The sequence below is a fragment of the Equus caballus genome, chromosome 3, assembly GCF_041296265.1.
Source record: "Equus caballus isolate H_3958 breed thoroughbred chromosome 3, TB-T2T, whole genome shotgun sequence".
NCBI lineage: Eukaryota > Metazoa > Chordata > Mammalia > Perissodactyla > Equidae > Equus > Equus caballus.
This window is the reverse complement of record NC_091686.1, coordinates 73,884,800-73,956,888: the sequence shown is the minus strand read 5'-3', so window position 1 is coordinate 73,956,888 and position 72,089 is coordinate 73,884,800. Positions and strand designations below refer to the sequence as shown.

General features: G+C 36.2%; 1 long non-coding RNA gene across 1 annotated transcript; it reads right to left on the bottom strand.

Moving 5' to 3' along the window:
* Positions 1–30,591: 30,591 nt before the first annotated feature.
* Positions 30,592–62,173, bottom strand: LOC138923333 (uncharacterized). Its single transcript, XR_011436813.1, has 4 exons — positions 62,046–62,173; positions 39,558–39,593; positions 38,495–38,625; positions 30,592–32,323 (listed from the first exon to the last, which is right to left on the bottom strand). It is a non-coding gene; the product is annotated as an uncharacterized lncRNA (long non-coding RNA).
* Positions 62,174–72,089: the final 9,916 nt, after the last annotated feature.

Here is a 72,089-nt window from a genome sequence, read left to right as displayed (position 1 = left end):
TGTATGGAAGATCAAAAGACTAGGAATAGACAAATCACTAATGAAGACTAAAAATGACAAAGTGACTTGACAAAATGTCTGGACTTGTTATGAAGCTATTTTAGTTAGGACAGTGTGGTATTTTCAGGGAAATAATTAATAATGAAAATAATATAATCACACATATGGTTCTTAGTTTATACAAAACATATAATAACCTTATAACAAACATACTATTATAGTTACTTTATAAATGAGGAGTTTGAGACACAAAGAAGTTAAGCCACTTGCCCAAGATTGTAAGTAGCGGGTTCAGCTTTCTAGTCCATCTTCCATATACCGGATTAAAAACTGCCATACTTTTAACAAAAAATAAATGGAATAAAGAAAGGAAGCAGACCTATGCATATGTGGAAATCATGTATGATAGAGATGGCATGGCAGAAACTGGGGAAAGGATGACTTTAGTAAATAAGGCTAGCATACTCAAATATCTCTATAGTAAATAAAAGAAATGGGATCCATACCTCAAACTATATATAAAAACAAATTCCAGATGAAATATAAACATAAATTTAGAAGGCTTATATTGTGTAAGAAAATATAGAGAATATCATATAACCTTGAGAAGGGGAATGTTTCCTTCTACAAGATACAGGAAAAGCACAAACCGTAATAAAAGATTAGATAAATTCACTTAAATTAAAAATAATTTGTTCATCAAAAGACACCATAAAAAATTACAAGTCACATGCTGAAGTCATTTAAACACATATAACCAGAAAAAGAACTCCTACAAATCAATACAGAAAAAGAACAAAATTATAGAAAATCCAGGGGGTGGGGGCATGAAGAGAAACATCACAAAAAAGGAAACCAAAGTGGCCGATAAATGTATGAAAAATTGCTCAAAACCTTTAGAGGTCAAACAAAACAAATGCCCACTAAGTGAGAAACTACACCATTAGCACCAAACCAGCACATTTTAGATGTCTGACAATATCGAGCATTGGTGAACACGTGAAGCAATAATTCTCTGGTAGGAGCCTCAATTATCATAAACACTTGTGGAAATATTATGCCATCGTGTGGTCCAGCAGAAAATGCTCAGACCGGAACCTTGTAGCTTCACTTTAGACATACCGATTACTTGAGAATGTTCATACCAGTGTTCTCACACACTCTGGCAAATAAGTTTCTGGTAAGTCCCTCCCACAAGTTTACAACATTTGTCTTGAACCTCAGAGATGAACATGGTTTATGTTGATCCTGGAATCCCTACTGCACTATAACAGCCCCCACTTGTTTTTGTAGCACACGAACATTTCTCAACACATGATAGTTTTCCCCTCGCTAAAGCCAACTTTGTTTAACTCTCAACTTCAGTCAAATAAACCTGTCTCCATTTATATTCCTCTTAAATGTTGTGGAACACCAGAGTACTTCTCTGGTCCCACAGCTTTCCATTTGGTTGGTTGACCTCAAGGTTCAGAATCAAAGTTATAGAATAAGGTTGGCCTCCAGTAGGAGGAATGTATGGTGGCCATTCAGGTGATTCAATTTGAGATCAGTCTGTCTGGCTTCAATTTATAATTCATTCAAAATTGTTTTCTGAGTGGCTGTTGCATGCAACGTATCATGTAAAGTGCTAACAACACAGCAAGTTATCAAGGCAGATACATCTTGGCCCTCACAGAGGTCAGAGCATAGGAAAGCAAACTTTGAAAAAGGAAACAAAAGTTTGATGAAGGATATAAATGGGGAAACACTGGCTTCTATGATAGTTTATACAGGCTGGGAGTTTAGGGAAGTACTCCATAAGGACATAACATTTATTGAAGATGTGACAAACGAGTTAGGCAGAAAGATAGATATAGAAGACAACCCAGAGGAGAGGGGAAAAAAGCATCAGCAGACCTAGATAACAAAGATCATAACACATTAGGTGAAAAAAATGAGAAAAGGTGAGTGAGGTGAGAGCGTAAAGAAACGAGAGAGGTTAGAGGCATGTGGCTAGAGAGGTAAACATAAATCAGGTAAGGTTCGTATGCCACAGAAAGGGTATGGAAGTGTATTTCAAAGGCAGAGTGAGGATTTTTAATCATATTTGTATTTTTAACACACATGTTTAACATATCATCATAGCTGCTGATTGATATTGACCAAAGGAAGAAGGAAGAGGTAGGAGGCTAATCCTGCGAGGAAACTGGCAATGTAAATGAAGAGACTGTGATGGGTTCAAGAGATATTTAGGAGACGGAATTAGTAGGACTTGTTGCTAATTGGATGTAGTGAGTGAAGAGAAAGAAGAAGTCCAGAATGTCTCTCAGATTTCTGGTTGAGTAACTAAAAGGAGAGTGGTATTATAAACATGAAATGAAGAAATTGTTTGGACATATTCAGTTGAGTTGCCTGGAGTAGATCTAGTGTGTGGGTCTGGTTACAACTCATAACTCCTCTCACTCTGTTCCATCAGAATAACAATTACAGCAGCTAATATCTAGTCAGCACTTCTATGTGCCACTCAAGGTGCTCCGTCTGTATTAATTTAGTTATTTCTATGAGATATAAACCACTATTGTCCTCATTTTGTAGATGTTAAACTGAGGCACTGGGAGCCTTAGTAATTCAGCCATAGTCTCACACCCAGAAATTGGAACCCAGGCAGCGGAATTCCAGAACCAGGGCTTTTGATGACTCCTATTCTACTGCAACTTGCTAACGAGACAAACCTTCATTCACAGCAGAGTCATAGCAAATAAATCCTAAATACAGTAGAAGTGCTTTTCTTTTGGATTCTCACATCTTCCTCATGGAATAATCAAAGAAATGTGAAGTGGTGAGAATATAAATGAGCTTACATAAAGAAGGGAATCTAAAGAGACTACATGGATTGAAAACAATGAGGACTAAGTAAATGCCCAGGCAGGAAAGCAGGAGCACAGTGGACAGTACGATGTGCCCCTTATTAAAGATTTCTCAGAAAGCTAAATTAAAAAAGTGAAATGAGCAAGATGTAGATTAGATTACAAAGTAAACAAAAACAAATGGTGCATTTCCAGGAAATCTCATCTCTGAATAAAAGTGGTGATTCTCCTATCTCAGTTGCAGGCTGGGATGCCCAAAAATGTTCTTTTCTTTATTCTGAGGGGTATGTAGCATGGTTCCTTAGGATTCCCAAGAGTGATGAAGAGATTGTAATGCTGAGTCATTCAGTGATGGGAGAGGTGGGAACAAAAGATAGCCAAGTGTCTTATCTTACACATCTATGAGAATGTATTGTTACAATGCCCACCCAATGGGCCTGCCAGAGTGCCTGGCATCACACACGTAAACAATAAATGTTATCTTTCAACTATACTGACAGAGTGCAGCTAATTTTGCTAGCATACATAATATATGTATCCATAAGTACATATGAACCTCTGCATGTCCATACATGTATTTGGTAACACAGAAAATATTGGTTAGTGGCCATGATTGCAAACAAAAGAATCACTCTGGTTAATTTAAGCAGAAAAAGATTAAATGATTTAGCTGACTCACAGATTCACTGTAGCTTGAAGAAGTATCTTGACACAAGCCTTCCAGAGACATAACCACATCCCAGGATCTGTGTAGTAAAGAAACTGTCACCACTGCAGCTGCAATCACCTAGCATTAAATGCCAGAAATTCAACTTTTCTGCCACAGCTACTACTGCCAGCAAAGGGGCCACATCTGCAAAAAGAAATTAGTCCCATGTACTTGCTGCCAGACCAAAGAAGGCAGCCTAATCTGAGACTCACACGGTTACGCTTCAATGAAAACCATGCTGTGTATGAGTTTTAAATTCTATAGCGGAGAGGTTAATTTTATAATGTGAGGAATTCTCCAATTATAGAAAGGCAACGTTAAAAAAAAAAAAAAAAACAAGACTAGCCAGTTTGATGAATGCCCACCTATGTGTACATACACATACAGAGTTGTGAGGATTACAGGATTTCTTATGTTTAAAGTGGTAAGTGTTCCTGGCACGTTGTAAGTACAGTGTAAATATTTGCTGTTCTTTTCTTCCTCTCTTTTCTTCTTTCCTTCTCTCCTTTTCTTTTTGTTTGTACCAATAATGTAAATGGATAAATATTAATGTGGTTATTAAGAAAAGTACTGTTGGAGAGGATGTGGAGAAAAGGGGAACCCTGTACACTGCTGTTGGGGAGGTGAACTTGTACAGCCATATGAAGATTCCTCGAAAAATTAAGAATAGAACTACCATATGATCCAGCTATTCCACTTCTATATATTTATCCAAAGAACATGAAAACAATAAGTCAAAAAGATATTTGCACCCCTATGTCTGTTGCAGCATTATTCACAATAGCCAAGACTGGGTAATAAACTAAGTGCCCATCCCTAAATGAATGGATAAATAAGATACAGAATATACACACAATGGAATATTACTCAGTCATAAAAAAGATGAAATCTTGCCATTTCTGTCCAACATGGACGGACCTTGAGGCTATTATGCTAAGCAAAATAAGTCAGACAGAGAAAGCCAAATACTGTATGATTTCATTCACAAGTGGAAGATAAAAACAATATCACAAACACGCGCATATACATAGAGATTAGATTGATGGTTACCAGAGGGGAAGTGGGGAGGGAGGAATATGAAAGGGCTAAAAGGGCACATGTGTACGGTGATGGATGATAATTAGTGTTTGGGTGGTGAACATGATGTAGTCTACACAGAAATAGAAAAACAGTGTATACTAAAGTTTATATAATGTTATAAACCAATGTTGCCTTAAAAAAAGGATGTATTAAATATGGATTATAATTGAGATATTCTAACCTGTAATATCTTATATTTCTTTAGTCTTCTGTTCATTTTGATATTGAAATTTCTTTAAAAATCGTTGACATTAAAATCCAACAGTGAACCAACCTCTGTTTCAGAAGAAGGTAAATTCAACTTTTTTCTTGCCAGATGCTCAGAGAAACTGTAGACAAATGCTTTATCATAATTTGTCAGAAAATAAAACTTTATTCTCAGAGTATAAAAGTTCTCTCACTCCTAAATAAATAAAACAACAAAGCCACACACACACACACACACACACAAACCCAATCCAATCACGGTCCTCACTAAGCTTTACTATGGGCATAATGTAAGAAGCATGTGCTTTGGAGCTGGAGAGACCCAAAAGTGTTGTCCTGCTGTCGTAATTACTTGCTGTGGTACTCTGAACAATGATATAACTCTCTTAATCTCAGTTTCTTTGAAAGTAAAATGAGAATCATAAAATCTTGCAAATAAAAGAATTAGACAATGTATATGTGCAGAGTGGCCGGCTTTATAATCTCACATGTCAGGTGCATAAAATGACATTGGTTTCACATCCTATGATTATTATGACTGCTGTCTTACACTACCCACAATTTGCTTCATGGCGTTTGTTAGGATTATCTCAGATGTTACTGCAGAAAAATAGCATACCATAGAAAAGTCAGAGCTAGTTAGAGAAATCTGCACCTAAGTGCCCAAAGATAAGGATTCAGCAGCATACTGCCTTGCTAGGTGACAATGGCAAATTGAAAATTCATAGAACTGGCAAGGATCTTCAAATATTATCTAACAAATTCTTCACTTTCCACAAATGAGGACACAGAACACGTGAAGTTTATGCAAATACAGAACTTGGACCAAATCCCAGACCCCTAGTTTTCACATTTTCATTCTTACACTTTAGATTTTCATTATAAAATGGGGGAGAATCTCACATCCAAATTGGTTTTTCCCTTAATTTATATATTCGTTGCCTATGCATATATTTTCCAAAGCTTTATTGAAATCCTGCTACATGCCTACAGACTGAAGGAAACAAAGTTGTGTTATTCTCAAACTCACCATCCAGTATTTAATAAAACACAGCTGAAAAAAAACTGCAAACCAAATGTGGTAAACATTGCAATATTAAGAGAGAAATGTAGTATAACCTGTTATAAATTTTCCTTTAAAAATGCCACTAACTTTAATTTTTTGCGCAGAACGATGGCATATAAAATACAGGTTACTAGTCAATATAAATATCGTAAATGTATTTTCAAAAACATTTTGTATTTCTGTGACACATAGAAGTACAATACATTGTAACTCAAGACATTTTAATCTTGCTCCCACATTTTCCTGTTATGAAGTTTCATAATATTCATATTAATTATGCTACTTCTGTCCCTATTTAGCTAATGTGTGTGGTAAAGGAGCACATGCTTTAGAGGTTTACTTCATAACAGCTTTATTTTGAATGATTAGTTCCAATTAAAAAATACCCAGGCGGAAAGGAAAAGTTGCAAATGTATATATAAAAATTAGATCACTTCCCTTTCCTTTAAAGCACAAATCTACCTGGGGACGTTTATTCTTGAACTTTTATTTTAAACTGATTTAAAAAAATAAAAAATGAGCTAAATGTTTTATGTAACCAAAAATAAAATTCAATAAAATAAAAAGACATGGCTCAGAAGACTACAATAGACATATTACTAAAGATTATTGATGGTAAGGCTCTTTTACCCTTCAAAACTGGATATCCTAAATGAAATTTTAAGAAAATTCCTTCTACATAAGTAAAGTAAGCGTGGCCTAGAAGAATATTTGTTTGGTTATGTATGTACTGATCATATCAGTATAAAAAGGAAAAAATAAAGTCAGTTCAAACATCTTTATTTACCGCATGTTAGGGCCAGTAGAAATCTCTTTGCATTTTTGGGAGAAATTTATTGCTTATATGCCCAAACATGCATACATTTTGGTATAATATTGACATTGTATTTATATCTACCTAATGCATAAACAATCTTTTGATGTCTGATATGTTATATGTAACAATTAGGCAATTTTAGTACATATTAAAAATTTAGAATACTAAGAGCTAGCACTGACTAAATTATTTATGGGTACCCATTTCTCCTTTGTGTTGGGGGAAAACATCTTGTGTGTGTTTTAATGAGAAGATATTATTTTCATTTATTCCGAAGAATCATTATATTCTGCTGCTGAAATCAAGGGCACATGCACCAGTATAGGTTCCAAAGTTAACTTTCACATTGCGAAATCCACTAGCTAGTTTGTTGCTTCTTAATTTGACATCTACAATGTTTAACCTGTTAACTGCTTCCTCCTTGGGAAACTCTTTCCTATTTTTTGAATCCTATGAAGTTCCTCTCTGGTTTAACTTCTCTGGCATTTCCTTCCTGGACCCATTTTAAGATCTTCTCTCTGCATCTTAAAATTTGTTTTTTCCAAGCTTTCCTTCCCTATTCCTTTTCCTTCTTACTCATTCGTTTTTTATTCAAAAAATCTCATACTTGTCTGTACACCAGCACCAAAAATGTGCCGGATTCTCAGAAGGAGATGGTTAATAAGAGAAATAAGAATTCAGCAGACTTATAGCTTAGAATCTTTTGGGAACACAGACAAGTAAACACGCATCATTAAACTGCTCTATGGTTAGGAAAGTATTGTGTGCTGTGGGAGCACATAGGAGGCTTCCTTAACTCAAAGGCATGTGGGTGTGTGTGGGGGGTGCTGATTGTCAAGCAATGTATGCCAAGTGAAATAACATCTTGATGGAGCCCTGAAGGATGAGTGGGTGTTAGTCTGTTAAAGAAGAGAAAAGACAATGTTTAGAAGAGATAAAAGACTGTGTGAATATTCAAAGTTGGGAGAGAACATAGCAGGGTGGAGTAACAAACAAATAGTCAAAGAAAAATATTTCAGAAAGGCTAAAGAGCCTCATACCGATTATAGATCAAGAGTGGGGCTGGTGTTGGAGTTGCTGTTTGGAGTTGATATTGCTGACATTTGAAAAAAGAAACATAAGCAGGGTCAGATCAATGCAGCGGCCTGTAAGACATTTTAAGGGACATGGGTTTTATCCAAAGAACAATCAGCATCCATTTTGCTCTTTTAAATTCAGGAGCCACAAAATGATTTATGTGTACAACCCCTGATGATAGTTACTCCAATCTTTATCTCCTCAAAACACCGCCTTCAATTCTTGATCCGTATATCCATTGTCCTAAGAAACTCACACCGGGAAATCCGACAAGTATCTCTACATTAAAGGCCCAAATGTAACTCTGTCATCTTTCTCACATCACCACACCTTCTTTTCCTTGTTTAGTAAATTCCATGCCTTAGGAAAGACTATCATCTTAAACTCAGTAACCAAATTCAGAGAAGTGGAAGTGCTCATCAACTTTCGCCTTTCTGTAAGCCTCACCTCCAATCAGTTGTTAAGTGCTATTAAGTTTTCTTCTGCAAAGCATTTAAAACCTGCCCAATCTTTTCTATATCAACAGCAATTGCTTTTAGATAAGAACATGAATATTTTTCACTGATTATTGCAATAGCCCTAACTTGTGTCCATGTATTTTTTTTTCGCTTTCTCTGTGTTAGTGCATCATTTACATTGCTACGGAGTGACCCTTCAAAAAAGAGAAATCCAATTGTGCCACGACAGAGTCGTGTTTAAACAGGCTGTCTGTTGACTCAGATGGTCTATCTCCCAGGACAGTGTGAACTTTTTAAGAGCTTCTCTCTTTCTGTATGTGTGAAAACAATAGTACCTCCTTTATAAAAGTGATTAAATAAGGCAACATAATGTACAATTCTCATAGCACCTTGCACATAGTAAGTTGACTATTATCAATCCCTCTTAAAATATTCCAGTTGCTTTGATTCATGGGCAATCCAAATATAGCTTATAAGATACTTCAAGATTTGAAACTTGTCTCATCACACTCCATTCCCACTCTGTGCTAAAGCCGTCCAAACTGCTGACAGTTCTCGAAATGCACCAGGCTTGTTCATATCTCTGTGTTTTTACACACAGCTCTCTATGCCTGGTTTAGCACAAGCTTCCGCCATCCTCTTCCTGGCTGGCTCCTAATCATCTTTTTTGATTCAAATCAAGTGTCACCATGTGTAGGCAGGCTACCGTAAACCTCCATCACAGCCCAGGTAGCATAGGTACCTCTCCAGAGGATCCTATCACAGTACTTATCACATTGTAAGCATGTGTTATGTTTTCCATTAGGTATGCTTGATACTCAGCAGAGTTAGTGACATTTTACAAGTGCTTTATAAATTCTCATGGAAGGAGGGAGGAAGAATAGACCATAACCTTCATCATCAGTAATTCATTGTTTCACGAAGTTGTTTCTGTTAAACATCTACCAGGTCTCCCTGGCCCCAAATACTTTACCATTATAACTCAGTAATTAAAAATCCTACACAAAGTTTAGTTTAAGGAATTATATTGCATGTTCTCATCATTCTGACCTACCGTAATTCTCTGAACGAACCTTGTTCTTACTCCTAATTCTTGTGTATATACTTTCTTCTGACAAGAACACTATCACTCACCCACTACATGAGCTCGCTTGTTCGTGCTCTCTCTCTCTCTCTCTCTCACACACACACACACACACACGTACACTTGCTAACTTCCAGAGAAGTCATGCCCTAAATTTTGGTTCAGCTCTTACTATGCAAGCATCCTGTACTTCCCTTATCACCTTAGTTAGTACCTTGTCTGACTTTGTCTCAAATCCGCTGGTGAAAAGATCATATTCTTCCTCTTTCATCATCGTCTAGAAGAAATCCAGTATGTGTCTTTCTTGGTAGTGTCACAATCATAGAGATGTTAAAGAGTTCATATTACTTGTCCCAGGATAAGTTACGTCAATATTTTCAACATACATTAGTGTTTTTTTTAAAGTTCAAATTCTAATTATGATTGTCCTCTCCACATAGAGCATTTAGCACTTTCCTGTGTTGCAAGAAAGGGTACATAATTCTGTAATCCAGTAAACTAACCCAATGGTCTGTGCTTAAATGAATTCAATATCTCTAGAATGAATTTTCAAACCATCTTTTCATCTTAGCTGCTCACTAAGTAGCTAAGTTACTAACACCTCACCTCAGTGCATTCTCAATATCCCTCCCAACCCACAGAGGGAGACTGTTAAACCTAATTTTTCCAGTTGATTATGCATATTTACTTGCCTATATTCTAGATTTCAGGCTTTATGAAGATATACATTTGTTTTATTGTCGGAGAGAGTTTGTTTTATTGTCTAAGCGCTCAATACATATTGACAGTGAATGAACTATGAGCTCTTATTGAGAATCAATTATAATATTTTTGATTATTTCGTGATTGAGGTAACTCCTGGTAAGGACAAAGGATAACAAAGGAAAATTTTTCTTTAATAATTTTGCTGCAAGGTAGGCCAGACCTTAATTATTTTCCTCAGAACACCTAAATCAAGAGAAAACAAGTTTCCCTGCTGAAAATTCTGGAGTCAACTGGCTCCACAAGAGCCATTTCCCGCATAAAACAAAGAAACAAACAAACAAACAAGACCAGAAGAACAGTTTACATTACTTATAGGAAGAGGAGCAAATAATGTGTACTATCCCAAGAGTATAGCTCGGAATTAGGCTCTGTGTATTATAAGGATTAATACTCGACAGCTCACAAATTACTAACAACTTTGGTTCTAGTCACATTATTTTAAGTGTATTAGATTTTCTGTTGGTGCCATAAAAAATTCCCACAAATTTAGTAGCTAAAACAACACAAGTTTACTTTCTTAACAGTTCTGTATATCAGAAGTCTGACATGGGTCTTACTGGGCTAAAAATCACATCGTCAACAGGGTTACACTCCTTTCTGGAAGCTCTAAGGAAGAATGCATTTGCTTACTCATTCAAATTGTTGACAAAATTCAGTTCCTTGCAGTGGTAGGACTAAGGTCCCCTTACCTGACTGTCAGCTGAGAGCTGCTCCTAGATTCTAGAGGTTACTTGCTTTCCTTTGTTCATGTTGCCCCTTCCCCATCTTCAAAATCAGAGAAGACATATTAAATCTCTCATTTCTGGTTTCTTCTTCCATCCTCACAACTTTCTGAATGGCTGCCTTCCTCCTCCACTTTTAAAGGCCCATGTGATTGCTTTAGACCCACATGGATAATCTAGGATAATTTCCCTATTTAAAAGTCCTTAATCTCTTAATCTGGGCCTGGCCTGTGGTTAAATTCGTGCACTCTGCTTTGGAGGCGCAGGGTTTCACTTGTTCGGATCCTGGGCTCGGACACGGCACTGCTCTTCAGGCCATGCTGAGGTGGCATCCCACATAGCACAACCAGAGGCACTCATAACTAGAATATAAAACTATGTACTGGGGGGCTTTGGGGAGAAGAAACAAAAAAAATGATTGGCAACAGTTGTTAGCTCAGGTGCCAATCTTTAAAAAGAAAAATCCCTAATCTTAATCCCATCTGCAAAATCTCTTTTGCCATGTGAGGTAATACATTCACAGGTCCCAAAGGGTTAACTGTGGATATCTTTGGGGACATTATTCTGCCTACCACAAATTGTATACTAAAAAACCATGTTTTCCCATAGGCTGATTTTGAATATTAACCTGAGGAGTTAGTTCAATCTTAATAAAATATAAATTTTTGAATTTTTGATTTTAGTAACAATTCAAAGATTCACCTTCTAATAGTATGAGAGAGGTTCTTCTATTTTTAATTATAAATTTTGTACATTATCCAGCCAAAATATTAATATTCTACCTTACCTGATGAATTTGCATTTCATCCATTATTGAATACCAACTAAGTAAAAAATGTCAAGAGTTTTATGAAAATTATGGTTAAATAAATGCCCATTGGTTAAAAAATGCTTATAATATACTTTGAAGAAATATAAAAAAATTTTTAGTATTTGTTTTATATTTGATATGGGGATTTCTTTAGATCTAGTTTTTGGGTCTAGAATTAAGCATAAAGTAATTTTGCTTATAATCAATTTTGATAGTAATTAAGGATATTTTAAAATAAATTGTATCAGTCCCTTGGGAGAGTATTTTAGTTCAGCAAAAACTTACTCTTCTGCTGGCTGAATATTGTGCTAACGGTGATGACTTAGACTTTCAATGAAGTTGTTGAGCACAGGAATGGGAGTCACAGAAAATGATTTCTTGTCTCCCAATATTGCCACTAGCCTCTTTTTAGCTTTTAGCCGACAGCCATAAAAATAAGGGGATAACACTGCGCGAACCCTTCAGCTTCTAATTTTCTATGACTACAATTGCTTTCAAGTCAGTTCTTTAGTAAATGTTTAGGTACAGGTGAAATGAAGAGAAACCTATTAACACAAATTGTTTCCAGTACAAAGATGGGAAAAAAAATACAAAAAAATCTCATAAGTTTAGTAAGTGAGAAAAAAACCTTAATTTCATGTTAATATATTGTTTATAGTAGAGTTAATACCTCAAGTCAAACTCTAAATCTTACACTTTGCAGCGACTGCTCGGTTTTACAGTTTGTCTGGATTCACTTGATGCTTGCTCTTAACTTGCTTCTATTATTTTTTCTACTTGGGCTGTTTTATTGATAAATCAAAAGAAAAGATCAACAAGACAAAGCAACAAAGCAGTAAAGTGCTCAGTTCAGGGTTGTAGCCAATCTAATTAATTTTTCATTTGGTTCTCATGTATTAGAGACCAATCAATTTGGGATTATGTTTACAGAGTTCTAAAAGGAGAGGAGACCAGGCCCTCAATTTGTTGTCTCGTCTGTCCAAATTAGTCAGTTAAATGATCCCGGGAGGTACTGTAAAGTATATGAACAGGTTCTTGTAAATACCTTTTCTTTTAATTACAGATCAAGTTATCAACAATTTCTGCAGACCTTGACTTTGGTAAAAGGGCAAAATTCTGAAATCAAACAATGGGGCTTTATCTTACAGATATTTTTCTTTGCATTTGTTTCACTGAAGTACTTTAGTTAAACGTCTTTAGAGAGTCATTTTAGCATGTGGAGGTTTGGAGTGCAAGAATTGACTATCACTCAATGAGAGGAGTTTCCAGTCAAATAAAAAGTGATATTAAGATTAATGGCTTTTATCCTGTAAGAGTTTGTCACTCTTAGGGATACAGTGAATCACTCCAGAAAACAGAATTGTATGAAATAGTAGGAAGGGGCACTATATTTCATGGAAATAAAGAACCTGGAAAAATGATGTCTTCTAAAATGGAGTTCCCGGAACATTAAGGTGGAACAAAAGTAAAATTTATGTGTTGATCAAATTTTGGTGGTACACCTGCTCAAAGTCTGAGGTACGTCGATATGCTTTAAAACCAGGGTTAAAAATTACTGCTCAGGACCTGGCAGTTTAAGATAATTGACTTAAGATATCTAATAACCTTTAAAATCGCCCCTAAATTCTCTATGTATGTATATTCAATTGGTCACCAGGTCCCTAAGGTCTACCTCCCTTTGACTCTGTTCTCACTGACACCGCATTATTGCTCTTCTGGCCTGTTGCGAGACCCCCTTACCACTCCAGCTAGCTCCAGTCAGAACTAAGACAGCACCTCCTGTACTGTGTTAACACATTCTGCACACAACTGTTAAAGTTATTTGCAAAAAAGTAATAATATTCATCAATCCTGATATTTTTACAACTCAGCTACAAAAGAACACTGTCTCTGAAAGTCTGTGGAAACTTCATTTATTCCTTTGTACTCAAGGAATCAGGAAATGTTATACAAATAGTCACTTCACATCCTAGGCTGACAGCAAATATCAACACAACTCATTCTGAAATCCCAGATAAGTAGATGCTGCCTCGGAACTTCATAGATTTTAGGACAACACGTCATTGGACTACTACGTGCCAGAAAAAGTTGTTGATATAAAGTAAAAGATACTAGAGGAGAGAAGAGGTAAAGTGAGTATTTTAAGATATCAATATGTTTTGTGCACCATCTCAGGCTTTCTTAAAAACTAAAAGCCGCTAAACAGAATCCCTAGTCTTTTATATGATATAAATTTTAGTAATTTATATGATATAAGTATAAGTAATTTATATGATATAAATTTTAATCATTATAATTTTAGTAATTATTTTATTTTTTTTAAAGATTGACCCTGAGCTAACGTCTGTTGCCAATCTTTTTTTCTCTTCTTCTTCTCCACAAAGCCCCCCAGTGCATAGTTGTATATTCTAGCTGTAGGTCCTTCTCCTTCTGCTTCATGAGACACCACCTCAACATGGCTTGATGAGTGGGGCATAGGTCCGTGCCCAGGATCCGAACCCATGAACCCTGGGCTGCCAAAGTGGAGCCCAGGAAATCAACCACCAGGCCGGCCTCCTCCCTCTCTTTTTAGTTGTGAGATTTCTTGGGAAAGGAAAAACTTATACTGCAAAACCAGGTGGATTCACGGAAGAAAAAGATGAATTCTGAGGTTCTTTTACAACATTCTGGTAATTTTTTTTTCTCACTTTTGGGAAGATTCATTGGGGCAGGATAGCTTTTATCTCTATGCACACAATGATCTGAAATTCACGGCTCTCTTTGGATGTAGTTTGAAAACTGGATCAGAGTTGAATCCTTTCAGAGCCTCCTGAGAATTCCTATTATATTATTTTCATTGGGGTTTTATGGCTTAATTAGTACTTGGTTAGGAGTCAAGTGAAAGAGTTTGGTTTCTATACTTTACCCTGAAATTCATTAGCTCAATGTTTCTTAAACTGCATGAGACGGTTGTAGTTGTTTGACTAAAAATTACATTTCAGTTTTAACTAAGTTTTGTAAAAGACTGAGTACGACAGTTAAACAGACATATTTTTTTTTAAAGCCAGGTTTACTAAGGTACAATTTACATGTAGTAAAATTCACTTTCTTTTGGTGTAAATTTCAGCTAGTTTTGACAAATATATACAGTTTTATAATCACCACCACAATAAAGGTATGGAACATTTTAATCATCCTGCAAAGTTCTCTGGCCATCCGGCAATCAATTGCAGTCAGTCCCCTCCCTCAGACCCCAGCCCCTGGCAATTTTAATACAATTCTGTACTTTTTTTTTTTTTCAGTTCTTCCTTTTACAGAGTATCATGTAAGTGGAAACATACCCTGTGTTACTTTTTATGTCTAATCACTTTAACATTAATGATTTTGAAATTCACACATCACTGCATTTATCAGTAGTTTGCATTTTTTTTTTATTTCTGAGAAGTAGTCCATTGTATGGGTATATTACATCTGATTCATTTAGCAGATGATGAACATTTGGGTTTCCAAATTGTAAACCATTTCCTAAAGCGACTATTCCATTTTGTATCTCCATCAGGATCCTACTCCAGAACTTCTGAATCAGAAATTCTTGACACGCATACCATGAATCAGTATTTTAAGATAAAAACCAAGTTGATTCTTATGCACATGAAAGTATGAGGTACCAGGACTTTTATCTCCAAGTCTGATATTATTTCTCCTAACTATAGTCATAATCATTATGAAGAAATGTTTATTGAATTATTGAGTTTACCAATTACCTACTCAATCATGATAGCTGTAGGGTCAAAATTCACCATGCACTGTTTTTCTATCACTGCTGTAAAAAGTTACCAGAAACTTGATAACAACACAAAATTTTACCTCCGACATCTGTGGGCTAGAAGTCCAATAGAGGTCTTAGTGTGCTAAAATCAAGAAGTAAGCGGGATTATAGTCCTTCCTGGATGATCTAGAAGAGTTTGTTTCCTTACCTTCTCCAGCTTCTAGAGGTTGCCTACATTCCTTGGCTCATGGCCCTGTTCCCCAGTTTCAAAAACAGCAACCTTGCGTCTTTCTGACCATTATTCCATAGTCACATTTTCTTGTGACTCGGTTGGAAAAGGTTCTCCTCTTTTAAGAACTCATGTGATCTGGGGCCAGCACAGTGGCACAGTGGTTAAGTTCGCACATTCTGCTTCAGTGGCCTGGAATTCGCCAGTTCGGATCCTGGGTGCGGACCTATGTACCACTTGTCAAGCCGTGTTGTGGTAGGCATCCCTCAGGTAAAGTAGAGGGAGATGGGCATGGATGTTAGCTCAGGGCCGCTCTTCCTCGAAAAAAATAAAATAAAAAAATTTAATTTAATTTAAAAGAAAAAGAACTCGTGTGATTAGGATGGGGCCCACCTGGCTTATCCAGGATACTCTCTCCCTCTAAAGGTCCTTCAAGGATCAGGATGTGGAGATCTTTGGGGGCCATTTTTCTGCCTACTACGGACCGTAATATTCTCATGAAATTAATAGTAAACATTGACAGTTTTGCTTTCCTATTAAAAGTCTGAACTTTGTTTCCACTTAGTTAATTTAATAAAATTTGGAGTAAATTGCCTAATCCCTTGGAATTTCTATTTTTCTATCTACAATAACACGCATAAAAATGCATGTTTATAATCTCAAAAAAATTGACGTCTGTAAGTATAGAATAATCTCAGGAGCGTCGTTCATAGTATCCTGGTTTGTCAGGGGGAGTATTTGCAAACAGTAGGAATAGCAATGTTTACAGGATTATTGCTATCAGTCTTTTTTCTTGTGGACCACTGTCAGTAAGGAGAGAACACCGTCTAATATAGTCTGATAATCATCTGATCAGGCTTGGAACCATGCAGTGCAGAGATGGCACGCCTGCATCTGGTCCCATTAGTTAAATGATAATTTGCACTTACTTTAAGACAAAATGTACTCCAAGTTGAGAAATACATTATATGTGTTGCAACATTTCTCAAAGCATTTGGACTATTAATGTATGCTACCTAAACAATTTGCTGAATGTGAAAAAATATTTAAGAGGATGCTTTTGAACATAAAATATCAAAATTATTTAATTTATGTTTATATTTACATGCATAATAAAGAGAGAAAAACCTGAGGTTTGAATTCAGAAAATTCAAGTTTAATCCTGGGTCTATCATGTATTGCTGTACTGAGAGACTTGAGATAAGCTATAACCTCTCTAAACCTCAGCTTTCTCATCTGTAAAATGTAAATGAAGATGCTTCCTTCCAGGAGTGTAAAGTGTATCAAATGATAAAATAATTAAAAGCTCATTAATTGTCAAAAGTAGAATCATCATCATGATCGTTATTATTTTTATAGTGCCTACCTCAGTGTTTTTGGATCACAAAATGAGATGTTATATCTAGGCCATTCAGGACTGGAACCTGAAAATGTAAAACTGTCAATAAATATATCATCATTATCACCACCAACGTATCGAAAAGCCTAAAGTTTCTTTCCCCTTCCATCTCAAATATTGGCCAATTAATGATTAATAAACACATTATATACAACCCACAGCATAGCAATTTCACTCCTAGACATAAATCCTAGAGAAACTCAAGTATCTACATGAGGAGACATAGGAGAATGTTTATAGCAGCTTTTTTTTTTTTTAGAAAGATTACCCCTGAGCCAACATCTGCCACCAATCCTCCTCTTTTTGCTGAGGAAGACTAGCCCTGAGCTAACATCCATGCCCATCTTCCTCTATTTTATGTGGGACCCCTCCCACAGCATGGCTTGACAGGCAGTGCATAGGTCCACATCCAGGATCCAAACCAGAGAACCCTGGGCCGCCGAAGCAGAATGGGCGAACTTAACCACTGCACCACCAGGCCGGCCCCTATAGCAGCATTTTTATAATTGCAAAAATTTAGAAATAGCTTTTATGTTCACCAGAATAAGGTGTAGCTAATTTGTGGAATAGTTATTCAATGGACTACTATATGGCATTGAAAATGAGTCAACTAGAGCTGCATGAACAAAATGGATGACTCAAAACATTTTATTGAGTAAATAAAAAAGGTTTCAAAGATATACATTTAATAAGATATGTATTAAGATGTAAGATAAAATTTACAGAAACTGGGGCCGGCCCTGTGGCCGAGTAGTTGAGTTCCCACACTCCACTTCTGGGGTCCAGGTTTTTGCTGCTTCGGATCCTGGGAGCTGGGAGTGGACATGGCACCGCTCATCAGGCCATGCTGGGGCAGTGTCTCACATAGCACAACTAGAGGGACTGCTGCCGAAACCAGCTAGGCAGCCAGCTGAAGGGGCGGACAGAATCAATAGACAGAACACAGTCTATGTAATAGACACAACACACTCGATATTATTTAATGGGACAGGGGACCATCAGCCTCAAGTACTGAGATGACATCGCTCTGATCGCCATGTATTTATTTGCAGACCAAGAGGTACAAGCATAGCAGGAACTCATGCCAGCAGGAATATGCAAGTCAATGCTCAGCAGTTCTAGTCTTCCCCCTTCAATGTACCCCAGCCCTACACAAGGCCATTCTCTGAGGGGGTATCCTGGGAACAAACAATCTGGCAAGTTATGCAGACAGCACTCCGTTCCTGCAAGGGCCCAGCATTCTTAAGCCCCTTGCCTTCATGTTTGATAAGATACCACCTTCCGGCCTTTGATTCCAAAGCACAAACAATCTAGCATAGTAATTTATAAGAATCAGCAAATTGCATGTTTCTCAATCACCCATTTTGTAATTTGTTCTTGCTAAGCTTAAAGCCTTGCAATAATGTTACTATGCTCTCCTGCAACAAGGGACCCACAACTAAAATATACAACTATGTACTGAGGGGATTTGGGGAAGAAAAAGGAGGAAAAAAAAGAAGATTGGCACCAGTCGTTAGCTCAGGTGCCAATTAAAAAAAAAAAAATTTACACAAACTTTTAAATCATTATATACGTAGTGGAAGTGTAAAGAAATGCATGAAGAGTCAAGAGCAAGGTTGTCAGATAAAGTAGTGGATGCCCAGTGAAATATGAATTTCAGATAAATAACCAGTAATCTTTTAATATAAGTATGCCCCATGCAATATTTGGGAAAACTACAAAGTTTTTAGTTGTTTAGCTGAAATTCAAATTTTAATGGTGGCCCATGTCTTTATTTGTTAATCTGGCGAGCCAATGAGTGCAGAAGGGATGCACAGGGGCTTCAATTGTATCGGTGGTGTTTTAGTTCTTAAGCTGGGTGATGGGTAAATTGGCATTTGTTGCATTCTTTGTTATGCCATTTTCAAAATATTAAATATTTCATATTATGTTAAAATATTAATAGGCAAAAATGAACCATTCACCAGAAGGAAATCTCTAGTTAAAAGATAAAACTAAGAGTCAAGACCAACAAAACAAAAGAATCAGGAAGGAAGACAAAAAGTAAAGACACACCTAAAGTATAAAATAAAAAAAATTATGAAAAGTAAGGGCAACAAAGTGGTGTCATGCTCTATTTTGTGTTATTAATATCTTTTATTTGTATGACTTTTTTTCCCAAATCACTGACTTGAGATGGAATCCTTAATTAATTATAGAATTCAACCTAGAAACAAAAACTTGCATCTTAAGTGTTTTCCAAGAATCTGCAATAATTTCAGTTATATTTCAATCAATTAAAATATATTTGGCCACAGGTAAGATTCATAATTAACTGGAATGTTTAAATCTATAAAACAAGCTGCAATGAGTTGGCCATCACTTAATTATTTTAAGCCTAGAAGAGGAAAAAATGAACAGAAGAAACAGAATAATGAGATATACATTATTTACTTCTCTAGTCAAAATTAGAAAACAGTGGCTCTCAATTATGGATAGGGCTCACATTAAAACTTGGAGAGTTTTAAAAATGGAATGCCCGGGGGCTGGCCCCGTGGCCGAGTGGTTAGGTTCGTGTGCTCCTCTGCAGGCAGCCCAGTATTTCATTGGTTCGAATCCTGGGCTCGGACATGGCACTGCTCATCAAACCACGCTGAGGCAGCGTTCCACATGCCACAACTAGAAGGACCCACAACGAAGACTATACAACTATGTACCGGGGGTCTTTGGAGAGAAAAAGGAAAAAAATACAATAAAAAAAAAATGGAATTCCCGGCACTCACTGCAATTGAGTCCGATTTAATTGGTCTGCAGGAGGAACCAATCATTGGTAGTTTTTACAACTCCCCAGGTGATTCTAAAATATGGTCAGGGTTGAGACGCATTGCCCTAAAACTTGAAAAGCCCATACCCGTGTGGGAGACAGTAAAACAAAAACGCTTGCCCTATGCATGTAAGAGCCGGCTCCTAGAGAACAGATTCAAAGCTCACCTGACTCCACTGACTTTATACCAAGAGTCTAATATAAGTGCTAGGAAAACAGGTATTGTGGAAGCACAATCCCACACACATAGTACTGAATAAAGAGATCTTCAGTGAAATGTTCAAATCAAAGTGTGTGAATACCCTAAAGGATAATGAAACTTGTAGTTTACATAGTAAGCCTTGAGGACTACCAGTGAAATACTAAGAAACTGGGAAAAGGTCTGATTTCAAACTGAGGAGAATGAACTCTTAACTTATTTTTGATCTTAGAATGCAAATACTTCTATGTCTGCCAGCAATCTCCTGCCTTTACCACAATGAGATGGATTTAAGACAGTCAGTTTTTATTTCTACTTGAGTAACATGAGCTTTGGTTTATAGCCTTTTCCACTAGCCTCATAATTAAATGACTAAATCCCATCTACAGCATTACCTACAGAACATGATTGGAGAAAGATTAGCCATTAAAGAGAGAGGGGATTGCTATTATGGCTTTTGAGGCCCATAACCACCCACTCTCCTAGGAATCCTATTATGGCTAAGCATTTGTGTTATTGGTATTGCAGCTCAATTCACATATATCAAGCTGTAAACTCCATTTACAGTCAATCCATATTTCTGGGTCTCCTCTAATAACTTATTTATTTGTGTGTTTCACTTTAGAAGAAGTTATGTGCTTTGAAATATCTTCATTAGTTGCCAGTGAGCATGGAGCTTCCTTTTGTGGTACAATAAAGCATCTTATCCTTATTAACTAAAATACAAACATCCAAACATCTGCTCTTTTACGTTTGGCTTTAGTTAGAGTTTCATTAAACCTTACATGATGATTCATGTGGTTTCAGATCTATTTTCAGTTCAAAAGAGCAATAATAATAAAAGTAATTGTTTCCTCTGGTGAAGACTTCTGATCAGGATCAATTCCATAAATCAGCATAAACTGACACCAGGTACCAAAGAATTTCAAACATATTTCCTTTTGTAATTAACAACAATTGCATAAATAATATGCGTTAATGTCTTTAGATTCAACTCCTTAGAAACAAAAAGACTGGCCCAAGTTAAGCAGGTGACCACACATATCATCCAACTACTACGCTCAATTAGCCATAAAATGCATTTCTTTGACAAAAGAGCTTGAAATGTTTGGTGAGGCTTCATTTTCTTCCCCTCCATTATGTTTGCCTAAGTGAAAGATTTCTCCTTTTTCCGTGTTTAAATTCGTTTCATTGACAATAGACATTGCAAACTCCTCAATGATTTCTCTGTGCCAAATGAATTTCTGTCAAAAGGTTCAGATGAAATCTGTCTACTCTTGGTGATCAAATTGATCCAGCTGCAGCACGAGATGAAACAGATCATTCATCTAAGTTTGGCGTGCCAAAGCCTGCTCCCTCTACACGTCCACAGTTGCTGAAAAAGGGCAGATGACTTTATTTTACAACCAGAGCTTACGGTAGTTAAGTGTTTTCATTACCTGTGGACATCAATGGCTTTGGGACATAATTAATCATGCTGAAATCACTACCTTATTTTAATGAGGTTTTTCTCTTTCCTCTAACCATGATAAAAAGTACACGGAAGAGAAATTTTTCTCATTATTTCTGAAACTAAAGGAGAGTGAAGGAAGTATAATAGAAACACACAGGAAACCTGCAGATGAGAGGCAGTCGCACCCACCGGGGCTGGTCTCTCCTTCTGCCTCAACAAAGACAAAGGGAAATGTGATGAAGAGGGGGCACTGCGGACACTAAGCTCAAAGACAACGTGGCTGCTGGGGCCTCAGTATATGAAGGAAAGTGATTTCATCTCAAACTCTTCTGAAGTCTTATTTACCTCAATATTTGAGAACATATTTTTAAAAAGAGAGGAAAGAGAGAAGAATACATATATCTACACTAACAATAATTAAAAGTAAATTACCTCATTGCTCTTCAAATCAGATAACTTCACTCTTCTTCTCTTATAAAGTTATGGGATCATTGGTATGTTCAGAAAGTGGAAGAATACAGGATATTCTTTGAGTGTGTGAGCATTTATACATAACATATACTGAAATATTGAAATAGCTTCTGTTTTATGAGACAGAATGTCACTGAGATTAATTCTGAACAGCTGATAAGCCAAGGTTCAGAAGAGCAGTCAGCATTTAAGATTTTGATTTCCGTAAAGCAGTGATCCTCAAACTTGAGGGTGTATCAGAACCACCTGGATCAGGATTGCTGAACTCCTCCCACACGGCTTCTGATTCAGAAAGTCTGGGGTGGGGCCTGAGAATTTTCATTTCTAACAAGTTTCCAGTTGTTGCTCATGATGCTGGTGCAGGGACCACATTTTGAGAACCATTGTCTTAAAGCCACCTTATGGTGCCGTAACTGTGTGTTGTTTTGTAAAGAAGTTGCCAAGGCATGTTTTTGCATCCTAACCTCAGAAGGCACTCATTGTGAAGAAATTCCTGAGAGGAGGATACTGACCTTCAGTAAGCCCAAAATTTTAGACTGATATTATACCGTCTCATTTTCTTTTTTTTTATTTCTATTTTTTCGGATGTATATCATATTTCGAATTCTATATACATTACATCGTGTTCATCACCCGAACACTGATTATAGTGCATCCCCTCACATGTGAGCCTAATCACCCCTTTTGCCCTCCCCCCTCCCCCTTCCCCAATGGTAACCACCAGTCCGATCTCCAATGCTATGTGGGGTTTTTTTGTTGTTGTTGTTTTTATCTTCTACTTATGAGTGAGATCATATGGTGTTTGACTTTCTCCCTCTGACTTATTTCACTCAGCATAATACCTTCAAGGTTCATCCATGTTGTCACAAATGGCCAGATTTCGTCATTTCTTATGGCTGAGTAGTAGTCCATCGTGTATAAATACCACATCTTCTTTATCCATTCGTCCCTTGGTGGGCACCTAGGTTGCTTCCATGTCTTGGCTATCGTGTATAATGCCGCAATGAACATAGGGGTGCAAGTATCTTTATGCCTTTGTGTTTTCAAGTTCTTTGGATAAATACCCAGCAATGGAATAGCTGGATCATATAGTAGATCTATCCTTAATTTTCTGAGGATATTCCATACTGCTTTCCATAGTGGCCGCACCAGTTTGCACTGCCACCAGCAGTGAACAAGGGTTCCCTTCTCTCCACACCCTCTCCAACATTTGTTGTTTCCTGTCTTGTTAATTATAGCCATTCTGACGGGAGTGAGGTGATACCTCGTTGTTTTGATTTGCATTTCCCTGATAGCTAATGATGTTGAGCATCTTTTCATATGCCTGTTGGCCACCTGTATATCTTCTTTGGAGAAATCTCTGTTCAAGTCTTTTGCCCATTTTCTAATTGTATTGTTGGGGTTTTTTTTGTTGAGCTCTATGAGTTCTTTGTATATTTTGGATATTAACCCCTTATCTGACATATGGTTTGCAAATATCTTCTCACAATTGTTAGGTTGTCTTTTCATTTTGTTGATGGTTTCCATTATTCAAGACTAATCACTTGTCATTAACCAGGTGAATGAAGTCATTGTGGTGGGTATTTTTCAGGAACATTTTACTTTTTCACATTCACTCTCACCATACTTACAACGTTCAAGAAAAACTTCTGCATTCTATCATTTACCATGGACTTTTGTGTTGCTAAAAGGTAGGGTTTCGTATGAATCAAGAGCTTCAGATCTTGACAAAATCTCAGATTTTTCTGTCATGCAGATTAAACCCAGAAGACACGTTATTTATTATGTAGTTCATCCAACTCAATTCCTTCTTTGCAATGACAGATTGGGGATCCAGAGAGTAGAAATGCATTCCTAAGTTCAGACAGCTACATAGTTAAAGTCAAAGGCAGAATGGGAACAAAATCTCTGACGTTCTAGCCAGCGGTATTTTATTCACGCATACACTCACTTACTTATCCGTAGATTCCCTCAGTCATTAAACAATGGCATTACATATGAAATATGTGTCAGAAACTGCTAGACAGCAGCGGTGGTTAAGTGCGCACATTCCGCTTCGGCAGCCCGGGGTTCGCTTGTTCCGATCCCAGGTGCGGACATGGCACCGCTTGGCATGCCATGCTGTGCTACGCATCCCACATATAAAGTAGAGGAAGATGGGCACAGATGTGAGTTCAGGGCCAGCCTTTCTCAGCAAAATGAGGAGGATTGGCAGCAGTTAGCTCAGGGCTGATCTTCCTCAAAAAAAAAAAAAAGAAAAGAAACTGCTTGACACTGACAATGCAAATGAAGGAAAGAAAGAGTGGAACTAAAATTTACATAATGATCACTCTGTGCCAAACACTGTGCCAAGGGAGGGTACACGTTATGATTTCCCATTTAATTTTCATAGCTACTTTAAGAAGTATTACCATCCTATCTTTACCAGTGAAAAAACTTATATTGGTTGAACTCAAGTATTTTGATCCCAAATTTGGTGATCTTACTATTATAAGACATGTTCTTTGTCCAAGAGAAAATCAAAACGTAAAAAGACTTGAACACAAATAATTTCAATGAAATGTCAAAAGAACCATAATAGAGATACAAACGAAGGAGCAGTGAACACTTCTTATGAAAGAGCGTTAGCAAAGCTGACATCTGTTGGTCAGTATTATATAGTAGGAAATTAACTTATACCAATCTGATTTGATCCTTTCAACAACCTTGCACAGAAAAAACTATTATCTTCATTTTACAAATGTAAAAATAGAAAACAGAAATAGAAAGGAATGTGCCCCAAACCATAATGCAGATCTGTGTTCTAAGGTAGATGTGTCTTACGCCAAAGCCCATACCTTTCCCATGTGATCTACTTCACACAGTGTATGCGCACCAAGGGCCACCTCCCACCTTCCTATCTTGAAATGCACAAACTCCTCTGGTATGTGGATTGCTCTGCTTTTTACCTACATATTGTCAATAAACGTCCACGCTTCTCCAGGATTGAATCCTGTGCCTCCAAAAAATTGCTTCAGAGCACACTGATAGTGCAAGCTGAAGAACTGCCTACATAATAGTCCTACAGGTTTACCCTTCCTAGATGCTTCAGTCCATGATATCTCAGGATGTTTTCTTTTCTTTTGACAATTGTATCGTTATGAGCTTCACTCTTCAATGGAGCAGAATAGGCAGACAGATAGCTCTCTCCTTGGAGAACTACAAACAAAATAGCATTCCAAGAGCATTATTTTCATAAAGAAATTTATTCACTCAGAAGATGAATAGAGTTGATAAGCTTGGTGTCTCTAAAGACTTTTCCAAACTTGCACTTTCAAAGAATTAATAATACAAAGGAGAATGCTTTAGGAAACGAGTGGTACAGTAACTACATTCTGTTTTATTAGAGCAAGATAGGATTCCCTCCCAGGGTAACAAGGTTTTTCACAGCTATCAGCCCTCCAGACTGATTAGATATAGTTAAACCCATTATGGCCATACGGTGTCTGTGGATTTCTGGGCAGATCGTGGGACTCTGGAGGCAAACAGCTCTGTGCACAGGGAGAGCATCATCCTGGGCAGCTGAATGATGCCTGACTGCTGCCTGCTTCAGTGTCACTTTGCTATTCTGACAATGCCATGAGGGACTCTGAGCTTTAAGAACCTCCAGAGACTAATAATGCAAGTGCTAATCGTTAGCATCTCCCAGAATTCTTGTAGTTCTCATCTCCTCCAGATTCTCCGGCTGCTGTTTGTGTAATTGAAGAAAACGACAGAGCCAAAGGGAGGCAATTTATCTTGTGAGCCTCCCTGTAGCAGAGCAACCTAGCTGGGTTGCATAACAAAAATTAAGGCAGAGGAAATAACTGATCATCAGTGGGGGGCCTGTGTGTGAGGTCTCTCCTCTTAAAATAGATCTGAATGGAAAGATAGAAAAAAGGTAGTTTTAAACGAGATTAAAAATCTTTAGGCTTTAAAGCAATCTCAAAGAGGCATCTTCGCACTAGAAAAAGCAACCTCAGCAGAGAGACAAGCAGGAAGAGCGGCATTTATTATTCGAAGACAATAAATATTGGGGAACGACATCTTAGGCTAAACAGGTCTACCTAGTGCTCACTGGCTTTGAATCACCAAGTTGAAAGGGTGCTGAGAGATTATTAGTCTAACAGAACCAGGTAGATACGGGGTACAAAATACAATACAAGCGTCCTGACACCCTCTCAATATTGATTCTGCTATTATGTGGCCTCTCACAGTAAACTTATACTCATCATCCCACACTCCTGAGAGCAAGTCATGCAACTGCTGAGCTGAAGGACACCTACAAATTTCCAGACTGCACACTCTTTTAGAAACTCTCTAGGAGTATAGACATAAAGAGAGGTGATCCCGGAATATTTCTAGGTTTTTCAGTTTATCTGATAGCTCAGGAAGCACTGGTTAACAAATAAAAGTAGCCAGGAAAGAGTGGAACTGACATCTACTTAGCAATTAGCAGTTTCAGCCTCACCTGGAAAGTTGTTAGAAATGCTGAACCTGGGCCTATCCCCAGACCTACTGAATCCGAGTCTACCTTTGAACCTGACCATATGGATTATCTGGGGATCGTGCTAAGAATCTTCTATTGGTTAGCCTTTTGAAAGCTCCCTTTCATTTTTGGCAGCCTCACTAAAATATTTTAATACTTCAGGGAAATCCAGTCAGAGAAATAAAAGTATACAAGTGGAAATTAAGGATAACTGCGGTCTGAAATATTATTATAGGACATTAGAAAATCTTTTCTTCAGTTTAAGGGCTTATCCTCAAGTTTTGTTTCTTTTAATTTTTTTTTTTAAATCTTATCCCAAGTTTCTTTCTTATCTTTCATCTTTACCCTCTGCATCTGGACTAAGTTGTAGTACCATCATCTAGACTTCCCCCTTCTTGTATGGAGGGGACAGGACTTGGGATAGAATTGCTTCCAGTTGATAAGCTTCTACTGATGGAGTTACACTTCACTACAGACCGCATATCTAGGCCTCATTTAGCAAAATCTCCTTTTATCTGGCATTACTTCAAACCACCTTTCTGACTGGCCCAGCCTCCCCATTGTTTCAGTAGGTCAGCTGATGGAGGAAGGGGATCTCCCAGGATGAGGCTACATCAGTGTGATCAAGACAGTCATGCTGTACTGATTAAATGACTGGAGAGGAAGCTCAACAAAAGTGGGCTCTTAAGACGTATGGTTCTCTGAAAGGGAATATATTACTGAGGCCATAAAAGTGCTAAATAAATTATCTCCATCTCCAGTACACCTTGGTCAGAAAAAAAGATTAGAAACACTAGGAAATCTCAAAGGCTATTTTCAACTAGTTGGCATTAACATCCATCTGTATATACAATCTTTAAAAATATCAAATAAAAGCCCAAAGCTAAGGTACCGAAGAATTCTTATACTGCCCTTTATGGGAGTTGTTTTCTCATGAATTTCCAAAGAAAATAATAATAAAAAAATTGATAACCCATAAAAATGTAATTATATACCAAGTCCCACTAATCCATATGTCAGTGGGGCTGAGTAAAATAAAATGGTCCCAGCTCTCAATGATATAAGTGAGACAAATGAATACGGGAACAAGGTGGGAAAAGAGGCAGAGTAACAGGGATGAGATCTAAAAGATGATATCAGATGTCCTTCTTGTGGAACCAGCTTACCGGCCTCAGAAAAGAAAAAAAATTACTGGCAAAATTCACAAGAAATCAGAAATTGGTGGATTTTGGCCTGTGTTTTTATTTCTAATCTTAGTCCATAACAGTATGCATTTGTCAGTATTACTGGAACGTACCTTATTGCACAATGTTCAAATCAAGGTTATTTATTTTTTTATTGAGGTATAAGTGACAAATAACACTCTTGTTTCATTGCACACATACCAATTTGATATTTGTGTTCAAATCAAGATTTGAAGTGAGCAGATGCATACTATGTGCCATCATATTCTTCATAGGCTTTAGGAATTGCAGATGAACAGCTGCAGTTGCCAGTTAAACAATTTGATGATGAATTTTAGCTGTGAATATACTGGAATCTATATTTAGAGTTGTAAAACTTTAAGTTTTAAGTGTAAGACTACTTTAGAACACTCTCCTTTACCAGAGATTCTGAACCACAACGCAGGAACCTCTTTCTTATATCAAATTAGCTGTTTGGATTTTAGCTGATTTCAGTAATTTATTCAACTCATTGGACAAAAAGAAAAAGATCTTAGATTAAAAAAAAAAAGTTAAAATCAAGGCAGAGTTCCTGGCCTTCTCAAGTCTCACATTTCCTTCTACTTTAACTCTCCACAAGCTGGGCCACTTCCTAGGGTACTTCATGCATGAAAAAATAATCTAACCCCAAGATTTCATACTCAGAAATCTCCTTCTTTGATCAGAGCCTCCTGTTATTTCTTGATTCCTTGCTCATGTACTCCCATTTTGACCCATTCTTCTAGGTTCATCAGGACCTCTAGCTCCTTGATTTCTCTACATAGCATCCCCAAATAGAAGCTTTACTGGCTCCATGTGTAGCCTGGAGCTCCTGTTGATCATTTGTTCATCCTTGAATTCTTTCAGAGAATTGTCCTAGTGCCAAACCTCATCCATGAATAAGTCCTAGTGATGCCAGCTTAACACAAGGTTGACAAAAGGGAAGCCATATTGTAGAAAAGAAACCATATTGTAACTTTGAATGACCTCTGACTAACTAACTCAGCTGGATAGGCACCCTCCAGGAGATCTATCTGCTCTGTAGATTTTATGACCCCTGCTTGTGCATGTACCTCCCAGCTGCGATAAGACAACTTCGTTCTTTTGAGTTCCTTAAGAATGTGATGCCCCCTGAACAGAGAGTCTATACTGATAGCCATCATCAATGAAAACTCAAAGATCTAGTGTAGCGATTCCTAGGTCAACATTCCTAACTCCCTCCCCTACAACCCACCGGCTTATATAACTGCTTCAAGATTCTGTGCCCCTCCTTAAGATGGCTCTTTTGGACATTACTTGGCTACCTTTCCTCTTGCTAGCAAGCTGTAATAAAGTGCCCCTTTTCTGCTACCATCTTGCCTCTAAACTATTGGCTTTTGTCTCGTCGTGAGCAGATCGTGCCCTTTGTGCAGTAACACTAGCACCTTCCCAATTGATTGAAGCAGTAAAGTCACCCAATCAGTGCCAAGAACTTAGTGACATATCAATAATTGCTGGTCTATTTTTTCTTTACCTCCCTTATCTACTCACTTACTCCTACTCCTGACTTCCTGACTTCAAAACAAAAAAATAGCTAGGAAACTGGTCTAGATTGAATCACTGCAATTCATGTTTGTCTCCTCTCAGCCAGCTCCTCAGAATTCTTAGAAATTGCTGCATTTTTCTCACATTGACTTTTCTCATCTGTCTGACAGAAGCTATTCCTGTTTTGCCTGTCCTTTAAGCTTCTTGCCTCTTTTCCCCCTATTCTCCAGTTTACCCTCTTCCTTTCTGAGAAAATTGCATCTATTTCACATGAACTTCTCTTTGATTTTCTCTACATCTTCCTCTAAATACCCCTTTGTGTCTTGAGGAACTTTCCATTAACCTCATCGGCAAAGCTAATCGCTCTACTTGTTTCTTAACTCCCATTACCTCGTGATTCTGTGGGACCCACCTCTTCCCATTGTTCTTATTCTTTTACCTTCAGTTTTTCCTGTTCATCAGTCTTTGCTCTCTTCTGCCCTAAAAGGATTATATAGTCATTCTCCTGCCATCTCCAAACAGCACAAATTCATTTTGTATCTGTATCTCACACCTGTTTCTCTCAGAAGGCTCACACATACTTACCTTCACGTATTTGCTTTTTGTATATGTCATTGCCTCAAAGGACTTTTGGGGTTTTTTACATTTAAGCTAAACATCTGAATTCTTTGAATTTAGATTGTATTCAGCAGCAATTAAGGAAGTGATAACATCTATAATTCACCATAATTTGGACAAATTGTTGAAATAATTCAAGTTGCTAGCAAAGACTAACAACAGAGTCCAGCTACTCTGAGAAAAAAAGCAAAGCTCAAGGTCCCAGGCCAAGAACATTCACAGAAAACCAGGGACTAAGGCTCAAGATAAGCCCATAAGTGCTGGTTCCCCAATTTTTTAGTGCCTAATTTGTAAGAGGATTAATTAAGGAGACTAAAAAATATTATAAGTCTCCTTTCATGAAATTTCTTCCTTATACTTTTTGTTTTTGGTGAGGAAGATTAGCCTTGAGCTAAAATCCACCTCCAATCCTCCTCTTTTTGCTGAGGAAGATTGGCCTGAGCTAAAACCTGTGCCCATCTTCCTCCATTTTATATGTGGGACACCTGTCATAGCATGGCTTGATAAGTGGTGTGTAGGTCTGCACTTCGGATCTGAACTGGTGAACCCCATGCTGCCAAAGCAGAGCATGCGAACTCAACTGCTACGCCACCAGGCCAGCCCCAACTTCCTTATACTTTTGATCAGAGAAGTTCAAGCTAAATAGAAATTTAATGTGTAATTATATTAATACATAAAATTCTATGTGTCTTTACATTGAGTTCTGGAAATAAAAATATTTAGATAACCATCATCTCATTATCAACAGTAGTAGACGTGGAAGCAATAGGACAAAATGTTCTATTTATTTTTCTATTTATATATTTTCTCTTAACAAAGTAAATTAACTAAAATAAAATTAGGCTTTTTTATTTCAAAAATAATTTTTATAGCACATTAAGAAAATTCTTCTAGCTTATGTTCCTCGTTAAAAGAAACAACTAGGAAATAAAAAACAGAAATTGAAACATAAAATAACAAGCAATCTGTGAAAAGGGCTTTCTTTGTTTCAACTCTCTCCTTCTGACCAATGATAACGTATGTTAGGAAGCTTCCACACTGTGTGATAACAGTTTACTCTGACACCTAACTAAACAACCAAATCTCTCCAATTTGGCTTCAGCAAAATATGAATAGAGAGCATATCCATCAGCCTTCTCTTCTTGGAAGCGATATGTAGAGAACCCTCACACACAGTTTCTTCTCACATCCTCCAGCACCATCCAAATCACTGAGCCGCTTCATTTTTCACTACATGCCATAATTCTAACTTCAGGCGTGCACCTCAGATAGTTATTTGCTTTCCTGAAAGACAGAGTTGTGTGAGCATTCAGGTCTTTACTCTTCATTCCAAGGATGACCTCAGAATTAGCTCTTATGCCATCTTCAAATACGAAAATTTCATGAAAATACGGCAGGGACCCATACTTCTTGCATTACCTTTTCTTTCAGGAACTGCGAGACATAATACCTCTCCCCATTTTGCCTGTACAGACATTACTCTAAAATATTTTGAGCTCCAGGTGATATCTGAGGCAAATGTGTAAATCCTTTATCTTTAAAAATAAAAATGTTAGTTTTAAATGAGAACGGCTGTGAAGAGGGAACCCAGCAGCAATGATTTTTCGTGCCCTAGGCACTGACGCTCCCACACATAGGTGAAATAAGGTGCAGACTTTGACAATGGACAGAATGAGTGTTCTTGTTTTAAGAAAACATGGAAACACACATTTTATTGCAAATATTTCAATGTAAAAATAAAGTATTTGTCCTCATTTTAGTGGGCTTCTAAGTTGATGAGCTGCTTAAAGCAGTAATACTGGCTGCACATATGTTAAAAGAGCTGCCAGATGATGCCTGTTCCAAGGATAACACAGGACACCCTCATAGTGTAGGCGGAGGGTAGGGGAGAGAGAGGGACTGATGCAGAACTGACAGTCCTGATAGGAGCAGATGGTGGTGAATACTCACAAAGCTTTTTAATACACACCATTCCTTATTCCAAGCTATTGTATGGGGACTTTCTGTATGCCAGAGCTTTCAAAGCTAATTGCCTTTGTATCTGCTGCCATAACTGTTTGTCCAAGGGGAGAGCTGAGGGTGAGGGGACAGAAGAGAATGTAACATGGACTTCCTGGCACTCTACTACTTCCTTATTCAACTGTCTATTAATTATGTAATTTCACAGTTCACAGATTTCAGAAGGTGCAGCCAGGAATAGATCAGATGCCCTTTGGGGTTAGAGAGTAGAAAAGAGAGAAGAAATTAGGGAGGGCAAGGGTTGGAAAAGGCTATGTTTAATTTCATGAGAAAGTCATAAAATCAAGCTCAGCATTGGAAAAAAATTATCTTAAAAAAAAAGCACCAGAGTGTATCCAAAGAAAAGTTAGGAGAGATTGGGGTTTCTCCTAAACCTGGGTAAGAGTTCCTGAAGAAATGTGCTTTCTGTACATCTTCTGTAGGAGAGATTTTGTTTCCAGGTGTCATCTTTGAACCACTTGCTGTCCATCATTTTTACTTGCTGAGCACCCACTGTGTGCTTTTGAGAGCTATAAAGGATAGAAAAGAGAGTGTATTAGTCAGGGTTCTTCAGAGAAACAGAACTAATCATTTGGTAAATATATAAATGGAGAGAGATTTATTTTAAGAAATGAGAACATGAGATTTTACAAGCTGGAAGGTCCAAAATCCGTAGAGTAGGCCAACAGGCTGGAGACCCAGAGAACAGATGATGCTGCAGCTTGAGCCTGAAGACAGTCTGGAGGCAGAATCCCCTCTTCCGTGCGGGACCTCAGTCTTTTCTCTTAAGGCCGTCAACTGATTGAATGAGGCCCACTCACAATATGGAGGGTAATAGCTTTACTCAATCTATCAATTTAAATGTTAATCTTATCTAAAAAATGCCTTTACAGTAACATCCAGATTGGTGTTTAACTAAATATCTGAGTCCTGTGCCTAACAAAGTTAACACATAAAATTAATCATCACACACAAATCACCCTCTTCATTTAACCTAAAATAGAATGAACCAAATGGCCATAGAAATTTTCCTCAGAGACTCATCTCATTTCCATTTATATGAAAATGCTTGTCCTCTGTGAAGATTTGTTAAGGAAAACTAAACTTTATGAACTTTGTTTCCCAGGAATATTCTTTAAATATTGTCTTATTTTTTAAAAATAAAAATTCTGAAATATCAAAAAAGTTCACCAGTTTTTCCTCTGAATATTCAAAATTACCTTTCCCAATAAACTTCTCAGTTATAGGAATTGACTTAAATGAAAGCAAATGGTATTGTTTTCCATAAGATACTGCTTGTTCTCTGCTGCAGTGTTGCTCAACGGCAAGGAGTTCCCAACTGTGTAGAATATAATGCATTCAATGAAAAAGGTGCCCCTTGGAGTTGAGCAATGTCCCTGCTTATTGTGGCAGTACAGAAGCAGCTGCCACTTTACTATCTGTGGCCAAAATGTTAGCAAAGGTGAAAATAGGAGACCCCCACAAAAGGAACTGGGGAAGAGGTGGCCAACTGGAGCAACACCCGCCAGGGCTGAGCACTTTAGGTATCTTGTGGCTAAAAGCAAGGAGAGCTGTATGAAGCCAAACTTCATAGAACTCCCCACCCCACCACACTCTAGTGATACGATGTCTTCTGTATTCTTCATGCCCATCTCTCTTAGAATTTTAGGGATGGAAGTTTATAAGCAAAATTAAAATTTTAACTACTTAAAACTAGTGGTTGATTAACTATACAAATCATATTAGACAGTATTTTCTGATAACTCATCTCATGAATCTTTTAATCACAGATTGATATTATAAAATAGAGGGTAAATAGTATGTATCCATGTAGAATACAGAGAAACTGAGACATATAACACTTAATTAGATTGTACTTAGATTTATAAATCAGTGAAAAACCTAGATTGGAATCCAAGTGGTGTTTTTATTTATATTATTTGTCTATTCAGAGAACCAAATGGCATCACTTACATTTCAGAAAGAACAATAAATCAACCTAAATCTCCTTCACAAGCCCTAGATAGTATAAATTCAGTATTCTAAAATGAAAAAGCACCTTAGATTAAAATATCAATATAACTGTCTTCAAAGGAATCAAATAAAATATTAAATCTCAAAGAAGTTTGTTTATACTGACACGCTCAGTGAAAAATATCAAAATCAGTTTGTCTAAGCAATAAACCTATGAAAATCAAGTTGCCAAACATAAATGCTTATAGGTGACATTGTCTATTATTATGGTCCTAAACAAATACTGCTGACAACTAGATAATACATTTAAAGCATGAAATGCAATGATTCGGAATACTGATTTTTTCTACTACCTTTTTATAACATATTTCTTAATAGTGAAACATGACGAAGGCAGATTCCTGAGAAAGAGACAGTCTTGATTTAGAACTTACCTATTTCCTGACAGGCTAAAAATTCTTGCTATTCTTTCATCTTTTCCATGCAAGACTTCAAGTGTACTCAGATGTCAGAACAGTTAATGCAAAGAAAAGTTAATCTTTTCTGGTGTCTGGCTTATACTCGGTCCTCCCAGAAGCTCAACTGTGAGATTAGCATTTATGTGCAAGTAGTTTATTGGGGCGATAATCCTAAAGATTGAAGAAGAGAGGCAAGGAAGGGAAGGAAGCCAATATTCGGTGTTTCATAAGCAGATTGTGAACAACTAGCGTTCTATCTGGCTCCGTACACTTGGCAGAGGGTGAGAAATACGCCCTAGGGTTTTACAATGAGAAGAGAGAGAGAGCAGGGGTATTTATGCACCAAATTCCCATTTGTTATTTGTGGGCTACTAATGGATGGGTACTTCTGGCCTCCCCTGCCTGAGGCTGCTGCAGTCACAAAAAGCCTTTCGAGTAATACCCGAAGGTACTTGCATTAAAAAGGTAGTGAATGGCAAAGGGATACAGTTTGGAAACCCACAGCATCTGTTAACAGTTCTTAGCCCCAGATGTACACTAGATTCATAATTACAGCGTGGTCGTCAGTCTTTAACCCTTTATCTCCTAGACTCTTTGGTGCGCCATCCCTCTAATATTTTTCTAGTGGTAGCCTAAGGCAGGGATCCTCAATGACCCTGCCAGCACCATATGTCAGGGTCTACTGTGAGATGTGCAGCACTAATGTATCATTAATAAGAGTTCAGATAACAAAAATTTGAAAATAATTAAGCTTTTTAATGAATTTAAATAAACCCCAGGATATCCCTTTTAATGCATCCCTCTAACTTCCTGGAGTGATATGTTTCTTAAGTGAAAGAGTAAAGGATAGAGTGAAAATTTGTACTCTGAAACACTTATAGCTAAGAGCTTACCTCATCGACCCCACAAATTATAGGGTCTCTCTCATATGGACAAACTTGATTTTGTATTTTCTGGATTAAAAGTGTTGGGAGTCTGGTAAAGGCAGCAATCCATCTCATATATATTCCTTCTGAGTAAGGGACTTGCAAAGGACATGCCAAACACAAATCCTCAAAGAGTTTGAGGCATATTCTCTCCTTTTTTTGAGAAAAAGTTTAACTTTTATGAGAAATTTAGTTAGACGTCTGATCAAGTACTTTCCAAAGGGCATATAATTATCCAGATTGCAAACAGCATTCAAAATTGGAAAAGATTGGCATGTTATCACATACAGGTTTAAAATCGGTCATGGAGAAGTAAAGTGCATTATAATTTTAGCCACCCAGAAGAACAAAGAAGAGAGAATGTATACACATTAGAATATTTAATAAAATGTTCTCAAAGCAGAATTTGTTAAATGTCTTAGGATATCCAAGAGATGCGACAAGAGTGGCGAGTACGTATTTCAGTGCATTTTGTGAAATGGAATCAGAGTGGAATTTGTCCAAGAGACCATCATTAGAAAAGAGATTAATTATTAATTGAACCCTTTGAACATTGAGTACTATGCTAATAAAAAGAACTTGCCCTTACAGCGCTTAATTCATGCACAAAGTCAGAATATGAACATCAAAATTTAAATACTAGAAAAGTCATCAGACAACTGTATATAAATATTTTGAAATGACAGGTTGAGACAATAAGTGCCAGAAGTTCATAGAAGGGCCTCATCATTAGTGATGACTTGGTTGACAAGAAGGAGATTGAACTGGACCTGAAAGATTCGTAAAGTTTGGACAGGATCAAAGAACCATCCATCATCAGGTTAAGCACAGAAGAAAGAAACAATGAGTAGAGAGACCTTACCAAAGACTACTTAGAACAGTACCTCACATAATGATTATTGATATAGTAGCTATACGATGAATAATTCAATATTCAAAGAATATTCAGAATTCAATAACTCAATATCTCAATATTATTTTTAAGCTGGTTGTTATTAAACAACCATTAAGGGGCTGGCCCCATGCATAGTAGTTAAGTTCAGTGTGGTCTGTTTTAGTGGCCCAGGTTCGCAAGTTCAGATCCCGGGCATGGACCTATACCACTCATCTGCCAGGCTGTGGCAGTGTCTCACATATAAAGTGGAGGAAGATTGGCACAGATGTTAGTTTAGGGCTAATCTTCCTCAAGCAAAAAAAGAAGAAGGTTAGCAACAGATATTAGCTTAGGGCTAATCTTCCTCAGCAAAAAAAAAATTAAAAGAACGGAGTCATTTTTTTATGAGATCCATTTCATCTCTGCATTGTTAATATTTATATCAATTTTTCCCAAGCATCAGACAGTAGGTCACTAATTAAAGGATTTAATGCTACTAAATTTTGAAAGTTTTTTCTTAAAGACCATTAGAAGAAAAAGAAACGTCTTGTTAAAGACTACTCTGAATAATCCCTTTTTATATTAAAGCCTTAATTTTCAAGTCAATCCAGATTGGGTTCTTCTGAATCATGAAAAATGACCTAGAGAATAACAGGAATCTTGCTGCTTTTATCATCAAATTTTCCCATTAAAAAGAAGCAGTGGAGAAAAAAACGTTATGTTTAGGGGCATCATGAGACCACTCAGACAAGATAATTTGGGCAAAATTATCCCAAAAGGAATATTTCAAAAGGACATTTATCCGTATCTTTGTAGAAATGCCAGACTGAGGTCCCTGCAACCTTCCTTGATAACCTGAGTTTCTTGAGACCACAAATATACCTAAAATTTAATGGGTTTTTAAATTCTATGCAAGGCATGTTTTAACGAGCTTTATGTATATTCCCATTTATTCCTTACAATAACCCTATAAGGTAGGAAATATTATTGTCCCCGTTTTACAAATGAGGAAAACTAAACTACAAAAAGATTAAGAAATTTGCCCAAGGTTTCAAAAATAGTTAAGATTTGAACCCAAGATGTTTGAGAAACATGTTTGCACCTAATATTAATAGTTATAATAACTGTTTTAATAACTTCAGCTACTAATTATAATATCTGTGTCATTTCTGAAGCTGTTTCTTTTGACTATCTTCATTCTCATTATGGATCATATTTTTCTGCTTCTTTGCATAACTGATAACCTTTTATTGGATTCACACATTATGAATTTTGCCTTGATAGAGATTTTTGTATTCCTTTAATTCTTGAGCCTCATTCTCGGATTCAGTTACATTTCTTGGAAATAGTTTGAGCTCTTGAGGCTTACTTTTAAACTTTGTTAGACGGGACCCAAGTAGTCTTTAGTCTAGAGCTGGTTTTGCCCCACCACTGATGCAACGCCCTATGAGTACTTTGCCCCAGCCCATATACTAGGAAAATCTTTCCACTTTGGCTGGTGAGAACATGAAACAGTTGTGATCCTGTGTGAGGGCTGGCAATTATTCTGTCTGTTCCTTTCTCTGGGTGGTTCTTTCCACTCCCTCAGACAGTTCCTCACCTGCATTCACCAATCAGTACTCATCTGGAGGCTTGAAAGGAACCCTCTGCGTATCTCCAGAACTCACTCTCTGTGTAGGTCCTTCCTCCCACTATTCTGCCTTGAAAATTACAATTACTTTGGCCTTCGTGAATTCTTAGCTCTGTCTCCTCAACTCAGGAAGACCACTGGGTGCTGTTTGGGTATCACTTCCATCTGCTGCTGCCTGTAAACTCTTCAAAAATGAAAGGAGAGCAATTTTAGGGCTCACTTTGTATTCCTTTTCACAGTGATCATTGTTCTTTGTTGCTTGTTTTTCAAAGTCTGCAAACCATTTTTTCTCCTTTTTTTTTTTATTTTTCATTTTTTGAGTTGTTTAATGCAATAGGGTAAATCCAGCCCATATTATTCCATCTTAACCAGAAGTGAAAAAACTGTGCCAGAGAAATTCATTTCCAGAAATCTAACCTTAGACATTGCTCTACCAGTGCTAAGCATCTAAGTCAACTGGGAGATGAAACGTGAAAAGAAGTAAGTGGTAGGGTTCATAATTGTCGCCATTCTTCATAGAAGTCAGGTTATGACCAGGAAACAGATGGTACACTCAAACTGGATAATTTTAGGAGAAGCTAATCAGGGAAGAATTTAGCAAGGTATTAACATTGTTTAGGAAAAGCAATAAGGAATGACGCAGTATCCCAAGATTAGTAATAGGAGAGCTGTTGCCACCCTAGGCCTGAAAGTTGAGGAGTTGCTCAACTAATAGAGCACAGAGACAGAATTGTCCTTAAGAGAAGCTGTAGGCATCAGTAGAGAAACGCAGCCAACCTAAACTTATCTAGCAAAAAATAATTAGGTCAATATGAACCCTCACCTCACAATAATCCTACCTTCAAGATCTCCTGCCAAAGCCTCTTATTGATCCCAACCAGAAGCTGGAGGTCAAAGGAGTCGTTTGATCTGTTCTATGGGTCAATGTCAAGAATGATTGGTGCAGAATTGAGAAGCGTAGAGATTTCACCTGGAAAGACAAATGGAAGATTTCCAGGACGCTTCACCAAAGTAAACTGGAAAATATGACGTGTACATTATTACTAACTCAAAAAGCTGACAAAGATGAGCTGAAGGGAATAAAACAGTCATGTCATATCAAATATAACCACAGTAAAAAATGATGGCCACATTAGCACATCTATATGGATGATATCTTTACAAAGCATCCAGGGTAGTCTGATAATTATACACACAAGAAATCTGAATAAGCATCACAACCAATTTAACCATTTAAGCATTGTTTAATAGTAGTTTAGTAAGAAGTTGTTAACATATCATTCATCAGGTATCTTTAAGTTCTCAGCATTATACCAGGAAATAGGAATAATATAAAGAAGCAAATTATGTGTTCGTTGTGGTCAAGGACTTTACAATATTTAGGAAAATAAAATATGGGTGCAACTAAACAATCAATTAAATACCCACACAAACAGATACAACATGATTTGTTATCCAGATGATAAATGATATAAAAATGAAGAGTCATAGCATGAAAAGATAATATAAAGAAGCAAATTATGTGTTCGTTGTGGTCAAGGACTTTACAATATTTAGGAAAATAAAATATGGGTGCAACTAAACAATCAATTAAATACCCACACAAACAGATACAACATGATTTGTTATCCAGATGATAAATGATATAAAAATGAAGAGTCATAGCATGAAAAGATCAGCATAGAATGAAATATATGTAGGTCATTAATTTGCTTTTTAGAGTAATTTGTAGATTTATATACTGCTTTCTTACAAAATTTTGAAGATGTAGAATTTTTTACTGATTTCTCTGTTGTTGGAGCCCTGTTATTGGCCACCTTCAGTTTTCTGATATCTCTCCCACCTAATAAAAGTCCTATTACTTAGCTACTACAAAAAATGTTATTAACAATAAGTACTAACCGGTGTTGTCCAGTCAAACAGCTGCTAGAATCCAAACTATAGAACAAAGAGAAAAGTGTCATGATATGAGAGCATTTATCATACTTTGATATAAAAATTTAAAAAACTGATAACATAAATTAAGAAATTAAGACCAAAGTCTCCTTAGTTTTGGAAATGATTCAGGGGCAACGTAGCTTAATTGGATTAAAAATAACGTTTCAAACTTGCCTTTCCATTAAAGCGTCACAAAAGGCCAGGTTTATAAAACATGCAATAATTCCTCTATCCAATAGCTCTTCTGATTCGCTTGGCATAGATTAGAAAGATGATATCCACAGAGGTGTTTCAGAACCAAGCAGCCATCAAATAAATGTGATGATTTAATTTGTACAATCAGTTGAGGGTCAAACGGTTAGCTTCACCTGGTAGAACTGCCTTCTGACTTCCCTCTGCTTCTTTTGTCTTCCAGAGTTTAGTTCATATCTATCACCTCTAGCCTAGATTTTTTAATTAATAATTTAAGTGGCTCTCTAAGGCACTTCACGAGTTCCTTGACTGAATCTACCCAGAGCTATTAAATTGTCTTTCTCCTTTCTCCTTACTTACACAGAGTTGATGTGAAGCCATAGGAATTCTTTTTCAATCAATCAAGCATAGTATAAACATCAGGCACTTTCTACAAAATGAAGGACCATCTCAGAAATGCTCAGCTAGTACCAATTTAGAAATTCTGACTAATCCATTGCATTGTGAAATTTGGATGAAGAGATACTATCACTGAAATCCCAAATTTTCTGGGTGCTTCCAAGACACGAAAAATGAAGAATTCAGCTTTAAATAGCTTACAGCTTGACCTTCACAGATGTTGACTTAAGAAAGGGTTCAGCAATTTGTGAAATCTGCATTTCTATTTTGTAGAATTATAAAAACCATGAAATCCGACCTTGAATCAAATAATCTTGCTTTTCAAGCACACAGAATATAAGCAGCCTGCTCACAGACAAAAAGAACGCCATTAAAGAATCAGGAAAAATATCCTGTTCCTTGGGCTAAATTTATTTCTGTTGTTTTCCATTGTCTCCCTCCTGTAACTGAAGAATGAATAGAACCTCTGCTTATACATTCCATCACACGGAAATCGTAATAACAACATAAACTGAGTAACGAAGGAGGAAAACAGAAAATATGCTACCATAATTCTTTAAAATTTTACCTATTTTCTATAACCTGAAATAACTGATTTCTTAACTAAGAAATTGTTAAAAATGATATTAGTGAATCTGAACAATTTTGATGGGATTAGATGTAAACACTTTCTAGAAGTTCTTTCCTTACAAGATACCAATAGTTCATAGGATCTGACTCAAATGGATCAAAGTTTTTCTCTAAATATTTAAATTTTCCTGTTTATTCTTTAAAATTAGTTAAAGAGGACTTCCGTGATGGCAATCCAAATTTTCTCTTCTGCTCATACTTTGTCCATATAAAAAATGTATTAGAAAGTGGTAGAAAGATTTAAGATTAGAGAGTAATAAACGTACTTAATCTGTTTTCAATTATGGCAACCCTCTTAAAAGGGTAATTATTGAGAGTGAGACCACACGAATTTTTTAAAAAGAATTCACTTCTATTCATCTTATATAAAGCTTTAAGTTTCACCAGAAACCGAAAGGCATACGTTCCCTAAGATTAAAAGCAAGTGGTAAGTGTTTCTGTGTCGCTATAAATGATCTCTTTAAGGGAGAAAAAGACGATAAAGAAGAAAAAAAATACTAGCAGGCAATGAGCTTGAATAATGGACTCTTAGAAAAGGCAAAATCAGACTCTAGTTAAAACTATAAATTGAGATGCTGCATTATTCACTTTCTGTGCAACCACATATAAATTTGAACTGCTATTTGCAAGTGGGTGGTTCCACAGTGAGACCATATAATGCACAAAGATATTTAGGCAATGTATCAGTGATATTAAGAAGTATTATTTAATGTGCTGCAGAATACTATAAATTGCACATGATAACACTCTCATAAATTGGACTTAGAATAATAATCTGTGTACTAATGGGGCAATGACTTTCTAAGAGAAGGAGAGTACTTTGAAAAACTCCACTGTCTTAAGACCAGGCTGAATCTCAGCCTCCACAGAAAATTTAATACCTATCGCTTTCAAAGTTCTGTGTATCACATTGAAACAATAGTAAGGCAAACAGAAATGCAGCAAATTTGAAACCAAGTTTGAAATCTACACTATAAAAGCAAACATCTCATTTTTCAACATCTGGAGGTATGGAATTTTCAGCATATTTCCCAATGGTAAGCCCAGCAAGCAGGAGAGTCAATCAAATTATATCTCTTCCCTTTGAAAAGATTGTCCAACCTACGCCTTTTATAGTGCCTTTATTCCCCTACCCTCATGAGCTCAAAATCTCTCCCACCTAAACAATGTTCAAGGGTGTTATGTTGTATCAGTGATTATTTTCACAGTGGCATCTCCCCAGTGAGTTGGCACCAAAAAATACACAGAGAAAGATGTGCTCAGGTGTACAATGCCACAGCACAACACGCCATTGAAAGGACAGGCATTTGGAGTAGATTTTATGCAGATAATGTACTCACGCTGCACTTTTTACCCCCTCTTAATCCACATTTGTCTGAAAAGTCAGCTATACTAGGAAGGGAGCTTTTCTTTTCTTTTCTTTGTTTTTTTCTTTTCTTCTTGAGAAATAATAAAAGACGCAGATTATAGGCTACGTAGCAACATTGTTACCCTTTTGAGCCCTTCGAAAAACATCCTGAAAGGATATAAACTATATCTACACACGACTTGAATATCTATCTATCTATCAAGAGACGTGAAAGGAAACTCAGAGAGCGTAGCTACTGAGGAAAGTATGAGATCTGAATGAAATCAATTTAATAAGAGCTGAATACAGGTATTAGATGACCTTCTCCTTAATTTTCACAAATCATAAGTTGTTCAGGTAAAACTCAAATTCCTTAGACATTGAAACTCTTGGACCAAGAGTTCAGTAGAACAATGTTCCAAATATCATTCTTTGGTGACCCATTTAAATGCATAAAACTAATGATATCATTCTCCAATGTTACCAAGAAAATGATATTTGACCAAATTATTACTAAGGTAGAATTTGAGACAAAATTGCTGCAGAGACCTGCTAGTTATAAGGAACGGTTAGATTGGTGAGTCCATTTTTGTTTTGATGGCCAGCCCTGAGGATGCCATGTTTCGAAGGCAAGGACCAGGAGCCAAAGCCCATCTAAAACAGCCTGGGCAGTAAAATTTGGCCTGTCTCATTCAACAGGTTTTACTGCACTACACATTACTAATTGAATGAAATAAATACTTTTGGAGTGAACCTCCTTTCTCCTGACTTTACACTTCAGCTTGGAGGAACATCAATTAGTGTAACTCTCTTGTCATTTCTCCACCCTGCAATTCAATCCTTCCAAGTGCATTTTCACTTGGGTAAATTTGGGAATGGACTCCGAGAATGCCAAGCTTAACCTGTATCCTCCTTTTATCTCTTGAGTATCTGCCCGCCCATGGAGAGCACTTTCTCTGGTATGCTCCAAGCTACAGGAAATGTTCAGCAGAAGAGGCTTTCCTCCTGCCTGGGAGGCCTGGGAAGCATCTAGCCGTGCCTTGGATGGAAGCATCTAGCCGTGCCCTGGATTAGTCTGTCTATTTACGTGGTTCAGCGTTAAGGAGCCTGTTTTGGTCACACATGTAAGCCAGTTCTTCAACATTTCTAAAGCAATGAAACTGACTTCCCCCACCATCCACCTATCTGTCTCTTTTGTTCATCTATCAGTTTGTTAAGAACTTATTGAAGAATAAAGGAATATTTTTGTATTGACCTTCTCAAACACCAATAAATATGCTATCTTAAAAAGAATTTAAACAGTGAAATAGATATAGCCCAAGGAAAAAGAAACTTAGAGCTCTTAATCTAGTCAAGGTAATATTTACGAGACGTTTAAATTTTTTGAAGAAATTACAGAAAATTTTTTAAAATAAGAGCTATTTATGAAGGAAAGGCAATAATTCAAGCTGGAATGATCTGCAAGATAATGACGCCTGTAATTTTTCCTGCTTGTTCACTATAACAACTTTTAGATTTTTTTAACTCAAAAAGAAATCTCTCCTTTCTTGTAACAAGGGTGTTTTAGTACAAGGGATGTGTTTAGCATTGTCCATTCAGTGAGAGCACATGACATAGAAGCTCTGATTGGGAAACCTGATTCACTGCAGTCATATCCTAATGATGAGTTCTCAGGGGCTACACTAACCCTATTACCAGAATTAGAGTCAGTTGGTTCTAGACTTATCACAGTAAATCAAACTTGGAACCAAAATGTCAGGTCTGTTCATTTTTTTTTCTGTTCAATTTTTACAGGGTGTATCTCCAAAGTAAAAGGGCACGTGAATCAACTGTGTATTGCTCAGATGGCTGAGCAAATTCAGCAGGTAGCTAGTAGACATGGCCCTACACTTTAGCAATATTGAGGAAACTGAAACATAGGAATATGAAAAGAGGTATTAATTCAGAAAATACACCTTGAAATTTTGCAGCTCAGAAATAATTATATTTTCAAAATGTTCCAAACATATCGCTATCTCAAAAAGAGTTTTAGCACAAACTTGAACAATCAGAGTAAGACTAATAATAGTGATAATGGACAACAGTTTTAGCAGCCCCCAAAAGACAAAATATCAGATAATTTTTCTATTTTGATAAGATTATATTCTATTTTTATCTATGTCATGAAATAAAACTCTGGCTTTAGGTGTAGACTCAGTAATATATACCTGTTCAATAATCACATACTTTGGAAAAGGTCCCATGTTAATTATTCTATGCTGGACATATATACCATATGTAAATGATTAAAATATTAATACAATGTTATTAAATATTTATAAAATATTAATCTGAAATAATTAGCCTATATAGTGATTGGTGATTCTAGGTTTCTATCATAAAATTACCTATACATATTTATTCAATATATAGACAATATAAGGAATTTTACCGAATACAGAGAAAGAACCAAATAATTGTGACAAGGGAAGGGAAAAGTTGACAGGAAATTATATATAAACTAAATCATAAAAGATAAATTATCCTAGTTGAGCAGTTTTTGTGGTAAAGTGCAACTGAAAGGTGTTGAAAGAGTGAGAGAAGAGTCATCCCAGATATAATGTGACAGTCAAAGACATGGATATGTGAAATTTCAAGGACTCTTACGAAAGCTGCAAATAGAGTTGAGCAGTAAGAGGTATGGAAGGTCATGATATAAGACTATACAAGTAGGATGGCACCAAGAAGTTTGGATTTTGGCTGGAGGAAATGTAACCTCATCAAAGCTTTCCTCATCTGGTCAGTGACTTGACCAAATCTATAATTTAGGTACATAGCAATAACAGTATAACTGGAATTATGAGAAATGATGAGTATAATCTTGATTGCATGAGTTAAAAGTACGGTTATAGGTCTAAATTTAGGGGAAACAAAGAGACTAGAGGCAGGTAGATAAGAATCTCTTATAATCTTGCAAGAGATAATGAGAGCCTAGCGATAGTGGAAGTAGTGAGGAAGGGAAAACGTTAAGGAGATATTTTAAGGAAAAATAACACAACATTGATTGGATTATTATGTAGAGGGGAAAAAATCTAATGTAACAGATTATATCTTATTTAATTGAGGATACAAACAATAGGCAGCATAATTTCTGTGGAGTTAAATACTCCAATGGTCTTTGAAGGATTTATTCAATATATTCAGATGATGTTTTTAATGCTTATATTCCATCATCCATGACCATTTAAAATAGATTTATATGTTCTGACTTCTCCAACATCTCTATCATTACATTGAAAACAAAGTTTACATTTCCTAAGGTGACGAAAGAAAATGAAGCAAAAATTTATAATTTTGCATTTATAATCTTTGACAACCCATGAAAATAATGATTATTATAATAACTATTACTTAAGTGACATTTATGTGTAAGGCAATGTTCTATGGGCTTTGCATATATTAATTTGCTTCCTCCAGAAAATAATCCTATGAGCCCCATTATAGATAGATAAAGGAACTGAGGCATACAATACAGTCAAGTAACTAATAACTTGCCAAAGACCCAAGAGCTAGTTAGTGGCCGAGTTAAGATTTGAACATAGGTGATTTGGCCCGTGTTCATGTTCTTAGTCACTCCAGCATGCTGGGCTTTAGTATTTCACTTAGATAACCTCCAATAGTGGTCCACTCAGCATAATTCTAAACATCCTAAAATTTGCAAAAACCAATACTATCCCTACTTATAAATAATATGCAATAGGAAAAAATACTGTCCATAACAGTAATAAACTTGAAAGATGTATAAGAAGAAATCTAACAAGAAACATGGAAAAAATGTAGAAAATTATAAAACAATGAAAAACATAAAAGATGAATTGAATAAATTGATATATACTATGTTTATAGACAAAGTGTAGTTTTCCCACAGTAAATCTATAAATTCCATTCAATGTCAATGAAATCATAGAATTCTTTTACAGAATTTGAAAGACATACTAAAATACATATAGTTGAATAATGACATAAATAATTACCAACACAATTCTAAAAAATAAAAATAGGGTTGTGGAAATTGCCCTACCAGATATCAAGACTTATTCTAACACAATAAAATGAAAAGAATTGTGTATTGACACAGAAAAAGACAAATAGATGAATGGAAGAAGTAGTTCAAACACAAATTAATGCTAACATGAAAATTTGTGAAAAGGTATGACATCCAAATTATTCAATAAATGTTTTTGATACAAGTCAATTGTCACATAGAAAAAAATTATAGTGATAGCTAAATACACCAGAGACAAAAATAAATACCTAAGTGAGTAAAGAGTTAAGGGAAAACTATTACAAGATGAGATATATCTACGTGATCTTGGGTTCAGGTGGCATTTCTTTAAAAAGATACAAAAAACAGAGAGACAGGTCTGTGAATTGCCTGTGTTCTGCAGGCAGAGGCCCACATGCCGAGACCCGGCTAGAATCTGCTAAGAGTCAGTTTTTAGTGAAACAGCATTGAGCTATGAGCCAAGACCCACTTCTTCACTAATTTGATCTTGTGCAAGCCATCTTACCTCTCTGGATCTCAGTTGTCTCATCTGTAAAAAGGAGATAAAAATTCTTTACCTTTCTGAAGTCTTCCTCTTTTCTGTAGGTGAGCTGCCACCACAACATGGCCACTGACAGACGAGTGGTATAGGTCTGCACCTGGAACCGAACCTGGGTTCCTGAAGCCAAGTCCACCAAACTTAACCACTAGGCCACCAGCGCTGGCCCCAAATTCACCCTTTAAAAGTATACTATCCAGGGAAGATCCAAGATGGCGCCATGAGTTGTCCTCTTTGTCTCTCCCCCTTCAAGTCTACAATTTTTTGGACACTCATCACTTAACAAAGGATATCCAGATAGAATCTCAGGATGTCTGAGAGACCCACACAACTATACATCGGAAGGTGGATGGACTTCCCTCCGGGAGGAGGTGGAGATAGGTGAAACCTCTCCGACTCCAACCAAAAAGCCTAGTACCTGCAAGAGGCTTTCTTCCAACGGACACCCCCAGAAGATCAACACACACCTAGGGCAGAAGTGAGCACACACCAGAGGAGCGACAGTGGAAACAGGTGACCAGAACCCTACCTAAATCCCCCGCAATTACTCCTAAACGCAGAGGGAAACTCTAGAGTTACACACCTGAGCCTGCAGGGAGAGTCTTGCCCCGCCATTGGCAGGGAGATCCCACCCGGTGTCCATGGCGCCTGGAGGGTCTCAGAGAGAATCACAGAGGGCGTGGCGGTCCCCCGGCTGCCACTGCCTGCACGGCCGGGCAAGGGATTGCTGGAGATCTCAGAGAGGATTGGGGCTGGGTGAAGCTCCAGAGGCTGGCTCCACGCCCCGGAGGGGAAGCTCCAGAGTTCCGCCCAGGCAGCAGACAAAACTCTCTGTCTGCCATTAGCGGAGGGGCCACACCCAGCATTCACAACACCGAGAGCATCCCGGAGAGGAGAATATCAGGCAGGGCAGCAGCTGACCAGCTACCACTGAAATCAGGATCTCCGGCTATCCCCCAGTCAGGGCAAAGGGCTCCCCGAGTTCCTGGGGAACAGGACTGGGGCTGAGCAGAGTTCCAGTGACCCGGCTCCGTAGCCTAGGGGGAAACCCTACAGGCTCACAGCAGCCTCAGCAAAAGCCTCTGCACAGCACTAGTAGAGAGCACCCATCCGGCAGCCACAAGGCTGGAAAACCCCGGGACAAAAGTAGCATAGCTAGGTGAGCTAACCACAGAGTGTAGAAGATGCCAATAGCTCTGCTGTGACCCATAGTGGACAAGTGAGATTTTGTGGGTGCCGACAGTGACGGAGCGGCAAATATAAGTGATCCTACCCCTGGCTGCTGGAAAAGCCCATAACACTGTTGCAGACCCCAAGGAGGGAGCACATCTAGGTGGGCTGCAACAGTAGGCACCAGCAGCCTGAAGCCCCCCCGTGACAGCTCCCATGGCAGAGGAGGGAATCCAAAGGACCACTGTGACTACGAGGAGGGGCCCAGGCCCAGTTAGCAACTACGGACAGGGTTCCTGGTTGGTGCAGTATAAACAGCTGCTCCCCCACCACACCAGCAGAAACAAGTGGAAGGAGCAACTAATCTCTATCTCTATGTGGAGGCACAAATCTACAACATCAAGCAATATGAAAAAATACATTAAATCTCCAGAACAGAAGGAAAATAACAAATACACAGACAACAATCCCAAAGAAAATGAAATATATAACCTAAATGACGATGACTTCCAAACAGCCATCATTAAAAATCTCAATGAGTTAAAAGAGAATTCAGATAGACAACTCAACGAGTTCAGGAGCTATGTCACAAAAGAGTTTGATACAATAAAGAAGAACCAAACAGAAATACTGGAAATGAAGAACACAATAGAGGAGATTAAGAAAAATCTAGATGCACTGAACAGTAGGGCCAATAATATGGAGGAGAGAATTAGCAATTTGGAAGATGGGAATATAGAAATGCTGCAGGCAGAGGAGGAGAGAGAAGTAAGACTAAAAAGAAATGAAGAAACTCTCCGAGAATTATCAGACACAATTAGGAGATGCAACGTAAGGATTATAGGTATACCAGAGGGAGAAGGGAAGGAGAAAGGGGCAGAAAGCCTATTCAAAGAAATAATGGTTGAGAACTTCCCAAATCTGGTGAGAGAGATGGATCTTCAGGTGACAGAAGCCAATAGATCTCCAAACTTTATCAATGCAAGAAGACCAACCCCATGGCATATAGTAGTGAAGCTAGCAAAAGTCAACGACAAGGAGAAAATACTAAGGACAGCAGGCAAAAGAAACTAACCTACAAAGGAACCCCCATCAGGCTATCAGCAGATTTCTCAGCAGAAACTTTACAGGCTAGAAGAGAGTGGAATGATACATTCAAAAATCTGAAGGAAAAAAATCTACAGCCGAGAATTCTCTACCCAGCGAAAATATCCTTCAAATACGATGGAGAAATAAAAACTTTCCAAGATAAACAAAAATTAAGGGAGTTCATTGCCACAAAGCCTCCTCTTCAGGAAATCCTCAGGAAAACCCTCATTCCTGAAAAAATCAAAAACAGGAAAGGGGCTACAAAACCAAGAGCAGAGGAGATAAGTAGAAGGACAACAACAGAGAGTAGCAGCTCTTCATCAGAACAGATTAAACCATGGGACGAGAAAGAAAGGAAATTGAAGAAAACTGGAAAACAAGACATAAAATGGTAGTGGTAGGCCCCCACATCTCAATAATCACTCTAAATGTAAATGGATTGAACTCCCCAATCAAAAGACACAGAGTGGCAGGATGGATCAAAGAACAAGACCCAACAATATGCTGCCTCCAGGAAACACACCTCAGCCCCAAAGACAAACACAAACTCAGAGTGAAGGGATGCAGAACAATACTCCAAGCTAATAAAGAACAAAAGAAAGCAGGTGTCGCTATACTAATATCAGACAAGGTAGACTTCAAAGCAAAACAGATAAAGAAAGACAAAGAGGGACAGTATATAATGATAAAAGGGACTCTCCACCAAGAAGACATAACACTTATAAATATATATGCACCCAACACAGGAGCACCAAAATTTGTAAAGCAACTCTTAACAGAACTAAAAGAAGACATCAACAACAATCCAATAATAGTAGGGGACCTCAACACACCATTAACACCAATGGACAGAACATCTAGACAGAAAATCAACAAGGAAATAATAGAATTAAATGAAAAATTAGACCAGATGGACTTAATAGATATATATAGAACACTTCATCCAAAAACAGCAGGTTACACACTCTTCTCAAGTGCACATGCAACATTCTCAAGGATTGACCATATTTTGGGAAAGAAAGCAAACATCAATAAATACAAGAGAGTTGAAATAATACCAAGCATCTTTTCTGATCATAATGCTATGAAACTAGAAATCAACTACAAGAAAAAAGCAGAGAAAGGTGCAAAAATGTGGAGACTAAACAACACGCTTCTGAACAAACAATGGATCATTGAAGAAATTAAAGAAGAAATCAAATATTATCTGGAGATAAATGAAAATGAGAATACGACATACCAAATCATTTGGGATGCAGCAAAAGCAGTCCTAAGAGGGAAATTCATTGCAATACAGGCTCACCTCACTAAACAAGAAAAAGCTCACATAAGCAACCTCAAACGACACCTAACAGAACTAGAAAAAGAAGAACAAACAAAGCCCAGAGTCAGTAGAAGGAGGGAAATAATAAAAATAAGAGCAGAAATAAACGATATTGAAACAAAAAAGACAATAGAAAAGATCAATGAAACAAAGAGTTGGTTCTTCGAAAAAATTAACAAAATCGTCAAACCTTTAGCCAGACTCACCAAGAAAAGAAGAGAGAAATCTCAAATAAATAAAATTAGGAATGAGAGAGGAGAAATCACAACAGATACCAATGAAATACAAGGGATCATAAGAGAATACTATGAAAAACTATATGCCAACAAATTGAACAACCTGGAAGAAATGGACAACTTCCTAGACTCCTACAACCTCCCCAAACTGAATCAGGAAGAAATGGAGAATCTGAATAGGCCAATCACAAGTAAGGAAATATAAACGGTAATCAAAAATCTCCTCAAAAATAAGAGTCCAGGACCAGACGGCTTCTCTGGAGAATTCTACCAAATATTCAAAGAAGACTTAATACCTATTCTTCTCAAACTATTCCAGAAAATTGGGGAAGATGGAGTACTCCCTAACACATTCTATGAAGCCAACATCACTCTGATCCCCAAACATGACAAGGACAACACAAAGAAGGAGAACTACAGGCCACTATCACTGATGAACATAGATGCAAAAATACTCAACAAAATTCTGGCAAACCGAATACAGCAATACATCAAAAAGATTATACACCATGATCAAGTGGGATTTATACCAGGGACACAGGGATGGTTCAACATCCGCAAGTCAATCAACGTGATACACTACATCAACAAAATGAAAAACAAAAACCACATGATCATCTCAATAGATGCAGAGAAAGCATTTGACAAGATCCAACACCCATTTATGATAAAAACCCTCAATAAGATGGGTATAGAAGGAAAGTACCTCAACATGATAAAGGCCATATATGACAAACCCACAGCCAACATCATACTCAATGGACAAAAACTGAAAGCCATCCCTCTGAGGACAGGAACAAGACAAGGGTGCCCACTTTCACCACTCCTATTCAACATAGTACTGGAGGTGTTGGCCAGAGCAATTCGGCAGGAAAAAGAAATAAAAGGAATCCAAATAGGTAATGAAGAAGTAAAACTCTCGCTGTTTGCAGATGACATGATCTTATATATAGAAAACCCCAAAGAATCCATAGAAAAACTATTAGAAATAATCAACAACTACAGCAAAGTTGCAGGGTATAAAATCAACATACATAAATCAGTAGCATTTCTATACACTAACAATGAACTAACAGAAAAAGAACTCAAGAACGCAATCCCATTCACTATTGCAACGAAAAGAATAAAATACCTTGGGATAAACTTAACCAAGGAAGTGAAGGATCTATACAATGAAAACTATAAGACTTTCTTGAAAGAAATTGACGACGACATAAAGAGATGGAAAGACATTCCATGCACATGGATTGGAAGAATAAACATAGTTAAAATGTCCATACTACCTAAAGCAATCTACAGATTCAATGCTATCCCAATCAGAATCCCAAGAACATTCTTCACAGAAATTGAACAAAGAATCCTAAAATTCATATGGGGCAACAAAAGACCGCGAATTGCTAAAGCAATCCTGAACAAGAAAAACAAAGCCAGCGGAATCACAATCCCCGATTTCAAAACATACTACAAAGCTACAGTGATCAAAACAGCATGGTACTGGTACAAAGACAGGTCCACAGATCAATGGAACAGAATTGAAAGCCCAGAGATAAAACCACACATCTATGGACAGCTAATCTTTGACAAAGGAGCAGAGGGCCTACAATGGAGAAAAGAAAGTCTCTTCAACAAATGGTGCTGGGAAAACTGGACAGCCACATGCAAAAGATTGAAAATTGATCATTCTTTTTCACCACACACCAAAATAAACTCAAAATGGATCAAAGACCTAAAGATTAGGCCTGAAACAATAAGTCTTCTAGAAGAGAATATAGGCAGTACACTCTTTGACATCAGTTTCAAAAGAATCTTTTCGGACACTATAACTCCTCAGTTGAGGGAAACAATAGAAAAAATAAACAAATGGGACTTCATCAGACTAAAGAACTTCTTCAAGGCAAGGGAAAACAGGATTGAAACCAAAAAATAGCTCACTAATTGGGAAAAAATATTTACAAGCCACTTATCCGACAAAGGGTTAATCTCCATAATATACAAAGAACTCACGCGGCTTAACCACAAAAAAACAAACAACCCGATCAAAAAATGGGCACAGGACATGAACAGACATTTCTCAAAAGAAGATATAAATATGGCTAATAGACACATGAAAAGATGTTCATCATCGCTAATCATCAGGGAAATGCAAATCAAAACTACACTAAGATATCACCTTACACGCTTAGATTGGCAAAAACATCCAAAACCAAGAGCGACAAATGTTGGAGAGGTTGTGGAGAAAAAGGAACCCTCATACACTGTTGGTGGGAATGCAAACTGGTACAGCCACTATGGAAAACAGTATGGAGATTTCTCAAAAAGTTAAAAATAGAAATACCCTATGACCCAGCCATCCCATTACTGGGTATCTATCCTAAGAACCTGAAATCAGAAATCCCAAGAGTCCCTTGCACCCCTATGTTCATCGCAGCATTATTTACAATAGTCAAGACGTGGAACCAACCTACATGCCCAGACTGATGATTGGATAAAGAAGATATTGTATATATACACAATGGAATACTACTCAGCCATAAAAAAAGACAAAATTGGCCCATTCGCAGCAACGTGGATGGACCTCGAGGGTATTATGTTAAGCGAAATAAGCCAGTCAGAGAAAGACGAACTCTATATGACTCCACTCATAGGTGGAAGTTAACATATTGACAAGGAGATCTGATCCGTGGTTACCAGGGAAAAGGGGGGGTGGGGGGAGGGCACAAAGGGGGAAGAGGTGTACCCACAACATGACTAACAGTAATGTACAACTGAAATCTCACAAGGTTGTAATCTATCATAACATTAATTAAAAAAAAGATACAAAAAACATAACCTTAGAGTAAATTATTATTAAATTCAACCAACTCAATTGTGTTTAATTTATGCTAATATATTGAACAATTGGAGGAACTATAAATAAAACTGGAATATTTGAACAGACTTCTAGAAGACATTAACAATGTGAACAACAAAGAAAATTAAAAGAAAAAAATACAAATCAAAATTACAGAACTCCACCAAAATTATTGCCTGAAATTAAGGCCAGTCAATTCACACACAGACACACACACACACACACACAGACACACAAGCAATCAAAATAATAAAGGAAAGTATGTCAGTAAATCAGCATCTGGAACTCAATAACTTCTTACCCTATATTATCTCTTTAGAAGAAGCCACAATCATTTTTTGTTAGGATTGTAGCCGTAGCTCTTAAGTCTGCTACCAGCTTCTACTCTTTTCCCCTTTAGTCTGTTACTAACACAACCATTAGAGAGATCTCATTAAATTATGAGTTAGATTACAATTCTGAACAAAACCAGTGCTTTCTTCATCTCGAGTTAAAGCCTTACAGTTTTAAACCCCAGTTTGCCCAAGAGAGTCCCATGCTTGTTGCTCCCACTCAGTTATTAATAGTACTCCCTCTCACTCTTAAAAGAGTCCTGTTGGATCATAAATATATAGTTATTAGGCCAGATCCAAAATCTGCAACATTTCTTTTCTCATCTTGTACCGCTCCCCCACCCCCCAACCATTCAGCATTAGCATCACTCCCTGCACGTTCTTCCCTCAGAGTTTTTTTACTTATGTCTTACATTTCCTCGGCCTGGAACCCAAACATCTCTTGTGCATATCTCTCTCAAGGTTTCTGATAAAATTTAAACTTATCAGTAAAAGCCTATTTCATTTATAATAGTAATACTAGCCTCACACTTCCACTTGGTATACTCCATTACCTAATTCTGCTTGATTTTTCGTCATAATTTTTATCACCTTTTGACATGTTATATGTTTATTTCTTTATTTTTTCTCTTCTTCCATTCCTCTAGAATATAAGTTCATGGAGAGTAGAAATTTGTACTTCTTCATTCACCTCCGGTGGTGCCTGTTACATAATATGTACTCAACAAATATTTGTTTAATGAAAAAAAAGACTAACTGTATTGCAGAATATTATTCACAATGCTGATACTATTTAAGCAAAATTGTAAAATGTTCGGACAGATATGGGAATAATGCTATGCACTATACTATTCCACAAACACCAAAATGTTGATAGTAGTTACCTTGGGGGAAGAAGAAAGAAAGAAAAATATGATTGAGGATGGTGTCATTGGTCATTTCAACCTTATCTGAATACTTTCATACAGTTATTAACTAAAGAAAAGGTAAATATGAAAAATTTAAGTTTTGAATTCATAATGGTGGAAATCCTGGTATTTTCATATTATTCATTGTAATTTTATGCAGTTTTTTATTTCTTTAAAATGTGTATCAATTACCATCCCTTGTTATAGATTGAATAACAGAGAACCATGATTTTCTCCTTCACTAGCTAATCATTTATAAAATCTTTCATAAAATGCAAATTGATTTGAAGAACATATTTATTAAACCAATATGCTCTTTTGGATATTGTTTTCAATGAAAAATATTGAAGCTAAAATCATAAACTAGAAACAAACAAATGATGTTCCAGGGCATTATTTTCTCAATAACATAATTGAAAAGGCACCATTTATTTCAAATTAATTTAGCAATCCTTACTATTTTATGTCCTAGAGTTTCCTTACTGGCATAGCTTCTCACTAGCTCTCCAGTTTTTCCCCATGTCTCTCTAACCCTTACTCAATAAGCTCATTCTTTTATTTCCCTGAGCATAAAAGGAAAATATTTTTCTGAAGTCATTTAATTTTCTAGACCTGTCCCCATTCACACAAAAATATAACATCCTGTTCCACCAGTATCACAGAACCAACTGACATCTTGTTTGTGAAAAACATTTTATGAAGGCTAAATCATTATATGACCATTAGGACATATTATACTGTTCTCTGGAAAAAACAATTCTACAAAAATTTAGTGATGATTTTTGTAGGGGAAAACGTGGGGAAGAATATTAAAGATAAACGCAGGTGTAATAGAGATAGATTTTTTCACTAACCGTAGAGTAGTAATGAGAAAAGTAACAGAATTCTCAGCTGAAGCTCCACTCCAGTACTATGACCAAAACTTCCCTGTTCTTCAATTTCTTTGCCAATAATGTAGGGAAAATATATTTCATGTGGCTCAGAGAGGATAATATATTTTAAATGATTGTTTTCAATAACAATAATTGGGTACCAAAAGGTTATATTGATGAGAATTTTATTTGAAGAACCAACAATGAACACAGAGCCACAACTGGATACCATAACATTGCCAATAAAAATAATTTCAGCAAACGCAGCAAAGGCAAGCAATTGTTTGGGATTTTTATCTTTCTGATACTGAAGAATGTATAAAAATCAATTGAGCAACTCAAAAGAAATGAAAACTTTAAAGAAATTGTTTTTTGAGTATAGTCACAGAAATAACGGCAGATACCATAATTACATTGAAACAGGTACATTGTAATCAGAAACATTTCAAACAAATTACATTCTATGAAGAAAGGCCAAAATTATCTCTAGACATGGTGATAATATCATTCTATCCAAAAGATAAAGTGGAATCTGCTCTGTGAATGATTTTCTTTTCTTTTCTTTCCTTTTTTTTTATTGATTTACTTTCTTTTCAGAACAAAAAAAATAGTTTGTGTAGAATGAAGCAGTTATATGAAACAGAATAGATAACATACTAGCAGAGAACTGATTTCTTATGCATGACAACAAGAGTAGCCAATGTATTGTTTTCTTCTTCGTTCACAATCAGTTCAAACTCAGATATATGCATAGAATGCCTACTATGTGCAAGAAAAGTCATCAAGAATAAAAGGTTTCCTTGTCTTGGATTTCAAGGTATCTTGTGATTGAAACCTTCCAAAATTAGAATCTATATTGTCAACATGAAACAATTAGCTATGAATTATTCCAAAATCATCCCCATGAATTTGTCCAGCTGAAGCTTTAAACATGTCTATCTGAGCTCCAGTGCCACTTAGTTGACGTCTTCAGTGTATGGAATGAATTATTTTTCTGATACCATCAGCAAAGAATAGTTATTCTATCTTGTTTCTATGATCTTATGGATAAAAGGCATCTATTACAAGGGACTTAGAGTTCAGAGGTTTGTCAATACATCATTAAATCTAAGCTGCCCATCATGGTGCCAGTTAGCAAAAAGATACAAAAAGATACATTGAGTGGGCCAGCCCCGTGGGTTACTGGTTAAGTTTGGTGCGCTCCACTTTGGCAGTCTAGGTTCAGCTCCTGGGTGTAGACCTACACCATTTATTGGTGACCATGCTGTGGCAGCAACCCACATACAAAATAGAACTAGCTCAGGGTGAATCTTCCTCAGCAAAAAAAGAAAAAATAAGATACACTGAGTGAATGAATGAATGAAGTAAATTCCAAACTTTTACTTAAGTATTTAAAATACTTGACAAATAGAAAGAGAATATTTTCCAAATTAATTTAGGGATTTAGCCCAATTCCAATCAACTTTTCAACAGGGATTTTTTTATAACCATAATTCTGAACGTTTTATGAAAAGAAATCAGCAAAAATAGTGTACACATTTTTGAAAAAACGATTAATGAGATATTTTCTTATATAATAAAGCATAAGCTAAATTTGGAATTATCATAAAAGTTATGCTAGATGTAGACTAATGGCACAGAATAAGTAGCCTAAAATGTTAGGAATTTTATATATAATAAAAGTAGCATCATAATAAAGTAAAAAATTGATTTTTTTAATATATTGTGTTGGAACAATTTGTCAATGACTTAGAAAAAAATAAATTTTTTTCTTCATACCTTATCCAAAAATAAATTCCAGCTGGACAAAAAAAATGCAAAAAATATAAACAGTAAAACCTGTAGGTAAGTATTTGTTGAACACTCAGAATGAGCAAGGACTTTCTGAGAATGTAACAATGAATTAAATCATAATGGAAAAAGTCAATTGATTTGACTACATAAAATTTTAACACATCTACAACCTCTAGATAGTCAGTTTGTCTTAGTGCCCAGCCGTGGCCGTGGGCCAACATCTGTATTTAAACTAATTAATACAACTAAAATCAAATGACAAGATTAGGGAGATAACTGAGACAAATATGCAAATTGATAGATGAATATCCTTAATAAACACTGAGGTGTAAAAATTAATTAAAGAAATACTTTCTTCACATCGAGTCAATCAACAATGAGCATGATCAAATCACTCTCAAATGAGATTTAAGGTATTAAGAAAACTGTGGAAAATACACAACATCACTAATGAAGAAGTGCAAAAGGAAATGATGAGGTATCATTTTTCCACCTATCAAGTTTATGAACTGTTTTGCACAATAATAGTATTCCACTGTTGCATGAATTCAGTACCACAGGCATTCTTATATCAGGCTGGTGAAGAGGATACCTTGACCTAATTTTGGACAAAGCAACTTTGACCAGTAATAAGAGGACAGTGATTTCTCCTTATGGATGTGTACAGCTTATGAATCCATGACTCTGATATTGCAGTTTTAGAATAACGTCACGGCCAAAAAAGGACCAAGTGCAACCATGAAATAATTTCAAAACAAAACAATTTCTTCTATCTTTATAACACACTTATGGAGTTACTTATCTTAGACCAGATTAATAGTTCTCAAAAACCCGCTGTTTTTCTATGTACCCAATTACTCTGTGAAGCTCCTTCTTTCAACACTCCATGGAAAACTCCTCCCCCTAGACTAGTCCAAGTGCATTACATCCCTCTACTTTTCCTCCATGGCTCCTCAATTCTGCACCAACAAAATAAAAAGGAATGAATGTGGCAAACCAGGACCTTGAGGGGAGGGGAGCAGGTCAAAAGAAATAAATAGAGGGAGCAGAGCTGGAATTTCCTTTCATAAGCAGGATAGAAGAAAGACTTAGGAACACTCCTAAATTAATATTTTGTTCATCGTATAAGAAAACAATCAATAAATCAATATACCTTCAAAGATTATTGTTCAAAGAAAGATTCACATGCAGCATTTAAATAATAGCAAAACATTGGATTCAATTTCCATGGCCATTCATAGGTTAGAGATGAGGCAACATTCATTCACATAGGAAACATGCAGTATATTCTCGTACACGTGAATTTGAAGAATAATGACATGAGAAAATTCTAAGTGGAAAAAAGAAGCAGAAAATATATTTCCAATATGACGATATTTTTACATAGAGAAAACTAAAGGAAGTGCACTAAAAATGTTGCTATTGCTATTCTAGTCTTTTTCTGCAAGTTCCTTGTATTATATTAGGTGTTTTCCAAAGTTCTGGCAGTGAGCATGTGTTATTGTAATGACTTTTTTAAAAGTAAAGAGAAAAGGTAGGAAAATGACCCTTTAGAATATTTGGTTTCATTTTAATCTCTGTATTTATACCTATATGAAAGAGGTGGCTAATTGCCAGTCAATCCCAGTTACTAAGAACTTAAAGCAGTAAACTTTCTTCCACTAAGTTGGCTACAGCTAAGCATTGACATTCCTGTTGTCTTTTCTTGGCTATTACTGAAGATGGAGGAAATACCATAATCATGAATCTAAACTCAGGCTGATGACTGACAGTGTGTCGTAAAAGAAACTCATCTTACCCAGCAGTCTAAAGAGAGACCACAGACCTAATTTATCTTCTAATATAGTCCCAAGTCTAAAGGAGAGGAGAAATGGCAATGCATTAGTCTACGTCTCTGATGTCACAGTTCTAATTTAACACATTACTGAGAAGATAAATCTTTGAATATGTCCTGCATAAATAACACATTGTTATGACTCTGTTAATAAAGCATGAACAATTAGCCTAGGGACTTCTAGTAATCTTTTTTCATTTTATTCGTATTAAATATTGATTTATAGAGTATATTTAAGGTATATAAAAATAATAATACATAAAAATCAAACTCTTTCTCAGTTAAAAAAAAATGCTGACTTTTAAGTCTCTATGTAACCTTCTCTATTTAGCTGTAACTACTGTTTTGAATTTTGTGTTCGCTATATTTGTATTTTTCTGTCTTAGATTTACTAGATGTTGGTATCTCCAAACTTCTACTGTTTAGTTCTGCATGTTTTCAAACTTTATATAATGCAATTGTCCTATATCTATCCTTCCATAACTGCTTTTTGACTCAACTTTATGTTCCAGAGAGTCATCTTTGTTCATATGTTGATAAAATTAATGAAATTATTTTCTTATCAGCTACACTTTATTCTCTTATAAGACTATAGCACAGGTAACAGATCTTTTCTGGTATGGATGAATTTGATTTGTGGATCTGCGTGATTTACCTTTTTTTTTGCTACCACAAACCATCTTGCCCTAACATCTTTGCCACGTTTCGTGGCGCTCATGTACAATGGTTTCAGCATGCATATTTAGGAGCAGAATTGTTGGGCCATAGGATAATTGGGTTCAAAATTACCATATGATGTCATATTATTTCTAAAGGATATTTTTGAGAGAATTAATTTTTTCTAAAGAATTCTTTATTCATTTTATACGTTGCTGGATTTTATTTACTAACACTGCCTTGAATTTTTGATTCTAGGTTCACTCTAGGCTAATAAAATTAACCTGAATTTTATATGCCAATAATGTTCTTGTTAGGTTTTGTTATCAAGGTTATGTTAATATTACAAAATGACCTGAGAAGTATCCCTTTTTTTCTTTTCTCTGAAAAAAAGCATTTAAGATTATCATTATTTGTGCTTGAGCATTTGTAGACATTTCTAATGAAACTAAGTGGGCCTAGACAGATTTTAGTTTTAAAATTTTAAATTAATCATTAATATGTTCATTGTTATAGGAACATTACACAACTCAGGTACAATATTTAATGGTTATAAGATTCTTTAATTGTTATAGGATTATGACTTGTTATATGATTATCATGATTTATGTTTCTTAAACACTTTATGTCTTCAAATTACTGCAATTAATCTTTTAATAGCTCATATATTTTGATAAACTACTATGTCTCTAGTTACTTACATATTTTCATTCTGAATGTTTTTGTACCTTCTTTGTTCTTCTGTGATCAAACTTTCCAGAGTATAGTATCTTTTAAAAACATATACTTTTATTGGTATCCTTTACTGTATTTATGTTCTGTATTTTATTATATTTCTGCTTCATTTTTTCCTTGCTTCTACAACTTTTGGGTTTACATCTTTGTCCTTTTTTAATTCTTTAAATTGCTGCCTACTTTATTGTCACCTTACATTTGTTTCTAATAGATATACTTAACGCTTTAAATTTCCTCTAAAGCCCTGTTCAGATGAATTACGTAAGTTATGATACTATGTGATATTTTGTTGTCTTACAGTTCAAAATATTTTGTTTAATTTGTATTTTAGGTTTTTTTTCTTTGACCCATTAGTTATCTATTTCCGTGACGTTTTTTCAAATATCTCTTTGCTGTAGATCTCTAATTTATATATAATGGTAGAAGACTGTTCTTTATAATAAAACTTTTGAAAAATTTTTGAGACGTTTTATTTTTCAGTACGTAGTCAGCTTTCAAAAATATGCTATATGTCCTTGAAAAAAATATGTATTCCTCAGTTGGTAGTTCAGTGCTATATATCCATCTATTAAAGCAAATCTATTCATTTGTATCGAGTAAATTTTCTATGTCCTTAAAATTTATTATCTACTTGATCTATTAGTTATTGAAAGAAGTATAATTAAAAATCATCAAAATAATGCTAGTTTTGCAAACTTATCTTTATAGTTTTGCATCATTTACTTTAAATATTTTTGAAACTATACTATTAGATAAAGTTTACCATTATTATTTTTTTCTGGTAAATTGAACATTTTATCATTATCTGGAGACCTCTTTATGCTTTTTAATGCTTCATGTGGTTTTGCTTTAAAGTCCAGTTACCTGATATATATTTACACCAGCTCTCCTTTGTTTAGTATTTACTTTATATATCTTATGCAACTTTTTCCTTTCAGCCTTTCTGTGGTCTTGTGATTTAGATATAAGTAGTACTTTTAACACATTCTGGCAGTCTTTGTCTTTTTTAATAAAGAATTTATTCATTTTACACTTAATATAATAACTAATATTCTGGAAATATTTTCCATCATCCCATTTTGTGACTTCAGTTTCTTCCATCTTTTATATACATTTTTCCACCTCTTCTTTCATTTGGATTGATTATTTTTCTTCTTCCATTTATATAATCTACTTTGTTTAATGTTGTACAATCTGTTTTTAATTTTTAATGATTGACAACTATATTAATGTGAACAAAGTCTAAAGCTCTAAGTGCAGAAAATAATGAAGAACAAAAGAGTAACATAAATATACATCTAAATAAATAATAATTTCTAAGTTTTAAAATATACATATGGAACTAAAATACAGGAAAAAATAGCATACAAATTGGGAAGAAGGGATTATACCTAGTTAGGTGTTCTAATTATAACTCATATTATAAATTATATATTATTTGAATATAGCATATAGCAGTATAATTTATAAGTTAAGACATCTCTAGGTAACCACTTACCTGTGGTTAGCCAAACTCAAAATTAAGGGTACGGTTCTTCAAAAGACTGCCCTTACTTCAAACATCAGCCACACGCTTCAGGCTCCTGAGGGCCACACACACTTCTGAACAGCTGGGTACAAGTTTGAAGTTTCCCACATCACCTTCAGGTTCAATGATTCACTAGAAAAATGCACAGAACTCAGGAAAGCACCATACTTACAATTACAGTTTTACCATAGCAAAGGAACCAAATTAGAATTAGCCCAACAAGAGACACAGAGAGAGAAGTCTGGAAGAGCTCCAAATGTTCTTGAGAACATGTTACCCTCCCAGCACTGAAGTATGACAACACTCAAAGGATACTGCCAACCAGGGAAGCTCACCAGAGCTTTAGTGTCCAGAATTTTTATTGGGGTTTTATTACCTAGGCACGATTAGTTGAATCCTTGCCCATATGACTCAATCTTTAGCCTTCTACCCTCCCTAGAATTTTGACTGATACCATGTGACTCAACCCTATAATCACATGGTTAGCCTTTCTGGAATGGCCTGCCCTCACTCTGAGTTTTCTCATTAGCATAAACTATCTAGGGGCTCACCATGTGTCACTACATTATCAAAAACTATCAAAAGAGGGTCTGAGGGGCCCACCGTGAATAACAAAGGTACTCTCATCACTTGGGAAAACCCAAGGATTTAAAGTTTACCTATCAGAACCATCACTCTGAATAAGTTCGATCAGAAATAGTTCACATTCACAAGGGATAGAAAAATATATTAACAAGAAATGGAAAGTATATTGGAAGCCATGATAAGACATATGTTCTCCAGAGGATAAGAAATAAACCCAAAGAAGATTCAGGATCCTACCACATCAGTGAAGGTTTTTAGGAGGCCAGTGGCAAGAGGCATGCTGGGACATGCTTGATAAGTAAAGGACAAGTCAGTGCAATTTGTAACTTCTACGGTTAAAAAGGAAAGTTGAATTTTTTGAGTTTTGGAGGCAGTGTATTCCACACATGGGAATACTACTTTGACTCATCTACCTAGTGTAATGGAAGGTAGCAGGTGAGTGGGCCCAGAGTAGAAAAGGACTTCATAGCTGGTCTAGGCTATGGTGAAACCACTCTTCTACTTAGGCCAAAGAATACAGCAGGATCTAAGATTCTAGAGGTGTCTATGTTTACAAAAGACACACAGAGGAGTTTATGACAAACCTTGATAAGAGAATCACAATGTAGATACCAGGTTTCTAGAGCAAGGCCATGCCTTCTGCAGTGGAGAACTACACATCACTTGCATAACAGTTCCTGCATTAGAGATGAAATATCTAATCATAGGATTTCAGGTGACTATGTGTCCAGAGCTATCCATCATGTAGTGAGTTCTCTCAGATCCACCATCAAATCATAAAGTTGGGTAGAGTCAGCAGCAATCCACTGTAAGATGGAAGAGATATGTCAAGGATCAAGAGGAAGCAGAGAACATAAGTAAGCTGCATCAGGAGGTGGCCCAGTCCCCTAAATTTCCCACCTCCATCCTACCAGTGCTTCTTCCTAACTCAACACATAGCCACATGAGTAGTCCCTAAAGAGTTTCTGTTTTGCTTAGACTTGGCTTCCAAGTAGCCTTTCTTTCCTCTCGACTTATCAATGTATTTTATAGATTATGTATTATTTTAATCACTTTTATTAGGATGGCAAGTAAGGAACCTTCTCTGCCACGTTACTAAAATTGGAATGCTAATATCTGTAAGTCATCATTTCAATGGAAGTCATTGTTTATATATGTTCTACACCGCTAAATATATACACACTACTTAGGATATCAAGATAATTTTGTTAGACAAATCTAAAATGGCTGACAAACTAGCATTTTTTTGGCACCACTTCATTCATTTTCTTCACAGTTTAGCCCTTTGGTCTATAGTACTGACAATCTTGAAAGCTAAATTTAAAAACTTGAAAAAAACAATGATATATAAGGCAATAGAGAGGGATATTACCTAAAAAAGATAAGTCTATTCTCATTTCAGAGCTCAACAATCCAACAAAACAATCCATCAGCCTTGGGAGAATAAAATCTTTCAACTTAACTTTTATAGACATGGCTGAAATGTGCTATTAAACATATCAGATCTTTTGCTTTTATTTGTATGTGAACTATGGTAAAGCCACGGCAAATTTTAATAGGAATGGAATGGTCATTTCACATTTTAAAGGCTTATCTGGAAATAATAATGGATTATTGAATATATAAAAATATGTGTATATATATATACACGTATTTTCCATATTTCTATATGTTTTATAACAGAAATGTGAGAATTCACCTGCATGTTTTGAAATTCCTGAGAAAAAGTGCATAGCAGGAAATCCAAAGTAAAGCTTAAAACAGGCTTTTCCTGATTTTAATAACATTTACAGCACATCTGTATTTTATGCTATGAAACAAAATTATCTTATGAAACAAGTACTTACACTTAATATGTTCCTAAGTGCTTTGCAATTATTTTTATTCTGGTAATTTATATAAATAATAAGATAACTTAATAAGAATTATCAAATACTGTATTACAAATTAATGAGAGGGCAAAGAAATAAAAAAATTCTGATTCACTAAGTACGCTTTGCATGTTATTTTCAATGCTAGATTTAACAAATGAATGTCTTTTTAAAAGTGTAATGAAGAAAAGGGCTGAAATCAAGTTTAAGGAAGCAGAAGCAGGAATGATGCAATCAGATAGATTCTTCATGCTTCATAAAACAATTGTTAACATTCATTAGAAAGAGGCCATATAGAATTGGACCAACTAAGACTGTGTCTGCATGAAAATGTCCATTTCACAGTACTGATAATTTAAATAAATCAAATTTGCATATATAGAGACAATCCTCATTATTCAAGGATTCTGTTTTTATGAATTTTCCAACTTGCTAAAGTTTATTAGGAGACCCATAATCGATACTCACAGGACTTTCAGATTGTTCCAAAACACACTCGAACTGAAAAATTTGAGCCACTTAATGCACATGTTCCCAGCTGAGGTCCAACAAAGTGACTCTGTGCCTTGTTTCAGCTCTCACATGGAGATGACCAGAGGATAGAGATGGTAGGGACAGTGGAATGGAGTGCAAGATGCTCCAGCTCTGGGGTCATTTGGACGGGTTTAAATCCTAACTCTGACAACTGTTAGTGGGGCTGCCCCAGGTAAGTCACTTAACACTTCTGAACCTCTTTTTCTCTTTTGTAAAGCTAAGGAAATAGAATCTACCAGGTTGAGTTATTTTAGGATTTAAGATCATAATCTATGTGCCATATTACAAAGACACAGACACATACAACACACACACATTTTCCCTAGGAGTAATGGTTTAGCATTTGCTAATTTAGTGTTCACAGCAACTTTATAGAATATTACCACAAATAATGAGATTCAACTGATTTCATATATATATATATACACACGTAAATACAAATTTATAGAATTTGACTCTGAATTATACATAGAGACATGGTCTGAAATATTCTTAAATTGCATTTTCATAGAGACATGTTCTTATGTGAGCAGAGCTAGAAGTGATTATATTATTTAGTCTTTGTAGAGGATAAAAATCAGGTACTGAAGATAAAATAAATCACAGACTTATAATTAATAGCATTCTGCTAAAATAAAAATGTAAAACAAACGAAATTAAATACCTTCTAAAATGTGGAAGGAATACCAGAGAATTCACAACAATTTACTGATGATATCTTTAAACAAGTTGCTGAGTAGTTACCTTCTTAGAAACTAAAATTTTTGAGACAAAAGGAAAAGATTAATCTCCAAGGAATTTAGTTTCTAATTTAACAATAATTATAGTTTTCAATTTTTATTTCCACACAACCAGAGAGGTAATATCTTTAATCCTATATTTATATAGGCAGTTTTTTATTTCACTGTTTTAATAGACATTAATGATAATAGATATGATGGAACATGGAACTAGGTTACAGGGACTTGACCAAAGCAATCTGTGTTTTATGCTCTACCTCCGTTGACAGGATACAACACTGACGGTCTATTGATGATTTTTAAAAAAAGAAAAGAAAGGAAAGTCTTCTTGGTTCCTTTTAGAGTATACCTACTAAGATCCACAGTTTTAGCTAAGAATGGAAGATAAGATTTCTAAAACTAGTTTAAAAAACCACTAGTATTATAATTGTGATCAATGTCTGCTTCCTAAGATGCTTCAGTATTGAAAGTACCTTTGCAATAGACTCCTTTTTGTTCTGGAGAAACCACATATATTGTTTCTTACAGTTATGCTAATACAGACCAAAGCCCTGTCTGCTCCTGGGGAACATCTGAATGCAGTCACTTGAACATGAAAAGTGGAGTGGTTTTTGTTCTACTGTTCAAATGTTGGAAATGGTTAAGAAAGCACATTGGGCATTCTTTCATTAGGATACCAGGCGTTTTCTAAGGTCCCTCTCTGGGTGTTATCTGACTCTTAAATGATGTACACCTTTGATTGAATTTCTATTAACTAAACTATTATTCTGTGCACAGCAATGCAAATGATTCTTGTTTTTAGCAACACAAACTTAATCTGGTAGAGACTATAAATATCCACATTAAAATTTTAATTTGAGTGGGTTTTAACATCTCACTGGTTCCCCATCAATTAATAAGTTGAATAGTCTCTTTGGCACATGTTAGTTTTGTATGTTACAGGAGTTTTATATGTTGTAAGAATATAAAACTTAACAGTTTCATATTTTATGAACCATGATTTTAGATTTTTGAAAATTATACCTTAAAACTATAAATAGGATTTTTTTTTTATGCAGGCTTATGCAGCAACAGTTTTATTGGTTTTTTCTAAATAGAATTAGACTACACCGTGCTTAAAGTCCATCGCTGGTTCTCATAGCGTTCTGTGTGCAGGCTATCTGGAAATGTAAATAGAGGAGAGCAATGAGAACAAGCAGATGTGCTCCTTCTCCTCAAGGAATGCTAGAGAAGAATCTGAAAAAAAAAAAACCACTGAGCTTGGCTATCCTGTTGGCCTATTAACAGCTACTTTAAGTCTGCAGTTAAATAATTAATTTTCAGAATAGAGGCAGAGAATGATCATAAGATAGTAAAAGGCAAAACAGACTAAAGCAGAGTATGTACACTAAAAAAACTGGGAGATTACATTGAAAAATAGATGGAAAAGGTTTGGAGGTGGCCTGGTATCATGGGCTAGGTTTGACTAATCTGTAAACAACACAAAAGCATCTGGCATTAGAATTATTGAAGTGAAAGAAGCAGAATTAGCATCAAACAAAAAACCTGAGTTCAAATCTCAATTCCACCCTTTATTTGCTGTGCCACCTTGAGGAAGTCAACTAATATCTCTGAGCCATGAAGTCCCTTCATTTCTACCTTTTGAAATCATCCTCAGGGATAAATGAGAAAGAGCATAGAAAACCACTTTGTGAGCTCTTTACACCATTCAAATTTAATTATGTGTGTTCATAAAAATCATTAGAATAACTTTTTCAACTGCAAAAACCTGTTCTTTTTGATGGTGGATTTTCGAGAGGTTCTTATTATACCTTTCATTACACATAGACTAAAATAATGCATTTGTGTATTTCTATTTTTTCCATAAATTTCTTTGAACTTTTTCCAATATTATTATTACATTTTCTACCTTCAAGAATAACATTTTCCAAAAACACTTTCTTTCCTACCACATAAAATCCAGCTAATAATTTCAGTTCCATATAACCTAACTACCTATGGCTACGCTATTTCTTCTAACTTTACTGATAGTTTTCCTAGTTTACTAAATCATCCCAATTTTTGGCACGAATAGAAGCAGACTTTTATATTTTCACATACTGATTTTCATATTCAGAAGAAAAACATTTGAACATGAAAGGCCTTGATGTATATATACAGCCAACTCATTTTTTTCTGAGAGGACTGAGATAACTAACGTCTACTTTGGAAATATTAGATCTGCATACAAAAGAGTGTTGGAGAACTTGACAGATGTCTGTTCCTTGGCCAAAACTCCAGTTCTATTCCCCCTCACAGGAAGGCTTTCTCTGCAACTGAACCAACTGGCAACTGTTGGGGTTGTGGTTCTTTGAAGGGCCATATGTGGTTGGATATGGTTTGCTGCCTTTGTGTTTAATGAATTGCAATCCTGAGATATTTTCAAAGTCATTTTCTCTGAATATCTACCTTCTCATTACATTTGCTCAGAAAGGTGTTAAGGTGAATATGTTACTTCTTCCAGAACAGCATTGCTATTATGTGGCTTGTTATTTCTTTACCCGCAGTCAGGCTGTAGTTTCCATCATGTGATGGTCATTTAATCTACTCTTTTTTTCTGTTCTCCTTCCTTAAAACGCATTTTCCAAGCGTAGTGCAGCAGAGCAATTTTAGAACAAATTTAATCTTCCTTGCTTTTCTTTGGTAGTGATTTTATTACTGCTTCTTAATGCATTAACTACTTTTTGAAAAACAAAATTTAAATATCTCTATCTGGTTTTCTCCTGAATTTCAAATCTCCTTTTAACGAATTGTAGTCACTGGTGGTTAAAGCATTATTACCTTCTTGTTCAAAAGTTCCACCCTAATAGTAACTACTGAATTCATATATTGCAAAGCAGCATCTCCCAGACAATGTCTCACTTCCACCTCCTGAGAAGTGCTCTTTATGGCGAGGAGATGACAAGGAGTTAGCCAGCTGTTACAGACACAAAAACTTCTATACTAAGCACTAACCGAGTCTCTATGCTGTAGAGACTCTTAATTATTGATGCTGTGGTTTTCAGATGCATAGTTTTTATCTTGGCATATGTGGAAAAGCCTGGTAAAATTGTGCCAATTAATAGTTAGTTCACCTAATTATTCTTTATAGAACCTTAAGCTTAGGATTCCTTTGTTAAGCAACTTTTTGGGCCTGAAAATTCTGAATTGGAATGCCAACTCCATTATGTTTTTGATATTGAGTAAATTATGTAAATTCTCTATGTTCCTTAATTTAGAAAATGAGGATTACAATGATAGCTGCATTGTGGAGTTGTTGAGAAGAGTCAATGAGATGATTCTGTAAGAGCTTTATAGCCATCTAGTACTGCATGGAAATGTACCCATTCCTGCACGTCATTTTCAGTCATGACACCCTCACAGTCAGGTTTGGGTAGCATGACATCAAATAAAGCGATAGAGATTAAAAAAGGTAATTATCCTTATATTTCCTAATGAAGAAGGTAATTATTCCTATACTTCCTAAAATATGGTCACCCAGATTAATAAAATGAAATACGAGAAAAAATATTTTACAAGTAATATACTAGGCAAATATATTTTTTATTTGATGTCGTGAATTAATATTTTTGTCATTTTCAGTTCACAAACATCTAAATGTTTAATTTTATATGAATATTGTTTTCAGTACTATATCAATCTTTTAGAAGTTAAAAAAACATTAAATGCAACATATGACATTTTCATCAAATAAGTCTTTGGTTTATTTTTATTGGCATTGGCTATCCTATTCCATTCACCCCACTCTTCCTGCTTGCAAAGTTTCTGATGAAAGTAAGAATTCTTAACCTTGTTCCTCTGTAGGTAAGGTGTTTTGTTCCTCTGGTTTTCTTCCAAATTTTCTCTTTGTCTTTGGTTTTATGTGGCTGGAATATGATATGCCTAGGTGTTTTGTTTTGTTTTGTTGGTATTTTATCTTTTTTGATATTCTCTGAGCATCCTGAATCTGTGGTTTGGTGTCTGTCATTACTCTTGGAAAGTTTTCAGACAGTATTTCTTCAAATATTTCTTCTCTTTCTTTCTTCTCTCTTCTCCTTCCAGTATTCCAATTATTAATACACTAAACATTTTGACATTTCTCCACAGTTTTTGGCTGTCCTTTTATTAAATTCCATTTATTTCTTTTTTCTCTTACATTTCATTTTGGGAAGTTCCCACTGACCTGTCTTTAAGTTCACTGATTCTGTCCTTGGCTGTGTTGAGACTACAGATGAGCCCATTGAAGGCATTCTTTATTTTTGTTTCTTTGGTTTTCATTTCTAGCATTTTCTTTTGTTGTTGTTTTTTTTTTTTTACATTTTCCATCTATCTGGTGACCTTGTCTTTTGGTCTTGCACATTCTCTATATTTTTGCACTGGAAAGCTTAACATGTTAATCATAGTTATTTTTTATATTCTTTATCTGATAATTCCAACATCTGTGTCATATTTGAGTTTGGTTCTGATGCTTACTTTTTCTCTTCAGACTTTTTTTCTTGCTTTTTGCATTTGTTCTATCTTTTTTGTTGAAAGTAGAACATGCAATGTAGGGTAAACATACAGAGGTGAATAGGCGTGTCATGGGAGAATCTGTGTTAACGTGGCTGGGAGTTGACCTATGTTTAACATTTGTTGTAGTTGCAGGTGCCAGAGGCTCAAATTCCTCAATGTCCCTGTTTTTGTCTCCCTTCTTGGCTTTAGGACTACCCTTCATACTGTTCCTCAGAGTCCATGTCTTGCAACTCTTTTAGTTGTAATCTACTTCTATAATAGTGAAGGCTTACTGGGGTGGTGGTAGGTTGTGGAGGAGAAAGATCATTGCAGAATCTTATGATTATTCTCAGTCTTTTAGTAGGCAAATATCTTGGGTGTGTTTCACACTTCCCTTTCCCTCCTTCCTTTCCCTCCTCCAGGAGCATAGATTTTTCTTTTCTTACCATTTACTCCCTTCCCAGGATAGTTTTCAATCTATTTCACTGAAGCCCTGTCTCCTGATGACTATGTTTCTATGTTTGCCCCCTATCCTCCAACCCCCAGGTGTGAAAGGAAGGCTGGAGGAACACAAGTAGGAAAATGTTTCAGCACTGCCCTGTGGGAAAACTTTCTCTCTGGTGAATAGGCCTTTGTTATGGAGTAGAATCTGGGAGAATTATACTTTGGCTACTCTTCCTTTCCCCTGCCATGACCCAGAGGGCATTTTTTGGATCCCCCTGTGACAATCTGGTGGGGTTCTTGAAGAGAAAGCCCATGAAAACTTGGGGCTGTGATTTCAGCCCCCGGGAGTTTCTCACTCTCACTGTTGTTCATGTTCAGTTTCCAGCAGAAATTCACTCAAATTACTACTGAATTTGTTCGACCACTAAGGCTTCCAGTGGCTTCTCCTCCATCTAAGCAGGTCTCAGGTACTGTATCTCTCTGGACATGCCTGTATCTTTAGATTTTTGTCATGGCAGTTTTCTTTGTGACCCAAGTCCATTAGGAGTCCAAGAAAAATCATGGGTTTTCAGTTTGTCTAGTTTTTATTTGTTGTGATTCTATTCTATTCACACCACCTGATTCCCCAGGTTATATGATTTTACTTGTAAAGCTATTATGAACTAAATTGTCTTTCATTGACAGAATTATCAATTGCAATTTAATTCTTTGAATAAGCATAAAGTTTTACTTTTGCAGCATATAAATGACTGACAGGTCACTGAACAGAGAGCAATTCTTGATTTATTTTCTTTTCCTATCCCAACTTTCTTTCCTCACATCATTCAATATTAAGGGAAAAAAAAAGACACGCCAGTCAATTCCTGTTACTGTTGAATCTTTCAGTTACTAAAATTGAAGTGAGGTATTCTATTATTTCCATTGAGATGAGTGATGAATACAAAATTGGTTTTGAAACTGATGTCTGGCCAAGACAATCATTGGAAATGCAAAAGCATTAATATGATACATGGCTGGTGCTGCGAGCTCATCTAAAATAGCATATTCTAGAAGATGGGTTAGAGAAGAAGAACCATTCTAGTGGACTCTGTCATCATCATTCATCATGTTGTTCTGGACAATTAGAGGACACTTCTGTTATTCTTTGCTTCTTGCATTAAGATCCAAGTCAACTAGTCTATTTCCCTGGAGTGCTTTCTGATAAATCTTCCCTAATTTCTTCAATTCTTCAATAAATTCTTCAATTTACTTCTCTTGACTAAGCCAGGCAAATATATACAATCCAGAAAACTTGAGAGATTGAAAAGATGGCAGGTGAAATGGTTTATGGG